The sequence below is a fragment of the Patiria miniata genome, unplaced genomic scaffold (genome assembly GCF_015706575.1).
Source record: "Patiria miniata isolate m_02_andy unplaced genomic scaffold, ASM1570657v1 HiC_scaffold_1, whole genome shotgun sequence".
NCBI lineage: Eukaryota > Metazoa > Echinodermata > Asteroidea > Valvatida > Asterinidae > Patiria > Patiria miniata.
Genome location: NW_024037047.1, coordinates 24,722,954 through 24,795,042, shown reverse-complemented (window position 1 = coordinate 24,795,042; position 72,089 = coordinate 24,722,954). Strand labels below are relative to the sequence as shown.

At 39.9% G+C, this 72,089-nt stretch overlaps 4 protein-coding genes across 4 annotated transcripts; all 4 read right to left on the bottom strand.

Annotated features, from left to right (window-relative positions):
* Positions 1 to 4,653: 4,653 nt before the first annotated feature.
* On the bottom strand, positions 4,654 to 15,064 carry LOC119732059 (mitogen-activated protein kinase kinase kinase 1b-like). Its single transcript, XM_038205432.1, has 13 exons — positions 15,010 to 15,064; positions 14,107 to 14,412; positions 13,082 to 13,426; positions 11,341 to 11,498; positions 10,295 to 10,805; positions 9,834 to 9,944; positions 9,420 to 9,586; positions 8,829 to 8,942; positions 6,395 to 6,465; positions 6,222 to 6,262; positions 5,948 to 6,044; positions 5,077 to 5,182; positions 4,654 to 4,822 (listed from the first exon to the last, which is right to left on the bottom strand). Exons 1-13 carry the CDS (start codon positions 15,062 to 15,064, stop codon positions 4,751 to 4,753), a joined length of 2,154 nt encoding a protein of 717 aa, XP_038061360.1. The 3' UTR covers positions 4,654 to 4,750.
* Positions 15,065 to 36,122: 21,058 nt separating this feature from the next.
* Positions 36,123 to 47,846, bottom strand: LOC119732049 (tyrosine-protein kinase ABL1-like). Its single transcript, XM_038205419.1, has 13 exons — positions 47,843 to 47,846; positions 44,686 to 44,991; positions 44,191 to 44,520; positions 42,358 to 42,527; positions 41,336 to 41,798; positions 40,869 to 40,979; positions 40,458 to 40,624; positions 39,870 to 39,983; positions 37,560 to 37,630; positions 37,378 to 37,418; positions 37,103 to 37,199; positions 36,475 to 36,580; positions 36,123 to 36,220 (listed from the first exon to the last, which is right to left on the bottom strand). The coding sequence occupies exons 1-13, from the start codon at positions 47,844 to 47,846 to the stop codon at positions 36,149 to 36,151; spliced, it is 2,052 nt and encodes a 683-aa protein (XP_038061347.1). The 3' UTR covers positions 36,123 to 36,148.
* Positions 47,847 to 52,190: 4,344 nt separating this feature from the next.
* LOC119732039 lies at positions 52,191 to 56,352 on the bottom strand. Its single transcript, XM_038205410.1, has 5 exons — positions 56,223 to 56,352; positions 55,475 to 55,509; positions 55,121 to 55,187; positions 53,996 to 54,331; positions 52,191 to 52,773 (listed from the first exon to the last, which is right to left on the bottom strand). Exons 1-5 carry the CDS (start codon positions 56,350 to 56,352, stop codon positions 52,661 to 52,663), a joined length of 681 nt encoding a protein of 226 aa, XP_038061338.1. The 3' UTR covers positions 52,191 to 52,660.
* A 5,805-nt stretch (positions 56,353 to 62,157) lies between these two features.
* Positions 62,158 to 67,276, bottom strand: LOC119726469 (tyrosine-protein kinase receptor Tie-1-like). The gene is made up of 9 exons (XM_038198176.1): positions 66,651 to 67,276; positions 66,332 to 66,442; positions 65,421 to 65,587; positions 64,871 to 64,984; positions 63,829 to 63,899; positions 63,647 to 63,687; positions 63,367 to 63,463; positions 62,738 to 62,843; positions 62,158 to 62,452 (listed from the first exon to the last, which is right to left on the bottom strand). Exons 1-9 carry the CDS (start codon positions 66,832 to 66,834, stop codon positions 62,381 to 62,383), a joined length of 963 nt encoding a protein of 320 aa, XP_038054104.1. The 5' UTR covers positions 66,835 to 67,276; the 3' UTR covers positions 62,158 to 62,380.
* Between the last annotated feature and the right edge of the window lie 4,813 nt (positions 67,277 to 72,089).

Below are 72,089 nucleotides of genomic sequence, written 5' to 3'. Positions count from 1 at the left end.
ACCCGTCCTTATGACGAACTTGACATCATTGTATATCTATTAATGGAATGTGTACATATACATAAGTGATTCTGTTGTGTTAATTCCCTCTCCAATGTTTTCTTTTTCTTGCAGAATAAACTCACATCTTTAGGAGTTGAAGCCTGTCCTCTTCCCAACTTTAGTTGACCTCAAAACATCCATGGATCACATATATTCATATTTCCCGTCGCAAAACAAGGTTTTCGTTCCCAAAATGTTCATCAATAGGCCTATACGATTTGATTTGGATCCCCTTGTGGTTTGATCCTCATGTTGCCTCTCTGGGAAGTAATTTCCAATCGCAGACTATGTATACAATTGTAAACTGAAGTTAATTCGATAAGTTGGGAGCAGTACTTGCAAAAACAAAGCTTTTTTTTTTATTTGGTCCAAACCATCGCGAGGAAATGATGGTCATACTGACAGCATACTCGGCAGTAGGACAACCATTTCACAGGATGCTTGAGAATTATTACTCACTTACAGTCAAGAAAAGTATTTCATGATAGTTTGGCAGTTTTGTTTGGGAATGTTTTCAAATGTCGTACATAACCTTTAAGGAAGCGTTTGTAACTGAATAATTGATTATATTGTGAATATAATTATCTGTTGATATGTTGACATACTTTCATTAACGGTTACTACGGCTAAATATGTTTTTAGGTGTCAAACAGTTGTATTGATTGTACAGACCTTATGGGAAATACAACAATGGGTGGATGGAATAAAAGCCAGTGGCGTAGCCAGGGGGGGGGGGGGGGGGGGGGGGGGTGGGGGGGAGGAGGGGGGGTCGACAGCTCCCCCATGAAACCTTGTTGGGCCCCCCCCAAGTCGCCCCCCACTGAGATTTTGAGTTTCTCACAAAATTATCATTGTTCTACATGACACTCTCCCACATGAAATGTTCCAGCCCCCCCCCAGCTGAAAATTTCCTGGCTACGCCACTGATAAAAGCATTTTACATAAGTTTGCATTCGTAATAAAGGCATCTATATCATATACTCTTTTATTCACCATATCCGGCTGTATAGTCTATAAACGAAACAATTATTATTGTCTGAAAGGCAATCAAAAAATTCGGTTAATTTTGCGCCGTGGAATAATACGACTTCGAACGACATTGTGGTCTAATGATGATAAGCTAGCAGTGTTGATCTTTTCGCGCGCAAAAGCAACCCAAGAACAGAACTAAATGTTTGTTTTTGTATAAAGGCAGACACCGGCAATAAATGTTCGTAACAATATAATCGTACAAGTTAAACATTTAAAACTTAATCCAACTGGTTGAAGAGTATGGACGGTATGTGTGTATCGCTAGAGAGAGTGGGAGTTGACATGATGCCAAAGTAATGATTTCGACTCGACTTCAGGCCTATATTATTCCCTGCAGGTGCGGCACACGCGCCTGTGTTGTAGACTGACACTGTCTGGCATGCACAGTGCGTTGGACTATGAACTTTATTTAGCCCGTCAATGCATAATGGCAACAATGTGTATAATTTATAGACGGGGTTGTAGTTCAAGTTGGAGCACGCGTGTGCAAATGATATGTTATGATAATAGTCACGCATATTTCGGGACTAAGTGGAAAGTCCCCGTAGTGTTTGGAGCACGCAATACCACGGCAGCAATAACTCAACAATATTACAGCGATTTCTTCGTTGGTGGTTTATATTACCCGACTAAATGTGCGATAATGGACTTAGAGTAATATATGAAACACTGAGCCGGCCACAACGAACCACCAGTGCTGTTGGTTTTCACAAGAAATATGGTGAGTTTCATTAAACTAACGTGTCTCATATTATAATTATGCGCTTTTGAGATTATCATTCTAGCAATAGGCGGTTACGTACAAAACAGTTAATCCGTTAACACTTGGACTTTGTGTAGCAACCTACAAGATATGCTCGGCAAACTGAGTTGAGAATCCTGTCATAAAGGTATTTTCTGTCAAACTTCAGACCAATTGGTCATTATCTTTCAGAAGAGAAATTCGCTTAGTAGGGAAATCCTTGTGTACTTTTTCCAATGTAAAGCTGGTCATTATGATACAACTCTGGATAATTTAATTTAGTTTAACTCTAGCCAGGGCCGACCTACCACGAGACTACCATCTGCTGATCCTTTCAAATTATCCGTTCCCCACTGCAATTCTGAATCTCTTAATCTCTCTTTGTACTTGGGTGTCTCACTGTCGTTGTGCTGGCTGCAAATTGTTAACAAATTCCCATTTCTCATATTCCGCTTTTCAGTTTCCCGCTTGACACTATTTTATTCACTTGCGGCATACGCAATACAACCAAAGAGTCTGAATTCCTTATAGAGTCCAATTTCGGTTCGGTCCTTCGGAAGTTGCTCAGCAAAATTCCCGCTGCAGTCAATTTCTCTGTTTAATGTTATCATTACTATACTGTTGATGTTGAAAAAGCTGACACTGAACTTTCTTCCATGAATTACATCACATAATGTTTACCTCATCGTCAAATGGTTACAGTGCCCTCTTGTGATTTAACACTGTATTCCATGGGCGCAGCCATGTTGTCTTCACCTCGCGTATAAGGTTCCAGACCAGTAAATAGACTGCCATAGACCTCAGTGATATTACACGCACTTCCTAAAATTATTTAAAATAATCACATCTCCAATGTGTTTGAGACACACATCAAACTGAAGCCTATCTCATCATCTTTCGTTTTGTGTTCAGTTTCTTTTGGTCGGGGGGGGGGGGGGTTATCTAACGACTTTTGGGGAAATAGTCCATCAAAAAATGATCACCCCTAAAAGCAGGCCTGAAGCCCATCGCCATTTTGAAAACGGATGCCTACGCTTCATTGCAAAGTAGAGCCATTTTAGGGCCTAATTTCACCCACATTTTGCCCTAATACGAGCTCGCAGTCCTCTGCAGGGCTTCCATCATTTTTTTTTAAATCGTCAAGTTCACGGACCTCAAAATTCCGTAATACCAAATAATTTGAGGGCATGCAAACATTCCGTAATACCGGATAATTTGAGGGCATGCAAATCGTTATGTGGCCGGCAAAGGCAATTTTGATTTTATTTCTTGAAACTCGCTTATATTTTCAAAACCATGCAGAAGGCAGACTCCTCTTCTACGATAGTCCCGTTTCAGGCTTGTCCTATTACAAAAAAACGCCCTCTTTCAAATTGACAAGGGATTCACACAACGGGTTTGTTAAAGTTGCGTCAGTTGTGATTTTCTCCTTTTATTCGAACCCCCCCCCCCCCCCACAGCTGATCAGCTCTTAATATTGATCACAATTGTATTTATTATAATAAAGCGCTCTAGACATAACGACAAGATCGTAGTACTTTTACTGTCATAATAGCAAGGTGTACCCGCTCCACAAATAAAACAAATAGCAATCAATGCAATTAGAACAACGAAATGTAACATAATTGCTCTAAAAACGCAGACAAGCACACTTCAGAGGTATTTAAAGACTTCTATTTCACGATCTGTACTGAGCAAAAAAATGTATAGCAACCAACCAGCAATTTTCAACAAGCGTTTTACGTTTACAACTCTACAATGCCATTTTCTTTATAATTTAGATAACGCATAAGCATACCTCAACAAACTTTTAGCCAAGAGCTTACCATCTCTAATTTGTTTCCTACATTAAGGTGCACTAACTATTATTATGCTGTTAATTAAATGGATATTACTACATGTATAACATTACATTTACTTTTCTTTTCGAAACTATTGTACATTTAAACTTTAAACGAGGAGCGTATTAAACAAAGAAAACCTGCTTAAAAGCAGTGCGAAGACGAAATAAAAAAAAAAAAAATAACGACCGGTGCAACAAAAAGAAGCCAACTGATAGACCAACCTTCTGTAAAAAAGTAAATTACATTAAAGATGAGTTTTTATACAGGGTGTTTCCAATCAGGTATTCCAAAATTAATGACCTTCATTGAGAAAAGGAATTAATCATAAAATCAGCTTAAAGAATTAATCACCAGCTGTCCATTGATACCTCAAATGGCTCACTGAAATATTAACTGAGTACCACTTATTTCAAAACAAATGCCATGACATCTCGTTTCCCCAATTTGCTGGATATAAGTTGAAAGTTAAGCTGTCCGAAGAATGGGCTGTCGCAGTGACAGTGCGATAAACAGGTGTGTTGAAGATGTGGCTGCATAAAATGGTATGCCGACATCGTAAAGTTGCTCACCGATTACGATTTTTTTGGACGTGGTTATAAATCAATGCCCGGTCTCCCCCCCCCAAAAAAAAAAAAAAAAAAAACAAACAAACAAACAAACAAACAAACAAACTAACAAAACAACACAAAGAAAAAACCAAAAACAAAAACAAAACAGAGAAAACGGAGAAATGTTAAGGGAAACAAATAAGTGGCAAGGTCCAAGTTCAATAAAGTGATTCTCCAAAAATGTATTAAAAATCTTGAATAACAACGTTAAGTTCGTTATAGATATGTCTATACTAATACATTAAAATGACCCGTGGTAAGACCGAATATAATAGGCCTATGCTTATTTAAAATACCATGCATTGTAATGACATTCCATGACACGCTGTAATAAGGTTATTGGGTACATAACAGCACTCCATTTTGTGCATATTACTCTTCTTTTTGTACCCCCAACATGGCGCCGCAATCGGTAAAAAATACGGCCTATTAAGACACAGGAAAACGGTTGACGCAGTTGAACGAACGCTGATGTAGATTGCTCAGTTGTCATCAAACTCGGGCCGGATGACACTCAAATTCTCGTAACGCACTCGGTCAAAAGAAAAATAGGTCTGAAAAGTAAATGAAATGAACAATGTCCTTTATAAGCGTATGTGCATATCCTCGTAGTTAGGGCCTAGCCGGACTTTAACATACCACACGAATATATAAAGATTGCTTCCAACAAAAATTGTGATACATGTATTAAGTGCAATGTACCTATCTAAACAAAAGGAAAATGTTTTGTTTATTTTCCTCTTGCTAAATATCTAAGAGGATGCGGTGGGCTAGGATAACTTTGATGCGAAATTGATGCTATACTTACATGTTCAATTCTACTGTCATCCGTGCCACTTAGGATAGAGACCAGTTCAGAGAAACTTGGTCTGTTGTTCGGATCCTCTTCCCAGCACTTACGCATCAGGGCGTAACTAATTTAAATGAGTCACAGGGAAACCTTATGAGTGAGAATTCTTCTGATTTTCAGATCCTCCTATTAGCACTCGCTTAGGCAGAAATCACGTGAATGAATGTTTTTCAACAACAACATATTTTGTAGCATAAACTAGAAACACATGCAGTGATGTTAAATAGCAGCTAGTCCATTGTTACATATAGCTGCATCTCTCTTTGTCCACAAGACTATACCTTTTCGAAAAGACTTCCAGACTATTTAAGTAGGCCTAGGCCCACCCCATATGCATGCATACTTCTACTCATCAACATGGGCGTCGCCAGGATTTTTTCTAGAGGGGGGCAATTTTTTTTTTTTGCCAAAAAATGCTTGCATTTCTCAACACATTCTCCATTTATCAGTTTTAAAGGGGTTCAGGGACATTTTGCCCCCCACACTCATTAAATTTACACCACTTTGTCTTCGAGCCTCTTTGTTTTTTTCTTCTTCTTTTTTTTTTTGTTGCTTTTCCAGGGAGGGGGGGGGGCAAATGCCCCCCTTGCCCCCCCTAGCGACGCCCATGCTCATGAAACTGATGTTCGGCATTCACAAAAAAAAGTATGGCCCACGGAGCATTGTAGCTGGGTCAAATTTGCCGTACGAGCCAGCAGAGGTGCTGACACTCGCTATCTACTGTTCCGACAAGAGGACGTTTCAGCAGGTCTTTTTAAGCATTAATTATATATTTTGGACGAAAACTACCTGTTGATAAAACTGAGCACCTATTAAGTGAACATCTTACCTTTTGTCGTCACAGTTGCTGGGCTTGGGCATACGGTATCCTCCCTTCAGCTTCCTGGCCAGTGACTCGCTCTTGGTGGTCGGGTAGGGGGTTCCCCCTTCACAATGTACGTTAAATATAAATTAGATACAGTGGAAAAAGGGGAAAGGACCAATTGTTTAGTTTTCACACCACTTCAAAGAATCTTGATGGAAATAAAGTTGCCTTAAACGGTTTGATAATGGCAGGACAGATTTCTTTCATTTGAGCAAAAAAAAAGCAGAATATGTCTTACCTATTGTGGTTATTTCCCACAAGAGGATGCCAAAAGACCACCTGGTGATTAGAACAATTAAGTCAAGAATTCTTTAATTCTGTGACGGGAAATATTTCGCCAAAAAAATGTAGATTCAGGCCTGCATCACGCATAAAATACTCCAAACGATAAACAAAGTTATTTGTACTTACACATCACTATTTGTCGTGTACCTCTTATACCTGATTGACTCAATAGCCAACCAGCGGACTGGAACCCGTCTCTATAATTCAAACAAATAATGCATAATATAATAATATTCAAATGCAAATGAAAAGACATGAAAACTAACCTTTCAAAAGTCATGGGTTAAATTTTTGACCAGGAATCATGGTCATATTTGATCTGATCTGTTTTTCGGGTCAAAATCACACTTTTCCGAGTCAAAATGACCAATACAATGACCACGAGTATTGTCATTTTGACCCAGAAGTTTCAGGGCAGAAATAGCCCGGAGTCCTTGTCATATTAGACTCGGGACTTTGTGTAGATTGTATTTTTTGTCAACTTCTGATGATATGGGGATGTCCCATATAATGTCCTAGCTTACATGCCAAGAAAGAGGTCAAGAAACAAAATCATACATATTTGCAATGTCTCAATCAAAGTCAAATTACAAGAAATGTCACCAACATGTGGGGGTTATGAATACCGAAAAAGAATTGCCTTAACTTTGCCACAAGTGATTTGAAATTTGACTTGAACTCAATGGACTATTTATGGACTTGTGACTTACGAAATTAATATCCCCACCAAGGAGGTAATGCTTCTATCGATGTTGGTTTGTCAGTTAACAAGATAACTCAAACAGTTCTAGATGTCATTTTATGAACCTATTTTTATGGGTGGTCCTTGATACAGGTACGAGTCCATAAGATTGTGGAATTGATCGAAATCTGAGTCTTGTTTCAGGAGTTCTTTAAAGGATTCCTCACCATTTTGTATGTGCGAATACATGTATATGCTATGTGAAGAGACCATGAAATTGGGACACGTGTTTAGGTCACAAGCGTGCAGTCCATGGTTGCAGACCAGTATATAAATGTCCATAGACTCCACTGATAAATGCCCCCACTTCAGAAATTCGGGGAAAAATACTCACAACTCTCTGCGGTATTCAAGACGTACATCAAATTAAAGCTTATTTCATCATCTTTCATTTTCTGTTCAATTTTCTGGGGGATAACACATTAGTTTTGAGAGAAAATTCCATCCAAAGATAATCACCCCTAAAAGCAGTCCTGAAACCCGTTACCTACGCTCCATTGCAAAATAGAGCCATTATTGGGCCTAATCATCATCATCCACATTTCACAGAAATGCCGGCTCGCATTCCTCTGCACGGCTTCCAACCTTCTTTTTTTTTTTTTTTACAAATCATCAAGTTCACGGCCTTCACAATGATCCAATATTGAAGAATTTGAGGGCATGCAAATCGTGATTTGGGCCGGCGTAGGCAATTTCGGACCGATTTACTGGTCTGCACCCTATAAAAAGCGAGATTTGAAAAATACCCCCAAACCACGCACGTGTATGGCATGAGTGAGGATGGATAGCCCATATTTGATTAAACAATTGTGAGAAAAAAACCCTCTTCAGTTCTACATCTGGGCTGAATGCAGGCACTCTGTTTGCGGCTGCGTTGCTGTTGGCTCCCCAAACGGGACTTAATTGACTTCCAGCTCCTTACAACCCCAAATCCCCCCCCCTTTTGTCGCTCGAAATTGCTGTGATCGGATGACGGTATACCGCCATTGGTGACCCCTTTTTTGAAACACCCCCAGGTCACGCCGCACTGCTTACGGTGGACACCGCCATGTTAGACTACAAGCTGCAGACCAGTAATTAAATGTCCATAGATCCCACTGACAAATGCCCCCACTTCAGAATAGGGAAAAATACTCACAACTCTCTGAGGTAGTCAAGACGTACATCAAAGTAAAGCTTATTTCATCATCTTTCATTTTCTGTTCAATTTTCTGGGGGTTAACAATGACTCTGGGAGAAAATACCATCCAAAGATGATCACCCCTAAAAGCAGTCCTGAAGCCCATCGCCAATTTGAAAATGGACGCCAACGTTCCATTGCAAAATAAAGCCATTTTAGGACCGTATCATCATCCACATTTCACAGTTCTACGAGCTGGCAGTCCGCCTCATGGCTTCGAACCTTCTTTTGTTTTTATTTTTTACAAATCATCGAGTTCACGGCCTTCACAATGCTCTAATACTGAAGAAATTTCGGACCGATTTACTTGTCTGCATCCCTATGTGCTCAAGCGCACACAACACTGAAATCAACAGGTCAATGGACTCAACCATTTGATACTATGCATGAGTGGGGAACGTGCAATAAAATGTGCAAGTCCTGTGGATATGGGTGTACATGTATTTCTGAGGTGATTTTGTGGAGGTTTGCGCATTCTGAGTGCTTTCTAGTTGACTTGTTTTTGAACTAGTAACTGTCTTACTTGTGTCTGACTGGCAATATGAGCTTTGTAAAATACTTTAAGCATCGTATGAACCTCTCTAAAACTGAAATACGAACTTGGTATATAGGTCTGGAGTTTAGTTTAAAACAATTACCTTTGATGCTTGGACGTAGATATCCTCCCCTCTGGACAGTCCAAAGTCTGAAACCTTAGCTGTCAGCCCTTCAGATAGTAGGATGTTCCTGGCAGCCAAATCTCGGTGGATCACCTTTTTAAGATCAAAGAACACAATAAAAATACCTCTGAATCCATTGTGGAACTGCTCACTGAGGACAGAGCCTTCATTTTAGCTGCACATAAAGTCCAAGGTCAAATTTTGATTTAATTTCGGGTCAGATTTGACCTAAAGCCGGGTAGAATTGAAACACGCCATATCTCTGTGTTACTCTTCGAGGTCATTTGATCCAGAATAATGTCATTGTGACGAACCAATTGTCATTTTGACCACATTAATTTTAGTATACGTAAAATTGTTGATTTGAACCAGGAGCGTGTCAGGTGTAACTTGACCCCTGGATTCCGGAGGTAGATTCTTGAATTTACACCGGGACTTTTTAAGTATCAATCCAAATAAAAATCGGACTTCGTGTCAAATCCAAACAGGGTTTCAGTAGAGTGTAAATATGAAAACTGAGCCTTTCATAATCAATAACTGAAAAAAAGCAAATATGCGACGGCTCCTTACCCCCGCTTTAGCAAGGTGCTCCATTCCCTTAGCAGCATCCAGAGCAAACTTGACCAGCTGATCGGAAGACAAGGCATCCTCGTCTGAGTCTGACTGTGAGCGAGCCGTCCGCAGGTAGCTGCGCAGATCACCGCGGGGAAGATACTCCAACGCGACGTACAACACCTCTGATTAAGAAACAGTATGGTTTCCGGAGTCAAGGCCACACGCTATTTTCACATGTTTATGTAAACACGTCATAGAAAGCAACTCGTTCATCTTTGTTCGACTTGATTAAAAAGCGAACTACCAAACTGAACTAAATAAACATTGTCTCAATCTCAAATGTAACTTTGTCTTTTATTTACGGGTCTGTTTTCGTTGTTATTCAGTCAGTTATTATCAATAAATGTTTACAATAAACCGAATACATACGTCGATGCTGACATGCGCCAAGCAGACAGACGACATTAGGATGGTGGCCGATGGAGGTCATCGTGCGGAGTTCATCGATGAAATCATCTCTCTCACTCGTCGATACATAGCCTGTTTGAGAAACACAGTGTTTAACATCATAAAAGGTAAATAACTGTCAACTCAATAACACACAGTTTCCTTACATATTCGAACTGTGATTAGAACAGACCGACCCATTAGGCCCCACGCACTGCGCACTTGGACAAAAAGAAGTGCGCCTCACTCAATGTCACATTGATAGTGGCGATCAATGACATGCCACTTTGTTCCAAGCCGCGCGCATCACACGCGCATGTACCCACGTTGGACATTAATACACGACCGTGATTGGTTACAACACCTTTGGGCGGGACTTAATGGTCTATTGTCAATAGGCCTTTGTAAGATTAACCTCGCACAAGTAGTTATGAGTTAATTACCTTTGAGTATTTTGATGGCAGCCCTTGTCAGTTCTCCATCTTTCATCAGACCACCTGATCGCACCTCACCAAAGTTCCCTCTCCCGAGGACTCGCTCACCGACGATGAGGTCGCAACGAGGCACCTTCCACCCCTCAGCCCAAGGAGGTAGACTGTCCTCATCATCGCTATCGGGTAGCATTAGTGTTGCCTCCTGTGGTGGTGTGGTGTCGTCATACTCCTGTTCATCTACTTGATGAACAGAAATTCTGTCTTCGTATTTGTGTACGACCTGCTGTGAAATGTTGTACTCGTAGTTGTGTGGATCTTGTGGTGAAATGCTGTCTTCATATTTGTATGCAACCTGTTGTCCAACTTTGTCCTCGTATTGGTGTGGATCCTCTGTCGCAAGTTTGTCCTCGTATTTGTGTGGACCTCGTGGTGCAATTCTGTCTTCAAAATCCACTCCCGGTGACCTGCCGACCTCAGACTGACCTGGTTGTCCTAAAGCATCCGGGTCAGAAGCAACATCCTTGAAACAAGGGACACAAAAGGCACAAAATTTATTGCTTGATGCAAAACATGTTTATATTTGTACTTGACTTTCGTTTTCAATTTCATCCCCAAAATAGCAAGGCTTTCCTCTCTTTTGACTGTATATCAAGATGAACAGACATATTTAAAACCAAGTCAGGTTCTTGTATTTGGAATGTCCAAATACAAATGTTTTTGGATTGTCACTGCAAATGGTTGCTACACAAAAATCGCCTAGGCTTTCTTTCCTTAATTCAGTGTTTCGAGTTTGTTTCTGAATTGAATTTAAACATGACCCCAAAAGCCTTTCATTTCAAAAGCCTAACTTTCGTGTAATATTCTTCTTGCAAAATATTGCAACTTTCAGTTTTGAATAATCATATATATCATAAACATGTTTAATAGTCAAGTGACAGTTACAATGAAATCCCTCCACACAAGAATTTTCGGTTGCATTTTTCATTTCTTTCGTACGTATATTATCTCCATTGTTTATGAATTGTAGTAAGTCAGTCAAATAAACAAAGCCTTACCATTTCGACAGATGATCGTTTGATCTGAACACTATGTTCTCTTCGGTTCCTTCTAAACTTGACGAACATCACGATTGGCAAGACAACCAATGTGCTTAGAACACTGACCAGAGCTACTGTGGCGATAAGCACTCCATTTGAACCTTTGATGAGAGGTCCTTTTTTATGGAATAACAAACAGATTATTTGTTCACTTTAGAATTTCAATATTGCAGACACAAATAAAGGTAAAAAAGCCCCAATCAAATTGATCTTGAATCTAAATCATAATTGACCTGATACATGTAAGGGTCAAAATGTACTGTTGTGGTCAAAATGACATTTTTTTCAAGGTGTCCGGGGCATAAAAAATATACATAGCATTATAACTTTCTAATACTCAATAAGTGTCATTTTGACCCCAAACGGTATCAGGTCAGATCAGACCGGGAACTTTTAAGAGTTCACATAAACAAGGAAATGAATCACATTACTAAGACTTCTTGGGTCAGACATCTGAATCATAAGCAATCACTATTATGTTGTGCGCATTGTCTCTTTTCTTTTCATCTGAACTTTGCTTCAAGCAAAATTACATCAGTATTCAGGAAAGCAATCCCTATTTTCCTCTCAACAACTTTTTTAGGGGTGTTGAGTCAACGCTGGACTCTATCAGGCCACATGAAGGAAACAATAAATTTAATTGGGTAAATTTTGTTTGTACAACCCAAATTGAAAAGCTTATGAAAAGTAGTTTCGACTATTCGGTTGGATGAAATGTTTTTCTTTCTCTTCAGTGTGTTAAATTTTATTAGAAGATGAATTTATGCGTTTCTAAGAAGAAAATAAATCAAATAAATCGGGGCGAGATCGAAAGAGATACCTTCTGTCACAATATACATGTAATTACTATCTTCCCCCAGGTTGAGTATAACAAATGTTGTGTTCATATTTGGAGTCTTATTACAGGTTAAAATGGGCGTCATACAAACAAATGCACCACCGCCCTAACAAACAGTTGAGGGCGGTGGTGATTTTTTTTTTTTTTTTTGGGGGGGGTGCACATTTTGCCATTGGTGCCCAAACGTAAACAACCCATACAAAAATCTCTGAGCTTCAGTTTGCTTCAGTTTGCTACATAAATATAGATTATATTGATTTATATGAACTACATGCAAAAGGCATAACACCAATTTTGATCATATAAAAAAATATTAAGGTGAAGAACATAAACAATTAAGACTAAGACAATATAACAATGAGGACTCTGCGTTAAAGATGACATTAATAGGTTATGTACACATTTGCATTAGCATACAAAGGTTTTGAAACAACCACAAAAGTGACTAACATCTGAAGTAACGTACGATGGACTGTACGTTGTATTGCAGGAATTCCACTCAGAAAACCTTCTATTGCGTTGGGCACTTTAAACCGGATAGTTTCTTCAAAAACAAAAAACAATAATCAATAAACAAGTAATGACAAGCTTAGTAAAGCTGTTTCCAGTGCGCATACAATTGTATCCAGTAGATTTGTAATTCACTGGAAGTCTCGTCATGTATCTGCTGGATTTAAACAATTCATTGGAATTGCGGGGTAATCCTTAAAAAAAGTGTATTGGCCAAGGTGGAATTTTAATTTTAATTCACCAACGGCAGTAAGTGAGTGAGTGGTGCAAAGCTGAATATAGGCTGGCCCTCTGGCACTGGCAAACTAAAATGAGGGCAACATCATCAGGAAACGCTTAAAATGTTCTTACCAGAGCAGAACTGGAGTTGTACAGTGACCGTAAATAACTCTCCGTTGACACCAGTTGCCTGACACGTCAGGTTGTCTGGGAGATCCTTGTGTTCGGAGTCGGGGACAGTGAACCGGCTTCTTGCGATCATCAAGCCACCTGTGCCGGCACTAGTCACCTCCAACTTACCCAAGACCTCCCGGGAATCATCGATGAGCCAACTCAGGTTCCATCTGTCTGGCTTGATGTCTCGCAAGGTGCACTCGAAGGTTCGCTTTGCATCCAGTGGAACACAACTGAGACCGTAATTGCTGTCGACTAGATCTCCAGAAGAGAGATCCAACAGATCCATTGTAGTGTAAGGAGCTGAGTTGTCGATAAAACAAGTGCCAACGTGAACATAATAAGTCCCGGTCCATTAGCTCTTTTCACACTTCCGCCATGGGCACGCAAAGCCTCGACCTGGCAACTTTACACAATCAATATAGCCGGTTCAATTATTCCCATGTCGGGGTTCAGATAACCGGTTATTTTTATCGTGTAAAGTTGCCAGATCGAGGCTGTGCATGCCAAATTGCGGAGCGTGAAAAGAGCGAATACTGGGTTTTGATCGTGTTTCCCTCAGGAATAAAGAAACGGTGACAATGGCAATGAACGAACAAGGTATCTTCTCATGCGTACAATAGAGAAACAAATACCAGCATGTCCACAGTAAGGGAGCTTTGTGCAAGCGCTCTACGCGTACTTTGCTCTGAGGACAAAAAAAAAATGTGGTATGGTGTACTCCATTGAAATAATTTGAGTGTACTCCATTGAAATAATTTGAGTGTAGCTGGTGATTCTGGCCATTTGTTATAAATGTATAACTTGTGTTTATCCTTTTCCCCAAAATCGCTTATAATCTGCACCTGATGGTGTTAACGTGATCAGGGTCGAAGTTTGTTCCGAGGTTCAAATTAATCCAATTGACTGTTTATTGAAAACCGAGCTACTGATGACCACATACTCATACGTAAAAGGCCTTTACGCCCTCGATATATACTTACATACGACAGTCAACTCTGTGGTACTTTCGAAAAACGTCTCTCCGTCAAACAGGGTACACTTGTACAGTCCTTCAGAAGACGCTCTGACGGGTCCGATGACCAGGCTGCAACTGGATCCATCTGGTTGTCGGGCCTCGGTACACAAAGATACCAGTTTGTCGACGAAATACCAGTTGAAGTTAACATTGCCAGTTGTGATGTTGATGTCATCTCTCAGTTTGCAATTCAGGGTAAGGTTCGTGCCAAGTACAGACGTGAGATGTGAGCCCTCCATAATCCGAATCAAGGGTGCATCTGTTGCATCACCTTTATTATGAACAAAAAACACAGTGACAGGTGAAACAAAGTTTTATTGTAAGCATCTTTAATAGTAAAGCTAGTCCCAAAGCCCACTGTTTTTATTCAGTTGATTCAGAATGGTTATTGAGTGAATGTATCTCAAGCATCTGGTTACACAATGGGTTTGTCTTAACCCATTCGGCGTGTTGGGGCAACACTATACGATAACACTGCCCGGCTCACAAATGACAGGGCGCGAGTTTGTGAGGCATACAGATACACTTTAGGCTGGCCCCATTTAGACCAACAATATACATTTCTGTATATTGTCCTTAGAGCATCTGGAACAAGTTGACCTTATTTTGTTATGTTTTTTTTTTTTTGCCGATTCATTGGGTCCATTTATAGTAGAAATCGGATCCCAATTTGAAAATGACAATACACAAACATGTTTTTAAATCCTTGTTATATTTTAGACTCAGCAAAATTCCACATTTCCCGCCCCTCTCTCTATGAAGCCATTTCAAAATTTAATGTAATCATAATTCTTTACAAAAAAACATTGAAGGGAGGACCTGTACATGGATGCAGAGCTAGTTTAGGCGTGAGCCTTGATCACCTTACCTTTTGCCATCTGCATACACGATGCAGTAAACACGAGAACTAGGAAAACATCCATCTCTGCACATGTGAATCAAACATTTCATAAGATGTAAATGCTTAATGACACGGCTAGCTATCGCAGTACACTAATATAGGAAAGGAAATGAAAGTGCTCATGCTATGCTTATCCCTTGTTTCGTGTTGTTGTTTCAGTTATGATTTTTTCTCAATGTTTACATTAGGGATCGATTTGCTGCTGAGATTTTATGGCGTGTCAAGTACACAAAGATGTCAGTAATGGGAAGGGATCACAGGCAATAACGTTCCTGGAAAAAAAAAACATTACTTGAGGCCACGACATAGGTTTCTGGTATGATGCTTGCCCAAAAAGTGGTGCGGCGACGCGGCTTTTTTTTTTTTACCCGAATTTTTGGCTTCAAATGTCGGCTGATGACTGCAAATGGTACCCGACTAAACTTAGTGCAAATATATGGCAGTCCAGAGAGGTCACATAAAGCTTATTCTCGACCATAACCCAATCTAAAAACACGTTAAAATTGTGCAGCAGCAGGATTCCAGTCAAACCAGTGATTTTGGCGGTTTTGAGACATCATCTTTCATTGAAAAAAAAAAATCATTTTGCCGACGCGCATGGCTACGGCGACGCGCGCATACCAGAAACCGGAGACTTTTTCTTTTTGGCCTAAAAAGAAGTAGGCTTTTTTGAGAAGACGTGTGGTTTTGAAAAGAACCGGTAGGTTGTAAAACTGGACGTTCCGATTCTAATCATTTCTCCTGAAGACGATCAAAGCATACTGCTCGGAATGTCGAGTTTTACAACCAACCGGTTCTTTTCAGAGCCACAAATCTTCTCAGAAGAGATTCTTCCCAGTCCTGGTACTACACACCTTCACTATATAGTCTAGTCCCAGCTTATGTTAGACCATTCCCATCTTGGACACATACATTGGGACGGCGACATACATACATCCCAGCTGAAGTTTGGCCCATGGCCTAGTTGGGGCGTAACACATGCAACTGACGGTAAAATAACGGTACCTGGCGATTTGTTATTCTCGTGTGTGCGCCCGTGTGTCTGATGCAAGAGTTTGTTGCTATTAGTTGTTACTGGTCTATAGTTTTTACAACGACTACGCGATATCAATGTGATTTCGTTCCATACCTTGTTGTGTCAACTGCACGACATCAAGTGGCCTATATTTTTGTAAGTCAATCCATTTGTCACGTTAATAATTGGAACATGACACAGCAAACATCATTGCCCTCGTCCGAGTGAATACTTAAGGCACAACGACTCAATGAATTTTGACAATTAACAAGTTTCAGGAACGACTCTTCCTGATTCTTCTTTAGTTTCCATTACCCGTTAGTGGTCCCTAATTTCAATATCTGATTTAGGGAGGAACGGGGAACAAGTCTAACCGGATTGCATTGGGTGTATGCTTTTTGTGCACTGTGAACTTTAACACCGGTACAAACATGGTTGATGAATAGGCCAAGTTAATCAGTAATTGGAAAATCACAGCACGCGGGTGTCATATGGAATGTGGACTCCTCTCAAATGTGGTCTTTTTTACCTTACATTGCCTCTAACCCTCACACGTTACTCATCAGTGTCATTATTATTTCCTACAAGGCATGCGCAATCAACCAACGAGTCCGTATTTCATTGAGTCCAAACTTTACATTTCACCAGTCATAACCAAAATATAACCGTACGCATAACAATTTCACGTGACCGAACAGTCCCTATAGCACTGTGAGCCTGTGGGCCAGATGTGTCCATGTTATAATTTGATCCATGTTATTTAAAAATGTATAAACAGTCGTTCATTTTATTTGAAAAAAATAAACGATTGCGATTCAAAAAGCCTATAAGCCTTAAGTCGGAAATCAGGCTACTCTTCTAGAGATACTATCCAGAATGGTGAGTTATTAGTGAATTGAGGGGCAAGCAAGATGTAACATTGACAGTGTTTACAAGGGAAGTTTCGGGGGCGTTTACTAGAGAAGTTTCATGGCGTCATTCATGGTTGCTTTCCTTGGCCCATAAGTCTTTCAATTCATGAGTTTTGAGAACGTAAATTATTACAATTAATAAAAAAAAAAAAAAAAAATCAAATTTTCACAACATATAAATACACATAAATAACCACAACTAAATAAAAAAATTAGTAGAGCTGTTACGGTTTGGAATGCATGCATTATAATTATATTCATGTTGTAAATGCTTCGTTAATCAATTGTTATTGTATGCCAGGCATGTACCTAACTGCAACACTAATGCCAACAAATTGACTAATGTTCGATTTGTTTTAATCAGTGTTGTAGTCGAGTCCATCACGATTCGTCGCAAGACCGGTGAGTCCGTTAGTGAGTCGGTCGGTCAGTCGGGAAGCCAGTCGGGCAGTCAGTCGGTCAGTCAGTCAGTGAGATTGTTACAAAGATGAATGCCTATAAGTAATTCGAATTTTTTTTGGAACTCTAATGACGTCCTATCCATAAAGGCGTAAACACTCAAGTCACAAGCTAATCAAGTGACTTGTAACAAATTTGCCCTTTCCTTATGGCCTGACTTCTGAACTGACTAGTGATTTACTGGACTGGACAATGATGGACTTGGGGAAGGACTCGACCACGTCGGTGCTTTTTATCCTCATCAAAACCTCTGTATGTATTTGTATTATGCAGTGCTCAGCCCGTACGCAATTTTGTGTCGTCAGTGGACTACTGGTTGTCTTGGCATTGCATGCAAAAGCAGAGAGAATCTGTCCATCAGGATCAGGTAAAACAATCATAATTCAGCATCATCAAAGCGTTTCAATTATTATGTTTCCGCTGGTCCCAGACAGACTGACTCGCTAACTGTCATTTGTAAATTAGACTTGTTTTAGCCTCGCCTTGGCCCCAAACATTGACTCACATGACTGACGTGAACCCATTAGACCAAATTTGTCCTGTATAAGCCTTACTGGCTTGCCAAGTTTTATATTTTGATAATCTTTTTTCTGTAAGCACAAATTTATGCGTTATTTCGATTTAAGCACATTTTATATTTTAATGTTTCAACCAGCTTGGAATTCGGAAGATGCATTTGGACTCAGAGGCAGCGAGGCCTACTTACAGAGGAGAATCCGGCATCGAGTTTCTTGCCTGGCATTTCTTCAAGGCGAGCAATTAAACGGCGTCATTTGGTACAAAGGGTCCGGCATAAACGACCCATCAAAGGTTCGTCTGATCAGCCGAGACCTGCGAGATGGAATCATTAAAGACACACCTGCCGACGACAGATACTTCATGTCGTCCGATCACGGCCTTGTCATTGAAGGAGTCGAGGACAGGGACGAGGGGAGTTACCTATGCCAAGTACTTCCACTTCTTAACTATTATAGAGTTGAAGAGATTCTGCTTCGAGTTATCGGTACGATAACGTCAATTCAATAGCCCAAGGCAAACTCAAACAATTCACTATGCTTAATAGTGCTAAGCAAACACTTAGGTTCACAATTCTATACGAATGGAATCCCGCGGTTCTTTTGCTGTTCTTGTTGTCTTTGTTTTGTAAAGGGTTACAGTGTGACTTTAAACGTCACTTACTTTTTTGTGGGAAAATGAAGAAATCAATTTTAAAATCTTTATACAATCATAACATATATAATCATAAACCATAAAATATAAACTGTCAAAAAAGTGAAAGAAGGTTTCTTTGTCTTTATGAAAGCCCGTTTCTTCTGAGTAATTTTGATTGTTGAAACAGATGAATTGCCTTTATGAATTAACTACTAATTCGAAAATATCGGTGGCTTGTATAACTCTCTTGTAGGAGACACGTTTCCAGCTGGCACAATTGAAACATCTTCCAGTGCTAGTTTCCAGCGAGGCCGCAGACAGACGCTACCGTGTGAGTGCGCGTCACAGACACCAGACGTAGTGTATTGGTCAACGGGTGAGGGCGTTACTACAGATACACAAATCATTGTTGCACGTTTCTCTGATGGTGCTACCCTGCAGATCCGACATGGCGCCGATTACAGCATCGGTAGCGACGCTTCACTTACAGTCAACTCCTTGCATGACGTACAAGACACGCAAAAATTGTGGTGTCACGTGTTTCAGTCAGATGGTACTCTCAGAAATTGTGACATCGATGCCCAGATATCAGGTAATGCCAAAGGTATGTTAATCGAATAAGAGACGTAGTGCTTTTTTTCGTTGACGAGGTTAATTTTGCAACAAACATAAAAAAATAATAAGAAATAACACAAAACAAGAAACATTTTCCGAACTCAATTTTCTTTACCGATTTGAAACAGTTGCTCTACATTTCACTCTTTCTTTGAAGTGGATGATGTGGAAGCAGCTAGTGATGCACTGAAGGCATCAGAAAGATCTTTCTACCTCCGAATCGACTCACAGCAGATGCTCCCTTGCCTGAGCTGGACACCTGGCGACACAGCTTGTGAGGTGGAGTGGAGTAAGTTCGGCAACCCGGATCGACAAGTCCTCAGTTACAACCTGTCGACTGGTGTCGTCGATTCTAGTCCTGAATTCGATCTCGCCAGTGACTTTGGTTTGGTGATTCAGTCAGTTGATGATGACCATGCTGGAGTGTATCGATGTGCTGTGGGAGATGAAATCCAGATAGATGTTGAAGTCCGAGTGATTGGTAGGTGCAGGGATTGAACTTTTAGCTGAGACTTCAGATTTCTAGTTTCAGGAAAATTATCGTTTTGTCTGTCATATCTGCAAGGTTTCATATGCAGGCATCATTCCAACCTATTTTTTTCTCTCTCATTGTGCTTTCTTACTATAGGGGATCGCATTCCATTGGACGGCGGCATCGCTACAGAAGGTGACAGCGTGACCTTTAACCCTAAAACTAGATTTTCTCTTCAATGTCCAGCTCTCTCAGACATCTCCTTGACAACGAAGGCAACTTTGTTCTGGTCCTTTGGCGCCAATGATGCAGAGTCTACCACTGTGATCGGCACACTGAATCTACCAGATGGTCCCATAAAGATGTCTGATATGGGAAAGGACTGCCTCGGCATATCAATGGAAGGCACTCTGCTCCTTAACAACTGCTCCCAGAATGATGACGTCAGATACTGGTGTCATGTCTTCCCTGTGAATGGCGATCTGATCAGATCACATGTGGATGTGTTGTTAAAAGGTAAGTTTTTGCCTTTCATGACGTTACATCTTGCTACCATGTTAGTCAGTTGCTGGTCTTATCATAATTATCATACGTTGACGTATCTATCAATACAGTATAGTAGGCTAACTTTTATCTTTTGAAAAAAAACAATTGACTGCACTTTTATGTGAGGAGATCGATAGAAATTATCTGCTAAAAAGAACTTTGATGAAAAATGGAATGATGTGTCATGTCAAAAGATCATTAAAAGTAAATCCTTTGTGGGGATGCCAAACCATCCTTCTGATTTTCTGTTAAGGACATTATTGTGTAAAGAGGTCTGTGAGAGTAGATTCAAGCCATGGTTTGGTATAGACGAAATTCAAATTGTCTTCCGTTGCGAAATACATTGTTTCATAATTCATATATTCCTTTTTCATTTGATTATCTGTATGCATTAGATTCAAACGGTGATCCTGAGACAATAAATGTCGTCGCCATCGCCGTTTCCGTGTCTTCAATCGTCGTTGTTCTTCTTGGGATTGTTATTTTCCTGATCTGTAAGCGGCGTCGACGGTCTTCCCATTCTAGAGAAGACAAGGAGAAAGGTCACTACAAACGGCTGCTTAAGCAAGGTAGTCAGCAAATGTCATTGAATGCCTGTTGTATTTGGCATCCCTGCAAAATTATTTCGACGATTATGTTTCTTTTGTTTCATGGTTAGCCTATCAAGGAGGGTGCCATACGCTTTTTTTAAAGTCTGTACAGACTGGATTGAACTTTCCGACATTGCTAACCAGATTAGATATACACAGACCAGAGAACATGGGCATTGGGAAAGCATTAATTGCTTCAAGTTTGGATTACTAAGTGATATAAAGCCTGTCTACCCTCAAATGTGTATAAATGGAACCTTTGACGAAATACGAGAACAGCTTGGAATACAATAGACTGTAGGATTGTATTAAAGAAATCAATGCAACCTGCAGGCCAAAAAGCACTCAATTGAAATGTAAACATTTTCCTTTAATTGTTTGACAGAATCCGTCCCGGAGTTGGATTTGAAGACGCTTGTCAAGAAGATCAAAAAGTTTGTGATCAGCAAAATAGGCAGAATTCCTATCACACCGTGGGTTGACGGGGGCGATGCTCGCTCTGCACCAATAGATACAGTCTACAAAGCCTTGGAGATGTTCGTCAATGTCTCCCACGAAGGTAACACTGTAAAGTATCGATTAGACTCAGAGTCTGGTATCTTTGATGATGGTATTCCAGAATTGGCCAGTAAGCATGCTATAATACAAGGTAGACGGGGTTGTGGTAAGACTACGTTTTTGTACAGATTGATATTCGACTGGGCCATGGGAAGGGAACGTGCACTATGGGGTACAGATCAGATAGTTGTTCTTGTCCCAGCTTTGTTGCTTATTAAAGCTGCAACCATCGGTGAAGCAGTCGTTCAATGCATGCTTCCAAAAGACGCAAACATTTCGGCGGAATCCATTAATGCACACTACGCACGAGACAAAAGCAACCTGACAATTTTGGTAGATGACTGTAATGACCAGCACGATATTGACGCTGTCTTGAAGGTTATGACGGATAATAAAGTTCTTGGCTGTCAGTTAGTTTTGACCACTAGAAACGCAGAGGTGGCAAAAATTGTGTCACGAAAACACAACATGCGCCATGTCACCAATACCGGTTTTACGCTCAAAAATGCCATTGAATACATCAATGTAGTTTTGGATGCTGCTCAAGGGAGAGAGGAATATACACCTGAGCACAAAGTTGTCAAAAGTGAAGCTGAAACGAAATCAGGTTCGACTGTGGACACAAACATCGAACAACATCTGGTAGACATCGAACAGGCAACTCTTCAGGAAGCTAAGGATAACACTGCCACTGACAAAAATCTTGAGAAGACAGAAGAATCAAAAACAACTAAACGAAAGAAACTACGAAATCTTCATCGATATCTGGAAGAGGACATTCTTCAACCAGATATTTCACGTCTCCCAGCTGTCTTGGCGGCTCTCTGTCAGATGTCAATCTGGTCAAAAGGAGATGCATTCAAACCTGACGTTACCATGGCAAATGTGTTCTTCAGATTGGTCAAGTGCATGTTTGACAGGATGAAAGGTCTGGAAGTAGGTGTCACTGAGGGAAACCAACTCTGTCTGCTCACGGAAGACCAACGGAACGTACTGGCAAAGCTTGGTAGAGTGGCTTATTCAAGACTGGTTGACAGTTGTCCAAATCACGCGGACTACTCTACCGAGGACTTCTTAAGTTGGTCAGAGAAGGGAAAACACGCCTTAGAAGTTGCAAAAGAAGTTGGACTCCTGTGTCCATTGCAGGTTAAGTCCCAGGTAAAATCTACGCAACATAGTACTGAGACAGTTTCTTCTGAGGTACCAGAAGTAGAGATACGGACAGGGGTTCATTGTTGTAAGAGAAAGCAACTAAGTAGAACTGAACCAGATTCGAAATATCAGGATACCGAGCTCACTCCCCTGACAAGTCCTAAAGTTGAAAGGGTTTATTTTGTCTTGGAGATTCTTGAGCAGCTTTGCGTTGGTGTGTTTTTCGCTCAGACCAACGGAAACGCGAGAAAATTGTTCGCAGACAACAAAAAAATTGGCAAAAGGGAGATTCTTCAGAGGTTTTCAAATGTATTCCAGTTTGCCTTCCAAGATAATCAGTTTTACAGAGAAGCTTTTGTTGATTATTGTGCAAAGATGATCTGCTTTGGAAATAATCAGGTCAGGCCCCTCCATGTTGTCTTGCAATTGCAAAAGTTCATGGAGTTGTGTCTCCAGCTGAATTTCGAGAGGCAGTGTGAGGGGGCCTTGAACGAGAATCTGAAATCGATCTTTCCTGGCGGGAGGGTCCGCTTCATTGGGACATCAAGTAACAAACTGCGTCTGTTGTCGTACCTACTTGAACATGCTCAGCCTGTAGACAAGAGCAAGCTGAATATTACGTCGGTTGAATTGCTTCGGATTGGTAGATATGACTTGTCAGAACTTCTACAATACATTGAATATTTTAGTTCCGGGAAAGGGGAACCTGAGGATAAGAAAACGAAGATGGAGAAACCAACGAAGAAGAAAGCTTTGAAAACAAAAACCGAAGACACTCAGGCATCTTCAACTGGAACCAAACAGGCAAGAGCTCCAGCTACACAGAAAGGCGTCAAGAAACTGACAACCAATGCCGGGAAGGTCAGTTCAAGCTTATATTCACCTCCAGTTGGGAGCGAATCATCAAACAAGGACGGTGGCAATGAGAATGAATCTATTGACTTGTCATTAGATGAGGATACTGCATCGTGTGATGTAATTGACAGTAACAACGATCAGGCTATATTGAAACAGTTGTGTGAGGTAATACATTCCAGAAACCAAGACATGCCTCAGTTTCCTCCAGGAATGTCAGATATCAGTGTCCTCCAAACTGTGCAGACTTTTTGTCTACAGGAGCTCTTAGATTCACAGGCAGGGGAGTGCTACTCATCGAGTGCAGCAAGAGACTTGGCTCGCTGTCTTACTCGTCTGGAAATGCTAGAGAGTCTGGTTCTAGTTGGGACGATTCTGAGTTCAGACGCTATTTGTGAATTAGCAAAAAGTGCTCACCAATTCCCAAACTTGAAAAGGCTAGATCTCTGTCTGAATAAGGAGTTTGATGACAGAGCCTTTGTGGCGGTAACACATTTGCCTCTACGAAAGTGCACAAAGTTGAGCGATCTGAGATTGTCTCTGTACAGAGTAACTGATGAAGGGTTTGATGAAGTTCAGAGGGAAATGAAGGATGGCGAAGACTCGTGGGGAAGACTGAAGACACTGTATCTGCTGCATGGATCGCCTATTGAAAAGTTCGTAGGATTCCTCAGCAGTTGTCTAAGGTACTTCTATTCTGTTGAATCTTTTCATATTTCGGCCCGTGAAAAAGAACAAAGAATATCGGACAATATTCAGGAGGAGTTCGAAACAAAAATGAAACATTTGGAAATCATGCCAAGTCTTGAATCCCTAGACATTGGCAGCATGGACACACTAAATGTACGATTGGCTTCTTTGAAACTCCCTAAGAAGGGAATCTTGAAAAAGTACGGTGACCTGGGGAAGAGGTCGGTGAGCGGCATTGTCGAGTCGGTAGCAAATACGTTCAGTGTTCCCTCGGGTGTTGTAATGGGAAAGGATGTGTCTGCTGGAAATTGAACTTCAATGCCATTGCCTGGTGATAAGAACTAAGACACTTGCATGTTCAAGTGAATCCTGGACGGTGATGAAGGTTTTGAAAATTATATTTCGGATTGCTTTACACCTTTTCATTGTTCTGTGTCAAGAACTGCAATATTCACAGAAACAAATCTGTATTTGACAGTTTGCAGGTACTCCCGTGTGAGATGGCAATGAGGTATGAGGAATTTTTGGCACAAGCCCCATATGGGCCTCAAACCCAACGAATAAGGTGATGATTCAATGCTGTGAACATGTTACGAAATTGTTCGTAGTTTGATATACCATTACAGTAATTTGTGATCACCAATTTCAGTTGTTTTAAGGGATATAGAAATTGATATGACAATTCTGGTACTTTCATTTCATCCAAGTTGTTTTTCAAACGGACATGTTATGTATACAGCTATCTTGAGAGCTCTCTCTCAAATCTGTTCTAACAAGAGATGGCTTTAGGCCTGACGTTACCATGGCAATTTTTTTTACATATTCGATTGGATGGAAGGTCTAACCTTAACTTAAAAATGACTTAGACTTCTTCGACCTATGAAGGTTAAGTCTAAGGCTGAATTTACGATAAAAAATACAGAGATAATTTCTTCGGAGCTATCACACGTAGAGATATGGGCAAGTTATTTTGTTGTAAGCGATTTTGGCAAAGTGGAGTCGAACCAAGTCCGATAAGGCGAAAACAAAACTCACGCCCCTTTAGTCTCTTTTTGACGAAATGGTTTGGCAGGTCTGTTTTGAAGAGTCTTGAACAACATTGCATTGCTCTTTTCTTGGCCTAAAAGGCAGTACAGGTGGGGGAAATAGGGTTTAACACCACAAAGATTGGCCACAGGGAGATTCTCGCGAGTATTTCAGCTTCAATGAGCTGAAATAATCGGCCTCAGGTAGATGCAGGGTTACCTGCAGAAACGCAACAGAAGTCTGAAGCCGGTTAAACAACAGTCCAAGATGCACGAAACGACATGGACAATTCTTTCCTTAATACAAGCCAACGAACCGAAAAAAGCCCAACACAACAACTAACAGTCTTCAGTTCCATATCAATAATTGCATAATGAGTAACTTATGTCAATAATCAATAATTTGATAATGAGAAACGGCTGTCAAAGACGTCGAAAGAACCAACATGAAAACAAGTCTTCCAATATTCACCTCCAGATGCAAAGGTTGGCAATGAGAAGTTGAGAAAACTTTCTTTTTACATCTGACTTTCAAATAGTTTGGGAAATGCGCCTGATTCAAAACATTAAACTGGTATGAGACGGTCACTCAATGTTGAAATTCAGTAGCCAAGCGCAATTTGACCAAGGGCGGTTGATGAGACACTTTCAGATCCCGGAAAGGGGAAAGCAAATCGCTTTTCCTTTGAAATTTTACTGAGGTATCTTAGTAAAAAGAATCTGAACAGTCATGTGTTCATGTACTTGTAAATATGATGAACCGTATGAGTCACTACCGGACTTTGTAAAGACTTAGTTTATCAACTCTGACTTAGGCTGTTTCTCTTCTTTGCATCTGATGGAGTAGCTGTAGAAACGAGAGCTTATGCCTAAATTGTTTTTAATTTAGTTTTTAAAGTGTCACCTTCATTATGAACTTATAAATATTTACTATCGCCAACATTTCATATCTAAATGGGCCTTTTGGTGTTAGTTTTTACGGACTTGCGGTGATCGAAGCCAACAAAATAACATACATTTATGACACATACAAAACATTTTTTTCTCGGGTCTTTAACCCTCAGATTTTAATTTTTAGCTTCTAATGTTGCTTGTAGCAGAAAGAGTTTTTTTTAACAATTGTTACAATAAAATATTGATTGAATATGTATTGTATGTAATCGTTTATTGCTAATGTTTATATAGAGAAACCGTTGGGTATGATAAATTATATATTAAGGTTACCACTTTTTTATTGACCAACTAACCTCGCTTTATAATTGATAATCCATGACATTCAAATGGGAGTCGTGTCCGTTTACGAACATTACTCACAGTGGCGTAGCCGGGGGGGGGGGGGCGTGGCGGTGGGGGGGGGGGCACAGCCCCCCATGAAACCTTGTCGCCCCCCCCCCCCCCGTCGCCCCCCCCCCCGTCGCCCCCCACTGAGATTTTGAGTTTCTAAAAAAAATATCATTGATCTACATGACGCCCCCCCCCCCATGAAATGTTCCAGCCCCCCAGTGCCCCCCTTCCCCCCTCCACTGAAAAATTCCTGGCTACGCCACTGATTACTCAGTGTACACAATAAACAACACTCGGCATTCTCTGGTTCTAAAAGAAACAATACATTGCATTATGGATGTAGAATGTATGTATCACTAAACATGTGTATAGAGGAAGGAACATGCAGTAATGTTAGAAGAAAAGGTAGTGTTAAAAGATGTAGACATACATGTTATTTAAGTAACCATAAAAAGATAATAATTTAGTGTTGCGACTTGTGATTGTCAAACGTATACAGCTGCTTTATAGAATTTAGCAAAATGATATATTACTTGCTGACTGAATAATTTCTTGTGTTTTTTTCTACAGTTTCGCTGAATACAAAAGGTGTTTTGCAAAGCTGTATTGTTAGGTATAACTGAACATAGATATTTGAATGTAGTTTCCACGATAATCAAGTATATTTTCAAAAGGTGTTTCGTTATGCATTAGGTATGTAAACGACAGCTATAAAATGCACTGGTGAAAACAAATACACTTGTTTTTGTTTTGTTTTTCATTATTATGATTAATTTGATGGGGTGCTGTGTGGCACAGTGGTTACGGTGTTCAATTCTTGTGCCGTGGTACATGGGTTCGAATCCTGATAGTGGGAACATGGTACTTGTGTTCCTGAGCAAGGCACTTTACAAATAAGCCGTAGGTCACGTGTGTTGTGGTTGTGTAATGCAAGTTAAAGAACCCAGTTACACTTATCGCCAAAAGAAGGGGTTTGCCCAGTGGCTGCAATATGCGCGGCAGCATCTATTAAACCATTATAAGATGCTACGTAATTATTTCGGAAAGACTTTATTTACCTGTCTTAAAAAATAGGCATATTGTTTGGAGAATTCGGTTTAATTTCCACATTTTAATTTCTTACATTCATGTCTTCTTTTAAGATCAACGTTTAAAGGTTCAACATTTTCATCGGAATAACCACAGATTTCTGATTTTGTAAGATTCACAGTTTCTTATGATTCATTTGATGGAGTTGTATTGTTATGTAGATGTCCATCCCTTTGTCGACAACATGTTCGTTGTTTCATTTCTCCTTTTTCCCCCAGTATACCTTTAGTACTAAACAAATGATACAGTGCATCAATGTATTTTACGTGTCAGATTTTAAGTTAAGATAATGTAAATATCTCAATTTTGTGTGTTAATCGTCAATGTACATTGTGCAAATACATCAGTCGGTTTAAAGTTATCAATTTATTCATATTTACCAAAGCCATGCCTGGGATTAATCAAAGTTCAAAACCTCTAATGGGGTCATTTTGTATAGTGGACGTCCATTTTTGTATTCCTGCACTCTCAGAAAAATTAATACATAGCTTAGGCAAACATTTACCAATGTTTAGATGTACTATACGAACTAGCTCGAAATTATGTAAAAAGTTACATAACGCGTGTGTGGTAAACATTCTTGACAGTTGTGTAACAACTGACAAAAATGTCGCGTTTACTGCGTGTGCGTCATTGGTAGGTGAACAGAAATAGCAAACACAGATGGTAAACTGTAACGTGATTTGAAGCTTGCATGGCCTCTCATGGCCCACTCTATGGCAATGAAGGCATTCTCACTAAACATCTAAGAAAATATCTTTAGTTATTTTCAGAACCATGCACACTGTTCTTCTAGAATGAGTTCTGTTGCTTGCATGTCCTGTCAAAAATAAATAAATAAATAAATATAAAACAAGACGCGGATTGTTTAAGATTTATTTCTTGTTAACTGTTTAACAGCTCTTTTTATTTTTCAGAATTGTTGATCATAATTGTATAAAAAGCAATACACATAAAGACACGATCACTGTTAATTAAATGATCAATGGCGTTTTTGCGCAATTTCGAATAGCTGCTGTATGAGTTTGGCTCTACATGGTTGAAAAATACTCAACAAATACAATGACAAACAACCAGCCCAACAAACACGGTTGTTATTGCCCAGTACATTCGGTAAGGCTGTCCCTTACACAAACAGGATACAGTGTTCGAATGCACTGCATCGTATATAATACTTCCCAAGCTTTCCTTTCATTTTGTAGTGTGACTCTACTCATCGAGAGTATTGCGCATGCTTAAGTGAAGATAATTAGGAAAGTGGCTGGTGACGTGTGTGGGTTCAACAATAAAACGATAAATGGGACGAGATATCATCGGAGTCCGAATGTCATGTGACACAGGCACATGCAGTTGTTGTCAAGGATCACTAACGCGGTTTTTTTTTTTGGGGGGGGGGAATAGTATTATCTTCCATTTTCGCAATTTGGCAAGGCATCAGGAGTCACGCTTTCAGGAAACGAGGCTGGGAGTGGGGTGTTTTTTTATATAAAGGGGGGGGGTGTTTGAAGGCATTGGGTCCAGGACATCTCACCCCCGGAAAAGTTTGAAATTTATGATGCTTTCTCCAGGCAATTTAAGAATAAGTTTAGGAGTTCTAGCATTCCATTTATATAACGTTTTGTATTAAGTACATTAACATTTGCTCTGTCAGTTTCTTATTTTACCACACAGACCATGCTGAAAGTGAAAACATAACTAATAACCTGAGATTACAAAACCGTATGGCATTAAAATATATACTCAGTGCTTGTTCTTTCTTTTAATGTACAATTGGCTCTTCAATGTGAATTTTATTTCGTCTGGAAGATATGGGGATACTATGAAAATATTAAACAAAGAAATGAACAGAGCACCGCTTTATTTCTCACATGGTATGGTGGAAATATACCCTGTTCCTGTCGTGCATAACACATTCGATTTTGATTTACTCCTTATAACTGAGTCTTTCTCTAAGAGTGATTATGAATAACAGACTACCTACCCAACTAAAACTCAATCGTTTGAAGTCACTCTTAATGACCGGGCCGCCCAATAATCCGAAGGTTCGATAGTCCGAAAGTTCTTTAGTCTGAAGGTTCGATAGTCCGAATGCAGAACACTTCCATATAAGAGGGGGTTCGTTAGTCCGAAAATAAAATAAGGTTCGGTAATCCGAACATGCAACAGTCCGAAGGTGCCTTAGCTGGAGTCTGTGAATAAAGTTAGCTATATCAAGTTACTGGGTGGAATATTATCCTATCACATGTAATTATCTAATTTAATCACGTTATGTTGATTGCCAAACAATTTTCTGTCCTCTTATTAGAGCTTTGATAGTGTTTCTATACATTTTCTGGGATTAATTCAGTATTATTGTTTTGTTATTATTAGTTAATTGCTAATTAGGCCGCATTAATTACCATGAAATTAAAGAAAAGAAAAGGAAAGAAACTATTTTTTTGGGGGGGGGGGCCGGGGGGGGCATTTTCAGTGTTTTATAATAAATGTATTCCAACAACTATAGTAAATAGCAAATCAAGTTCAAAAATCAAAGTCTAACAACACCATTTTGAAAAAAAAGACATTCATTTGCCAATATTGAGTGTGCACATATCAGAACCTTTTCCCATTCATAATTTTACAATTACTACTCTGTTTCCTCTTTCCATTCATAAATTTACAACCTACTACTCCGTTTACTTTTCTCCCAACAATCCAGGTCAGCGCCCAGACACTCATGTTGTACTGTACAATGCCTGCCCCCCCCCCATTCCCAACACAAATTACCCTGGTTCATTCATGCCCACTGTTTTTCACTCATAAATTTACAGCCAACTGGCTTCCTTCCACTAGCATCATCCAGGTCAGAGACCCAACGACCCCAACCACAGGACCTCCCCCAAGACTAGACTGTAGATAAACAATTTGGCCCATTCATTCATGACCACAAGAGGTCTGGCATTGATCAAACAGATTGTTCTATTTTGGCAGTAGGGTTTCACCCCTAGGGATCCAGTGCTACTTTGTGCACAAGTCTATACAAACCGAATGGCAGCCCTTGATTTTCTTGCAAATTCTGAGACAGTCCCTAAAGCCTGACAAGTGACACCCCCTCTGAAGGACGTACTATGGTCCATACTAGGATCTGGTGATTGATGGCCCCAGGTGTGTTTACCACGTGACCAGGACAATATAAAACATAAAAAAATGTGAAGAGTCAGCATTCCATTTTAAATCCTGGTAAGGTTTTAATCCGAAGGTTCATTAGTCCGAAGGTTCATTTGTCCGAAGGTTCGTTTTTCCGAATTTAAAATATGGTTTAAAGTACGAAACAAAAATAAGCTGCTAGTTTGAATAGTCCGAAGGTTCATTATTTCGAATTGACAACACGGTTCAATAGTCCGAAAAGACTATAAGATCCGATAGTCCGAATGAACAGAAATGTACGATAGTCCGAAGCGTCAGACTGACGAACCGTATTGCCCATTCGGACTATCGAACCTTATTCTCAATTCGGACTTTCGAACCCTATCGAACCCTAGCGTATATTCGGACTATCAAACCTTATCATCTATTCGGAATATCGAAACTTATTTTGTTTTCGGACTATCGAATTACCCGATCGTCTATTCGGACTATTGAACCCTCGGATTAATTAACCTTATTTCATTTTCGGACTAATGGGCCCTGAATTCGGACTATCGAACTGTCGGACTATGGAACCATCGGACTATCGAATCATCGGACTATCGGGCTGTAACATAATGAACATGGTAATAATAATGTAATGTATTAAGCATAAATAACAGCGAATACGTGTGCTTTACAAATACGCATTATTATTTATCATAATAATTGAAATTATTAGATCCGCATAAAATTGTAAACAACCGATTGGAGAGGACACATCAGCGGCTTGGCCTGTGCGCTATGTGCGTCGAAAAGTCGGGTCACTGGACTGACGCATCAACTCGAATGACGCGTCAACATTAGCCGTACTATAATCTCGTGATTTTAAGGATTTGTGCGAACATGGCAGAGCATCAGCGGAGTCTCCTTTGCCGAAATTATCTAAAATTCCTTCAATTTACAAGATGAATTAACATGCAGAAATGTCAGCGCGAATATCGTTAAGAGGAATAAAACCGCCATGTCGCACAAAAGGATGGGGACAATGTGAAGTTGTGGCTTTGAAAATGAAATACTGAGAGTGTGGAATTCTAAACGTAAAACATAAACAGAGCAGCCTGTTTTGCAAGTAAAATACCCCTATGAACACAGTTTTACTTTCATTCTGAACAACGAATATAAATATCTTGTTTTTCATATTATATATTTTTGGGACAAGTAATAATTTTAACAGAGTGTCAATGCTGGCATCATATTGTTTTATTGTGTATATTCCATCCATGTACACATTGTGTTTCTGAAAATGAAATACAGTGATATCAGAAGATGTTCATGCCTGTGGATACAAACAGGAAACCTTATGTGTTGCAAGTTGAATTTCTTTAAATAAGTTTAGCTCTGCATTCATAAAGAATATGGACACCATGTGAAAAACAAATAAGGACAATAAAGCCGAACAGGTTATTTACAATTTATTAAACTGTTGAAATTTCAGCTCAATAAGATATCGCAATAAAAAAGGTAAATGCATATGTCACTTTTATTAAAAAAAAGTACTCTCTTCCTCTAAATTTTGGTTTACTTACTTTTGGTATATTCACCAGCCTGTATTTTATTATTCATTAGCACCAAAACTCATTCTTATTTAAATTCACCAACGGCCAATCCACACTCGCTGTTGGTGGCGTGGCGGAAATACGTTCAAGTGATTCTGTGCATATCCGGAGAGGAGAGCTGTTGTGTTAATTCCCTCTCCAAAATTGTCTTCATTCTTGCAAGTAATAGGATACATTCATTTCTTATATTTGTATAAGTAATTCCATTTATCCTACCCATCAACCAACTGTTTCATTTAGCGTATGTTTCTTGACATTTTCAATACTTATGTTGTATTTTGCGTGACATGATTGTCCCTCAGGAGTTGAGAGCAGGAACAATCATTCTTTTTCCTATATCTATGTAAATATTCTCTTAGTTAAATATAGGACATGTTGTTTATTGGATTGTCATTTAAGTGTTCAAGAGAACATAACAGAGCAACCGTTTATTTTGTTTTTATTTGATAAAGGATTGTTTTCAAGATGGCGGTCGTCATCGATCGTTTGGTGGAAATCGCCCAACAACCAAAATCGTCTTAAAGACTATGCAAATAAATCTGTTAATTCCTAGCTGTGAAATAATACTATTTAAAGAGTGTGAACGACATTGTGGTCTAATGATATGAACCAAGCAGTGTAGATCTTTTCGCGCACAAAAGCAACCCAAGAACAGAACTAAATGTTTGTTTTTGTATTAAGGCAGACACCGGCAATAAATGTTCGTATCAATATAATCATACAAGTTAAACATTTAAAACTTAATCCAACTGGTTGAAGAGTAAGGACAGTATGTGTGTATCGCTAGAGAGAGTGGGAGTTGACATGATGCCAAAGTAATGATTTCGACTTGACTTCAGGCCTATTATTCCCGTGCAGGTGCAGCACACGCGCCTGTGTTGTAGACTGACACTGTCTGGCATGCACAGTGCATTGGACTATGAACTTTATACAACCCGTCAAAGCATATTGGCAGCAATGTGTATGATTTATAGACGGGGTTGTAGTTCAAGTTGGTGCACGCGTGTGCAAATGATATGTTATGATAATAGTCACGCATATTTCGGGACTAAGTGGAAAGTCCCCGTAGTGTTTGGAGCACGCAATACGACGGCAGCAATAACTCAACAATATTACAGCGATTTCTTCGTTGGTGGTTTATATTACCCGACTAAATGTGCGATAATGGATTTAGAGTAATATGTAAAACACTGAGCCGACCACTACGAACCACCAGTGCTGTTGGTTTTCACAAGAAATATGGTGAGTTTCATTAATCTAACGTGCCTCATATTATAATTATGCGCTTTTGGGATTATCATTCTAGCAATAGGCGGTTACGTACAAAACAGTTAATCCGTTAACACTTGGACTTTGTGTAGCAACCTACAAGATACGCTCGGCAAACTGAGTTGAGAATCCTGTCATAAAGGTATTTTCCGTCAAACTTCAGACCAATTGGTCATTATCTTTCAGAAGAGAAATTCGCTTAGTAGGGAAATTCAGTACCTTGTGTACTTTTTCCAATGTAAAGCTGGTCATTATGATGCAACTCTGGATAATTTAGTTTAGTTTAACTCTAGCCAGGGCCGACCTACCACGAGACTATCTGCTGATCCTTTCAAATTATCCGTTCCCCACTGCAATTCTGAATCTCTTAATCTCTCTTTGTACTTGGGTGTCTCACTGTCGTTGTGCTGGCTGCAAATTGTTAACAAATTCCCATTTCTCATATTCCGCTTTTCAGTTTCCCGCTTGACACTATTTTATTCACTTGCTGCATGCGCAATACAACCAAAGAGTCTGAATTTCTTATAGAGTCCAAATTCGGTTCGGTGCTTCGGAAGTCGCTCGGCACAAATCCCGCTGCAGTCAATTTCTCTGTTTAATGTTGTCATTACTATACTTTTGATGTTGAAACAGCTGACACTGAAGTTTCTTCCATGAATTACATCACATAATGTTTACATCATCGTCAAATGGTTACAGCGCCCTCTTGTGATTTAAGACTGTATCCCAAGGGCGCAGCCATGTTGTCTTTACCTCGTGTAGGCCCAATAAGGTTCCAAACCAGTAAATAGACTGCCATAGACCTCAGTGATATTACATGCACTTCCAAAAATTATTAAAAATAATCACAGCATCTCCAATGTGTTTGGCACACACATCAAACTGAAGCCTATCTCATCATCTTTCGTTTTGCGTTCAGTTTCTTTTGGTCAGCGGGGGGGGGGGGGGGGGGGGGGGGGGTAATCAAACGACTTTTGGGAAAAAATCCATCCAAAAATGATCACCCCTAAAAGCAGGCCTGAAGCCCATCGCCATTTTGAAAACGGACGCCTACGCTTCGTAAATTTGGCCGGCGAAGGCAATTTTGATTTTATTTCTTGAAAATAATCGCTTATATTTTCAAAACCATGCAGAATGCAAACTCCCGTTCTACGATAGTCCCGTTTCAGGCATGTCCTATTACAAAAAAAAACGCCTTCTTTCAAATTGACAAGGGATTCACACAACGGGTTTGTTAATTTTGCGTCAGTTGGGATTTTCCTCCTTTTATTTGAACCCCCCCCCACAATTGATCAGCTCTTAATATTTATCACAATTGTATTTATTATAATAAAGCGCTCTAGACGTAACGACAAGATCGTAGTACTTTTACTGTCATAATAGCAAAGTATACCCGCTCCACAAATAAAACAAAATAGCAATCAATGCAATTAAAACAACGAAATGTAACATAATTGCTCTAAAATCGCAGACAAGTACAATTCAGAGGTATTTAAAGACTTCTATTTTACGATCTATACTGAGCAAAAAAAATGTATAACAACCAACCAGCAATTTTCAACTAGCGTTGCTAGTCTCAATGTTATTAAGGTTTACAACACTACAATGCCATTTTCTTTATAATTTAGATAACGCATAAGCGTACCTCAACAGACTTTTTGCCAAGAGCTTAACATCTCTAATTTGTTTTCTCCATTAAGGTGCACTAAATAATATTATGCTGTTAATTAAATGGATATTACTACATGTATAACATTACATTTACTTTTCTTTTCGAAACTATTGTACATTTAAACTTTAAACGAGGAGCGTATTAAATAAAGAAAACCTGCTTAAAAGCAGTACGAAGACGAAATAAAAAAAAAAAAACCGACCCATGCAACAAAAAGAAGCCAACTGATAGACCGACCTTCTGTAAAAAAATAAATACATTAAAGATGAGTTTTTATACAGGGTGTATCCAATCAGGTATTCCAAAATTAATGACTTTCATTGAGAAAAGGAATTAATCATAAAATCAGCTTAAAGAATTAATCATCAGCTGTCCATTGATACCTCACTTGGCTCACTGAAATATCAACTGAGCACCACTGATTTCAAAACAAATGCCATATGACATCTCGTTTCCCCAAGTAGCAGGATATAAGTTGAAAGTTAAGCTGTCCGAAGAATGCGCTGTCGCAGTGACAGTGCGATAAACAGGAGATATGTTGAAGATGTGGCTGCATAAAATGGTATGCCGACATCGTAAAGTTGCTCGTCGATTACCTTTTTTGGACGTGGTTATAAATCAATGCCCCCCCCCCCGAAAAAAAAAAAACAGAAAAAAAACACGGACAAACGTTAAGGGAAAAAATAGTGGCAAGGTCCAAGTTCAATAAAGTGATTCTCCAAAAATGTATTAACAATCTTGAATATCAAAGTTAAGTTCGAAATAGATATGTCTATACTAATACATTAAAATGACCAGTGGTAAGACCGAATATAATAGGCCTATGCTTATTTAAAATACCATGCATTGTACTGACATTCCATGGCACGCTGTAATAAGGTTATTGGGTACATAACAGCACTCCATTATTTGCATATTACTCGTCTTTTTTGTACCCCCAACATGGCGCCGCAATCGTAAAAAAAATACGGCCTATTAAGACACAGGACAACGGTTGACGCAGTTGAACGAACGCTGATGTCGATTGATCAGTTGTCATCAAACTCAGGCCGGATGACACTCAAATGCTCGTATCGCACTCGGTCAAAAGAAAAATAGGTCTGAAAAGTAAATGAAATGAACAATGTCTTTTATAAGCGTGTGTGCATACCCTCGTAGTTAGGGCCTAGCCAGATTTTAAAATACCACACGAGTAAATAAAGATTGCTTCCAACAAAAATTGTGATACATGTATTAAGTGCAGTGTACCTATCTAAACAAAAGGAAAATGTTTTGTTTATTTTCCTCTAGCTAAATATCTAAGAGGATGCGGTGGGCTAGGATAACTTTGATGCGAAATTGATGCTATACTTACGTGTTCAATTTTACTGTCATCCGTGCCACTTAGGGTAGAAACCAGTTCAGAGAAACTTGGTCTGTTGTTCGGATCCTCTTCCCAGCACTTACGCATCAGGGCGTAACTAATTTAAATGAGTCACAGGGAAACCTTATGAGTGAAGATTCTTCTGATTTTCAGATCCTCCTATTAGCACTCGCTTAGGCAGAAATCACGTGAATGAATGTTTTTTTTTTAACAACAACATATTTTGTAGCATAAACTAGAAACACTTGCAGTAATGTATATAGCAGCTAGTTCATTGTTACATATGGCTGCATCTCTCTTTATCCACAAGACTATACCTTTTCGAAAAGACTTCCAGACTATTTAAGTAGCCCTATGCCCACCTCATATACATGCATGCTTCTACTCATCAAATTAGTGGCTCAGCATTAACAAAAAAGTATGGCCTACGGAGCATTGTAGCTGAGTCAAGTTTGCCGTACGAGCCAGCTTGAATGTTGACACGCAGAGGTGCTGACACTCGCTATCTACTGTTCCGCCAAAAGGACGTTTCAGCAGGTCTTTTTTAAGCAATAATTATATATTTTGGACGAAAACTACCTGTTGGTAAAACTGAGCACCTATTAAGTGAACATCTTACCTTTTGTCGTCACAGTTGCTGGGCTTGGGCATACGGTACCCTCCCTTCAGCTTCCTGGCCAGGGACTCGCTCTTGGTGGTCGGGTAGGGGGTTCCCCCTTCACAATGTACGTTAAATATAAATTAGATACAGTGGAAAAAGGGGAAAGGACCAATTGTTTAGTTTTCACACCACTTCAAAAAATCTTGATGGAAATAAAGTTGCCTTAAACGGTTTGATAATGGCAGGACAGATGTCTTTCATTTGAGCAAAAAAAAAGGCAGAATACGTCTTACCTATTGTGGTTATTTCCCACAAGAGGATGCCAAAAGACCACCTGATAATGAGAACAATTAAGTCAAGAATTCTTTATTTCTGTGACGGGAAATATTTCGCAAACAAAAAATCAAAAATCTAGATTTAGGCCTGCATCAGGCATAAAATACTCCATACGATGAACAAGGTTCTTTGTACTTACACATCACTCTTTGTCGTGTACCTCTTATACCTGATTGACTCAATAGCCAACCAGCGGACTGGAACTCGTCTCTATAATTCAAATAAATAAACCATGATAATAATAATCAAATGCAAATGAAAAGACATAAAAACTAACCTTAAAAAAGTCATGGGTTAAATTTGACCAACACAATGACCAAGAGTATTGTCATTTTGACCCAGAAAAGTGACATTTTAACCAGGAAAAGTTTCAGGGCAAAAATAGCCCGGAGTCCTGGTCAAATTAGACTCGGGACTTTGTTTGCAATCTCTCAATCAAAGTCAAATTACAAGAAATGTTACCAACATGTGGGGGTGATGAATACCGAAAAAGAATTGCCTTACTTTGCCACAATTGATTTGAAATTTGACTTGAATTCAATGGACTATTTATGGACTTGTGACTGACGAAATTTTTATGTCCGCCAAGGAGGTAATGCTTCCATCGGTGTTAGTTTGTCAGTTAACAAGATAACTCAAACAGTTCTGGATGTTATTTTATGAACCTATTTTTAGGGGTGGTCCTTGAAACAGGTACGAGTCCATTAGATTTTGGAATTGATCGAGATCTGAGTCTTGTTGCAGGAGTTCTTTAAAGGATTCCTCACCATTTTGTATGTGCGAATACATGTATATGCTATGTGAAGAGACCATGAAAATAGAACACGTGTTTGGGTCACCCAGCGTGCAGTCTATGGTTGCAGACCAGAAATTAAATGTACACAGACCCCACTGATAAATGCCCCCACTTCAGAAATTCAGGAAAAAACACTCACAACTCTCTGCAGTATTCAAGACGTACATCAAATTAAAGCTTATTTCATCATCTTTCATTTTCTGTTCAATTTTCTGGGGAATCACACATTATTTTTGAGAGAAAATTCCATCCAAAGATGATCACCCCTAAAAGCAGTCCATTGCAAAATAGAGCCATTTTAGGGCCTAATCATCATCCACATTTCACAGAAATGCAAGCTCCCATTCCTCTGCACGGCTTCCAACCTTCTTTTGTTTTTTACAAATCATCAAGTTCACGGCCTTCACAATGATCCAATATTGAATAATTTGAGGGCAAGCAAATCGTGATTATGGCCGGCGTAGGCAATTTCGGACCGATTTACTGGTCTGCACCCTATAAAGAAGCGAGGTTGTGAAAAATTCCCCCAAACCATGCACGTGTACGGCATGAGGGAGGATGGATAACCCATATTTGATATAAAAATTGTGAGAAAAAAAACCTCTTGAGTTCTACACCTGGACTGAAAACAAGCACACTGTTTGCGGCTGCGTTGCTGTAGGGCGCCCCAAACGGGACTTAATTGACTTCCAGCTCCTTACAACCCCAAATCGCCCCCCCCCCTTTTTGTCGCTCAAAATTGCTGTGATCGGATGACGGTTTATCGGCCCCTTTAGATTTGGGAACATTTGTTGCGGAACCGCCATTGGTGACCCCCTTTTTGAAACACAACACCCCCAGGTCATGCCCCCTGAAAAAAATGGCATGAAATATAAAGCGCATGCGCACCGTTTACGGTGGACACCGCCATGTTAGCACTACATGCTGCAGACCAGTAAATAAATGTCCATAGACCCCAATGACAGATGCCCCCACTTCCGAATATGGAAAAATACTCACAACTCTCTGAGGTATTCAAGACGTACATCAAAGTCAAGCTTATTTCATCATCTTTAATTTTCTGTTCAATTTTTTGGGGGTTAACAATCAATGACTTTTGGGATAAAATACTATCCAAAGATGATCACCCATTAAAAGCAGTCCTGAAGCACATCGCCAATTTGAAAATGGACGCCTACGCTCCATTGCAAAATATAGCCATTTTAGGACCTAATCATCATCCACATTTCACAGTTCTACGAGCTGGCAGTCCCCTGCATGGCTTCCAACCTTCTTTTGTTTTTATTTTTTACAAATCATCAAGTTCACGGCCTTCACAATGCTCTAATACTGAAGAAATTTCGGACCGATTTACTTGTCTGCATCCCTATGTGCTCAAGCGCACACAACACTGAAATCAACAGGTCAATGGACTCAACCATTAAAATATGCAAGTCCAGTGAATATGGGTGTACATGTATTTCTGAGGTGATTTTGTGGAGGTTTGCGCTTTCTGAGTGCTTTCTAGTTGACTTGTTATTCACTAGTAACTGTCTTACTTGTGTCTGACTGCCAATATGAGCTTTGTAAAACACTTTCAGCATCGTATGAACCTCTCTAAAACTGAAATACGAACTTGGTATATAGGTCTGGAGTTTAGTTTAAAACAATTACCTTTGATGTTTGGACGTAGATATCCTCCCCTCTGGACAGTCCAAAGTCTGAAACCTTAGCAGTCAGCCCTTCAGATAGTAGGATGTTCCTGGAAGCCAAATCTCGGTGGATCACCTTTTAAGATCAAAGAACATAATAACAATACCTCTGAATCCATTGTGGAACTGCTCATTGAGAACAGAGCCTTCATTGCTGCACGTAAAGTCCAAGGTCAAATTTTGATTTAATTTCGGGTCAGATTTGACCTAAAGCTGGGTAGAATTGAAACATGCCATATGTCTGTGTTACTCTTCGGGGTCATTTGATCCAGAATAATGTCATTGTGACGAAACAATTGTCATTTTGACCACATTAATTTTAGTATACGTAAAATTGTTGATTTGAACCAGGAGCGTGTCAGGTGTAATCTGACCCCCGGATTCCGGAGGTAGATTCTTGAATCTACACCGGGACTTTTTAAGTATCAATCCCAATAAAACTCGGACTTCGTGTCAAATCCAAACAGGGTTTCAGTAGAGTGTTAATATGAAAACTGAGCCTTTCATAATCAATAACTGAAAAAAATGCAAATATGCGACAGCTCCTTACCCCCGCTTTAGCAAGGTGCTCCATTCCCTTGGCAACATCCAGAGCAAACTTGACCAGCTGATCGGAAGACAAGGCATCCTCGTCTGAGTCTGACTGTGAGCGAGCCGTCCGCAGGTAGCTGCGCAGATCACCGCGGGGAAGATACTCCAACGCGACGTACAACACCTCTGATTAAAAACAGTATGGTTTCCGGAGTCAAGATCACGCTATTTTCACATGTTTATGTAAACACGTGATAGAAAGCAACTCGTTCATCTTTGTTCGACTTGATCAAAAAGCACACTACCAAACTGAACTAAATATACATTGTCTCAATCTCAAATGTAACTTTGTCTTTTATTTACGGGTCTGTTTTCGTTGTTATTCAGTCAGTTATTATCAATAAATGTTTACAATAAACCGAATACATACGTCGATGCTGACATGCGCCAAGCAGCGAGACGACATTAGGATGGTGGCCGAAAGAGGTCATCGTGCGAAGTTCATCGATGAAATCATCTTTCTCACTTGCCGATGCGTGGCCTGTTTGAGAAACACAATGTTTAACATTATAAAAGTATATAGCTGTCAACTTAGTATCACAAAGTTGCCGTGTATATTCGAAATGTGATTAGAACAGACCAACCCATTAGGCCACGCCCACTGCGCACGTGGACAAAAAGACGTGCGCCTCAATGAATGCCACATTGATAATGGACACGAATGACATGCCACTATTTCCAAGCCGCGCGCATCACACGCGCATGTACTCATGTCAGACACAAATACACGGATGTGATTGTTAAAACGCCTTTAGGCGGGGCTTATTTGCCTGTGTATTGCCGTTAGACCTCTGTAAGGTATGTAATAACCTCACATGATAAGTAGTTATAGGTTACCTTTGAGCATCTTGATGGCAGCCCTTGTTAGTTCTCCATCTTTCATCACAGCACCTGATCGTACCTCACCAAAGTTCCCTCTTCCGAGGACTCGCTCGTCCATGATGAGGTCGCAGCGAGGCACCTTCCACCCCTCAGCCCAGGGAGGTAAATTGTCATCATCATCGCTTTCAGGTAACATTGGTGTTTCCTCCTGTGGTGGTATAGTGTCATCATACTCCACCTGCGGAGAACTTGTGTCTTCGTATTGGTGTGCAACCTGCGGAGAACTTGTGTCTTCGTATTGGTGTGCAACCTGCTGTGACATTTTGTATTCGTACTTGTGTGAATCCTGTGGTGAAATCCTTATTTCGTATTTGTGTGGATCTTGTGGTTCAATTCTGTCTTCATATTTTAATTCCAGTGAGCTGCCGACCTCAGACTGACCTGGTTGTCCTAAAGCATCCTGGTCCAAAGCAACATCCTTGAAAGAAAGAGACACACAAAGACAAAATATGTAATATTTGATACAAAACATATCTATGTTTTTCTCTCGACTTATCAATTTCATCTGCAAACTAGCCAAGCCTCCCTCGTTTTCAATGAATTTAAAGCCATTCTGAAAAGCTTTTGGCATTCAAGAAAAAAAAAAGTTGTCAAGTCTATAGCATTTGAACAATTTGCATGTTTTAGGTCACTAGACTTTTTATGATGTTTACACAAAAAATGATTTATCTTAAAGCTCCTGAGTTTAATTTGAAAATTCATTATTTTGCTTTCGTTTGATTACATGTAATATTTAATTTACACATGTGTAAGATGTCTATATATATTTAAGGCCTCACCTTTTCACATTTTTTCTGCATGAAACTTTCATTTTCCTATCGTTATATAAATAATAAACCTGTTTTAAATTATCGCGTGACAATTTCAATGAAATTCCTTCACACTTGAATTTCCCTTCACATGTTTCATTTTCTTTCTGTCGTAAATATTTCCATTTTTATTGTTTAAAAAAATCAGCCAAATAGACAAAGGCTCACCATTTCGACAGACGATCGCGCGTCACGATTGCTCTGAAAACTACGCTGTTCTCTTCGGTTCCTTCTAAACTTGACGAGCATCACGATTGCCATGACAACCAATGCGCTAAGAAGACTGACCACAGTTACTATGGCGATAAGCACTCCATTTGCACCTTTGACGAGAGCATCTTTTTAATTGAATAACGAACAGGTTATTTGTTTACATGAGATTATTTCACATATTTTCAAGACAAATCAATGTATTCTTTTTGCTGACACATTCAAAGAAAGACCCGGATCAGATTTGATCCGGAACCCGGGTCAAATTTCACCTGATATATTTTAGGGTCAAATTGCTTGGTTTTTTGTGTTTTTTTTGGCTGGTCAAATTTTCAAACATTTTTTTTAAATTGTGGGTGTTGAAATGATTCAGAACGTGTTAATATTACTCAACAAGTTTCATTTGACTCTGAGAAGTATCAAGTCAAATACGACGCGAATTCTGGGTCAACTCTTACCCCGGTACCTTTAACAATGGGTATAACAGCTGAACAAGGAAATGTATCACATGACTATGTCGGACTGGGTCATACATCAGAATTATAAGCTTTCCAAATATTTAAGGTATAATTTTCTGTTCATCCGTTTACTTTGCTATAAAGCATCGTTATGAAATCATCTTTCCGAATAAAAATCGAATGTTTCCCTTTCCAAAATTTCAGATTAGAATTGAAGTGAAGATGGACTATATCAGAACATAATTATATTATGAAGAAGAACAGTAAATGTATTTTTAGAAAAACTAACATGAAAGGTAGTTTGGACTGTACGAGTGTATCACATATTTTGCTTTCTCTTCAGTTGTGTCATAAACAGGTAGATGAGTCATGCAATTGTCAGGGAAAATTAAAAGACTTTACTCAAGATCGAAAGAGATACCCTCTGTCACAAAGCATGATTTATTTATCTTTCTCCGTAATAATATTTTCATAGTGTTCATAATATTGTAATCTAAAACAAGGAATGTGTGTCCAAAATACATCGCCTGAACTCTGTGCACATTCTGCTATTGAATACCCAAATCTAAACGACCATAGAACTTCATGAAGCGTTAACCCTAAAGGGGCCGGAATCCGCCCTCCCCCCCCCCTCAACATTTTCCGTGATAGCCTGTAAAAAAAATGTTCGCGACCGGAGCTGTTATGACTTTTTAGCCTCGAGCTTTGCGCATCTTTTGATACCAAAAACATAAAAATCGGACCACGGGTTGCCGCGTAGCGAAACATTTTCCCGCGCTACGCGCCGTGAAAGCTGAATTTTCGCATATACTTCGTGTACACAGAGCAGAATTGCCGTTCGTACATATGAATAATTAATAAACCATAAATCCAAAACCCTTTGACCTATAGTCATGAAATTTCTTGGGTATGTTTAGGAAGAGTAGCTCTGTGCATGTGCCGAGTTTCAAAATTTTTCTTCACTCGATGACCGAGATCTTAGGGGGGGGGGGGGAGCGGAGTCCCCCCCCCCCCCGGCTGAGAGATGGTAAAAATAACCCGGCCCCTTTAGGGTTAGGATAATTCACACTTCAGTTTGCTTGATGAGCCCCTTGAATTTACACTAACACACACATTGAGATTGTATCAATGTATGACAGAACAAAGACATGATGCCCATTTTGGTGACATAAATGTGTTTCGGCAAGGTAAAGAAAGTAACATTAAAAAAAAAGATCTCAGGGAAGACAAGAGAATATGACATTGAGGCTTATACCTAAGGTGAAATCACTGGCGGGTACAAAGAGGATGCTAGGCTGGCCCTCTAGGATCAGCAAACACATACAATACTCACCTGCACAAGATGTTATCAGTACTGTGGTGCTCAGTGACTGATCACTGCTCGTTGCAAGGCACGTTAGGTTCCGTTCTCGAGTCTCGTTGCCAGGGTTTCCCAAGGTGTACCAGCTGCTCACGTTGACCAGCCCATCTCTGGTCCGTGTCCGGCGCTTAGACGTGATCGTCTGATTGCCAAACATCCACGTGAATTGCCAGACCCCAGGTCTGGCGTCTTGAATCCTGCACTCAAATCGCCGCGTGGTGTTGGACTGGACGCAGACGGGGCCATACTTGGGATCGTCAAGCACAGCTCCGGTGGAGGGATCCAGCAGATGCAACGTGGCATCTAGTTGTTCCACCGAAGAGTTGTCATATCGGGGAGGGATCATCGAAGGGTCATCAAACCAAAACAAATAAACAAAACAACACGCCTCAAAATAGGATGGGACGTTTTTTTTTTATTGAAATGAAACAAAAACACCGGATAGCGTTCTGTAATACGCCGACTCACCTTGTATGAGCTGCACGGTCGCGTTATGCACTAAACGGTCGGAATACGCCTTGCACAGGTAGATACCTCCTGATGACTCGGTAACGGGGTCGATGGTTAACCTGCAAGCCTTGTGGGTATTATTCCCGACGATGAGGTCGGTGAAGTTTTGGTCCTCACAGGTAGTCACTGGTTGGTCGTTGAAAAACCATATGACTAATGGGTCTTTCTCAAAATCACCAAACAGGACGCACGTGAAGTCGATGCTGGATCCCACGGTGGCATGTCGTGGGTCTCCTCCCTGGATCTTGAGTTCGGCCGCTCCAACTTCAAAGAAAGTTAAAAGATTTTCATGAAATTATCTACAAAATAATTTGGGGGGGGGTGTTTGAACACCTTGCCCTATGTCATATGTGCTTCGACAGTTGGTCAACAGACGCCTTCATGTCATAAATTAGCTTCACTAAACTCATGATTTTTAGGATTACAAAAATATAGTTGTGCAAACACAGCACAGCAGTATACAGGTGCACATCTGTCGATATCATTAAACCCCTTAAATTCACAATATTAAATTATTCTCGCCAGTGATTATTCTTACACGTATTGTACTTTGATATGTTTCACTAAAGAATAACGGGCTTACCTTCGGAAACATGCAAACAAGTCAGCGCGATTAGGCCTATCGCGAAGAGGAATAAAACCGCCATGTTCAACAAAAGGCTGTGGAAGTGTAATGTTTCGTTATTAGTCGTTTATGCATTTTGGTTCTGAAAATGAAATACTGTCAGTGATCTTACTGATGCTGATCTATGCCGAGAGATAGGAAAACAAAAACAAACAGCCTATGATTTGATTGAAATTCCCTTATGATTGCAGTTTTGTGTTATTAACTTGAGGGCAGGTGACTAAAACAGCAGGTTTCGATTATGTTCATTGTTATAAATCCTTATATAACATGCATTGCCGTTCTGAAAGTAAAATATAGTGATCAGTACATGCTTATCCATTCCTGTAGATTTGAAAGCTCACCTTAGAGGAAACATCGGGTATTCTGAGTTTAATTCCTCTGTTACGAGTGCAGTTCTACTTTCACTTTATATCTTTAGACACCATTTGCAAGGAAACATTGTGTTTGCTGATTCAAGGAACAACAATACAATAAATCAGAAGCAGGTTACTAGCAAAGTATTATCTGCCAACATTTCAGCCCGGTAGATATCACTTACAACACAAAGCAATGTAAACGTGTATATTTTTTAAGCCCTAGTGACATGTATGCCGTTTGTTATTATTATAATAATAATTATTTGAAATATTGATGGTGGTGGTAAAACCATGTGTGGAATATCTTTTGGGAAGATGTGTGGTTCTGAGAGAACGGTTTGGTTGTAAATCTCGACGTTCCGATCAGTATGCTGTGATCGTCTTTAGGAGATGGCCGGTTTGGTAGAAGAGGCTGGGTTTAACCCTAAAAAGGGCCGGGCTGTTTTGATCATCTCTCAGCCGGGGGCCGCCCCCCCCCCCTAAGATCTCGGCCATCGAGTAACGAAAAATTTGGAAACTCTGTACTTACATAGACCAACTCATCATAAACATACCCAATAAAGATAATGACTATAGGTAAAAGGGTTTTGGAATTATGGCTAATTAATTATTCATATGCATGGATTGTAATTCTGCTCTGTGTATACTAAAAAAATTCCCTGCGCGGCTACACGTTGTCCGATTTTTATGTTTTTGGTATTACAAGATGCGCATGGCTTGGGGCTAAGAAGTCCGAACAGCTTTGGTCGTAATCAGTTTAGAATTCGGCTAGATCTGACAGATTGAGATATATCTCAAGATTTACAGGTCCGATTGGGTTGAACGTTGGTATGTACCTAAACTGGGATGTCTTATAGATGAGAATTCACTTAACGTCATGATGATGTCATCACGTGAAATGTGACCTCATATAAAATAAACATGTGTGATGGATGAAAATTTAAGTGACGTCACGATGACGTCACCACGTGACACGTGACGTCACAAAAAGGTGCATATTTTGAAGGCCTATATCTCCATGACTCCAGGTCTGATTGGGTGGACACTTGGTATGTACCTAAATCGGGATGTATTATAGATACAAATATAAATGACGTTACGATGACGTCATCACATGACATGTGACGTCATATTAACAAATGCATATTATAATGGTCAATATCTGCAGAACTACAGGTCTGATTGGGTTGAAACTTGGTGCGTACCTAAACCGGAATGTGTTATAGATGAAAATGTAAGAGACGTCATGACGACTTGCTTTGAAGGCCAATATCTACAGAACGACAGGTCCGATTGGGTTGAAAGTTGGTATGTACCTAAACCGGGATGTGTTATAGATGAAATATGAAGTGGCATCATGATAACGTCATCATGGGTCACATGACGTCACGTTAAAGATTAATAGATTTAATATTTGAAAACCAATATAAAATCAACCGTGACAGACCTGAACATGACTTTTGTCGGGAATCGATGGTCTTTAATTTTGATATGATGTGCAAAATCATGTGGCGATTCCTTCCGGTTGAAACCAGAAGTGCCTTGTAATTTAAAATTGGTGAAATATGTGAAATTGATTTCAACGATGTATGCTCTGTCTTAATTGTTATCTACAAATCAATGAATATGATGACGTCATCACGTGACATATGAATGGAAATTGATGTGACGTAAGCATGACGTCATCACGTGACATGTTACGTCATAATTCAAAGCCCTATGAGAATGTAATCACATATTATGTGCCATCATTTATTATAAACAGAACAAAATATCCTTCCTGGATGAAACTTATACCTAAAACTTTACATGTCACATGTCACAAAACATTTGGTGATCAGTGATGCGAGTAGTGGTGTATGTTGAGAATGTGACCATTTTCCAGCATCCACCACTACTCGCATCCCTGAATTGAGTGACTCTAGTCGATTCGATTCAACTTGCATTATACACATGTTCAAGAGCATTATCTCCATTTGGTCGATTACGCCCGACATCGACAACAGATTTTGACGAGCGACGGCGGATTATGTCTGACTCATTATGTTCGACGGCCTTTTATGTCCGACCCATTATGTCCGACGGCCGATTATGTTCGACCCATCATGTCCGACAGACGATAATGTCCTACCCATTGTGTCCGAAAGCCGATTATGACCAACACATTGGTCCGACGGTCGATTATGTCCGACCCATTATGTCCAACGACCGATTATGTCCGACTCATATAGTGTCCGACGTTCGATCGAAGAGTTTTAATATTTGCATTTGCAGGTCTATGCATAACTAATAATGTAGAAGATATATCATTATTGTAGAACCCAGGGAAGTTTATTTAGAATATCCAGCACGAATGGTTTGATGGTGACTGAGAGTAGGTGAATCTGTCCAACCTTCAGAACCGTAATTTTTTTGACAAAGCTGGGGGGAGGGTACCCCCCGGCCCCTGGATCCGCCCCTGATGCCTTAGTGTGTTGTTAGGGGCAGAGAATATAATCTTTATTATTTGCTTTCGTCTCGTGTGCACGAGGGTGAAAGAAATTAACTCTGCTGATTTCTTTCACTCTCATGCGCACGGAACCGGGACGAAAGCAAGTTTGACTGTTTTTATTCTGTGCCCCCAAAAATTCAAGTCATGCCTTCGGCGTTTGAAGGGGGTTTCAAAAGAAAAAACGCGACAAATCCTGGAAAAATTCAGAGAAAATCACTAGATCATTATGCGCATGCGTGCATTATTATAAATTTATTTGCAAATGTCTATGCTTCTGGATATCGGGCTATATATGGCTGCACTGTCACATCACGGTGTTAAATCGGGATTTGTCTTCCACATTTTCAGCGACATAGTTCTACAAATACATTTCATGTTTAATTACTCGATCGGCCGTTGGAAAAATGGGTCGGACATAATCGGTCGTCGGACACAATGGGTCGGACCTAATCGCCGTCGGATATTATGGGTAGGACATAATCGGCCTTCGCTCGTCAAAATCTGTTGTCGGTCCTAATTGACCAAACGGAGGGTCTTGAGCATTCACACAGCACTGCGCTCCGCCTAGCATGTATTCGTCAACACACATACTGAAATTTGTATTCTTGTGGAGACATTTCTTTGTTCTCGTGTAATAACGTTTTCGAGTTTGAAAGTGACGTTTCGAAATGCTTTTATTTTAACCAGAATTAATTTCCTTGGCTGAAATTCGGACTTAATCCTGATATCTATTTCGTGAAAATCTTGTGGAGACATATTCATCTATAGAAATTGCCCTATGGAGACGTATACAATCTTGTGTTCCCTATTGTGTGCACGTCTCCAGAGGGAACGGTGTATCAGATACCTTACACAGGCATAGAAGTGGGGTACTTCCTTTGTTCTCGTGTACTACAATTTTGCAATGTCGCACACTAAGGCAAAAAAAAAAAAGTCTCCGGTTTCTGGTATGCGCGCGCGTCGCCGTACCATGCGCGTCGGCAAAATGAAAACGTTTTTTCTTTCAATGAAAGATGATGTCTCAAAACCACCAAACTCACTGGTTAGACTGGAATCCTGCTGCTGCACAATTTTAACGTGTTTTTAGATGGGGTTATGATCGAGAATAAGCTTTATGTGGCCTCTCTGGACTCCCATATATTTGCACTAAGTTTAGTCGGGCATTATTTGCAGTCATCAGCCGACATTTGAAGCAAAAATCAGGTAAAAAAAAAAAAAAAGCCGCGTCGCCGTACCACTTTTGGACAAGCTCCATACCAGAAACCGGAGACTTTTTTTTTTGGCCTAATGTCAAAATCCTCTTATTTTAACCAGAATTAATTTCCTAAGCTGAAATTGGGACTTAATACCCCTTTTCTAAAAGTCTTCAATTTGCGACGGATCAACCCACCTTGGAAATTCCTTGTTTTTTTAAATAAAATCCATCTATCTATTTTGTGAAAAACTTGTGGGGTAGGCCCTACCAAAACGGTACCCCGCAAGTCGGTGGGCATTCCTTGTGGGGTACCTCCCATTGTTCCGGTACACCACAAGGCAGTGTTTGTGCACGCACCCAGGTTAACGTTACATACCTTGTGTAGACTTTCCATTGCTTTCGTGTATTATTATTAGTATTATTATTAAATGGTTTATTTAAGAAACATCATATCGCAGCCTCGCGGCCGAATTGCACAATGTTTTACATGATTTACAAATATTGTTAAAAGACAATGCTTACATACAAATAAGAAACACGAAACAATGACACATTACATTAAAAAAAAACACTTATTAAATATTATATTTAAGGAACAAAAATACATAATCAGCCCTTTAGCTAAAATTATAAACTTTTTTGATAAAATTCAATTTAAAGAATCAGTTTTGTAATAACCCGTAAATATAAAGTGAAAAGGTAAAAGAGTTGTGTTGGAACGTGACATATGCATTAAAAATGTAAAAGTTATACAGTGAGATACAAGAGACTGAGACTGGTCAATTAATACGCTGTTGCTTCTCAATAGAGATATATATTACTTCGTATTATAAAGTCTTATTAAAGATGTTATTGGGCTGTTTCTCATTCTTGTTGTTCTACGGCGAGGCTCTGGAATTGTTTTAGTATGTCTTAACTGTCTTGTGTTTTCCGCAGAAAATTCTGAAACTGTTTTGAATGGGTTATTGTCTTTTGCATGAATGAAGTACACAATGATACTCGCCTTTCTTCTAAGTTTTCCATACCTAGCACATTGTTTGAGTTCTCCTAACGTATAAAACGTCTGCCAAGAATAATTCGAAAAGCTCGTTTTTGGATTGACTCAAGAGCTAAGCACAGCTTGTTGGTGAGACCACTACTCCAGACTGGAGCCCCATATTCCAAGATGGGGCGAATATAAGAACAGTACACTGTCAACAAGTCATTGTCGGGCAGACGATGTCGTTTGAGGACACGTAGCATATGTAATTTTCTATTTGCTCTCTTAACAAGATCAGCTACGTGTGATTCCCATTTCAGTTCATTTTGAATTAGAATGCCGAGTAATTTAAGTACATTAACACACTGCAACGAATGGCCATTAATGCTAATTTCATTCATTACTGCAAGATTCCGTGAGAAATTAATTTGCATTACACAACATTTGGCAGGATTCACTTTCATGTTATTGTCACTCGACCACTTTACAATATGTGTAACCGCATCTTCCATTCAATCACCGTCATGTCATCAACGTATTTATAGGCATTGATACCGTCTAGTGCACATGCATCGTTTAGCATTGTGAGAAAAATAATAGGGCCCAGGCGTGTTCCCTGCAGTACTCCAGCATGTAGCACAGACCAGTTGGACATAATGCGATCTATACCTTACACGTTGTTGCCGCGATACAAGGAAGTTCGTTATCCATGGGATCAGACTTTCTCGCACTCCTAATTTCAATAACTTTGAAACAGCAATGGAGTGGTCTATGCGGTCGAATGCCTTCGAGAAATCTGTGACAAGCAGAGTTGATGTAGATTTAGACTTCTCTGCATTCAGAAATACATTGTGTAGAATGTTTATTATGCAGTGTGAAGTCGACAAGTTTTTCCGGTTGCCAAACTGGTTGGGGTCCAATCGAGGTTCTATGTCACGTAACACCCACTTCGCCTCGAACCCTTCCGCTATTTTCGCGAAGTGATCCGAAAGTGATACCGGGCGCAACTTTTCTATAGTTGGGGGTATGCTTTGGGAACAGGTATAACAATCGCATGTTTCCACTCATTCGGTACGACATTTTGTTGCAGCGAAGAGTTAATAATGTGTGCAAGGGGTGTTGCCAATTCATAAGAGAACTGACGAATCACTCTCGTTGGAACACCGTCCGGACCTCCAGCATGCTCTACTCTGCATGTTGCATCACGTTCCACCTTCATTACCAACTGATATTACTCTGGATTATTTCTTAGATTTGCTATGCAGTCTTTTTCGTTTCTGTCCGGTACATTTTACAGCTTGTCACCAAAAAGTGTTTCATGCTTCTCATGATTATATCGTTTATAAAATGAACTTTTGATGCTCGTGGTAAACTATTGTCGCTTACAAAAATATTAACAATATTAACCTTAAATTGGCCGGGTTATTTTGACCTCACAGCCGGGGGAGAGGATGGTCTGGGTCACTGAGTGTAAAAAAAGTATGAAACTTGGTGCATGCGTGGACCAACCTTTCATAAACATACCCTAGAAATGTCATGACTATAGGTCAAATGGTAAACAGCTTATTCATTATTCATACACACCAATGATGATGTTGCTTTGTGTACAATACATTATAGGAAAATTCAGTTTTCACGGCGTGAATATTTTGTTTGCGCTGCTCGGTTACTCATAATTTTGTTTTTGTTATGTTATTTGTTTTTGGTATTAAACGATGCGCAAGACTCGAGGCTAAAAAGTCAGGAAAGCTCGGGAGGGGGTATCCCAGAGAAAAACAAACTGGGGGGATTCCGTTCCAGCCCTTTTAAGCTTAAAGGACGGATAAAATACAAGCATGACAAATAAATTATCGTGTAGGAACTTAAGTAAAAGATAATACACAGTGCAAGCAGCCTCTTTATTAAACATATTCAATTGGAAAACAAATAAAATTGCAGGTGAGTCATTTCGCGTTGTAAACAAAGCCCTAATATAAAAAGCTGTAGGGTCCAAGCATATAGTTTTAGTTTCACACACACATACACGCAAAAAAAAAAAATAGTGCACATTTAATTTGCATATATTTGCACAAAATCAGCCATAAGGAAATACAAAATAGCCAATTTCAGTCAGAAGACGTCATGATATTCCAAAGACATGTTTTGCACTGCCGGTTACTACAAAGGTGAAAATAATTACGTATATTATTTGACAGAAAACTCACAAAAGGATTTGTATACTACGAAAAGTAATGCCCACTTCCCCAAAAGCCCCGCCCCCTCTATTAAACTCACGGTGTTCCCTTCAGATGTATCCATAATACTTGCAGAGGAGAATGTGCGTAATGATCGTAGCAATCGTCGCAGTCACGCAAATACTCACGAGAACTCGCAGCACTGTCTTCGCGTACTCAGACTCTGTCAGACACAAAGAAAATACATTCTTTCCCCAACCATTTTAAATACAACAGGAGGCAAACCTTGAACATTAATATATTGAACTGAAAGTTATGGGAAACGAAGACGATCGCAAAAGCTGGAGACAATATATACAGGGTGACCCAAACAAGCAACCCTAAAACATTTGCCTTTAAAACAAAAGGGGTGAGTGAATTCTGATGTTTTTTGTATCAGATTAGAACTCAGAGTTTTTTCTTTCAAAAACAACTGGAAAAAAAAATAAAAATAGCACTGTGGGTTATTGAAAGAATGCCAGTAATGAAAAGTGGTCATGCTCTTACGAACTTTTGCTTTGTCAAAATGACATTCGGAAAGGTTGATGCTAAACTTAATTTGGCAATAACAATGTAATATCTTGACTGATGGGAGGTGCTTAAACTTCATGATCATGACAATGTGAGCAAATAATAAAGCTGGTCCCAAAGCACATAAGCTTGAATTATAAATAGATAAATAAATACATAACTGAGTCTTATATAGCGCACGTATATACCAACAATTAGGTACTCAAGGCGCTGGAAATTATGTCAATTATTAAAGAAAGGTAAATAACGTTCATGAGAAATATGAGACCCATTATGTAGCACCTTATAATGGTTTACAAGGTGCTGCGGTGCACACTGCAGCCACTGCCAGAAGCACCGGGACAAACCCCTTCTCTTAGCGATAAGTGTTACCTACGGCTGTACGTCCCATCCGAAGGACGAAGCAATAATGGTAAAGTGCCTTGCTCAAGAGCACAAGCACCATGTTCCCACGGTCAGGATTCGAAATCATGCACCACGGCACACGAGTCGAACACCGTAACCACTGGACCATAGCGCCCCACCCACTTGTATTAAATTGATTAAGGACCAGATTTCGGGTCATATATTGGTGTTACAGGCTAATCCTATACGATAGCACTGCCCAAAATCACAGTCAATGAATCAGTCAGTCAGTCAGTCAGTGTCAGTCAGATGGCAGACATCCCAGCCAGACAGATTTGTCTGGTGATAGCGCTGTGTTCCTTTTATCCCTTTTTCTAAAGATCCTCTTCTGGGGTGATGTGTTCTGAAAGGAACATCACCCCACAAGTATGATATGGTCAGAGCAGTCAGTTAGTCAGTGAGATACATAGGTGCAAATATAGGCACAAATGGCCCTCTGGTACCAGAAAAAAACGTAAAGTTTTGCTTACCTGCGCAAAATGTTATCAGCACTGTGGCATCAAGTGACTGATCACTGCTCGTTGCATGGCACGTTAGGTTACGTTCTCGAGTCTCGTTGCCAGGGTTTCCCACGATGTGCGAGCTGCTCACGTTGACCAGCCCAGCTCCGGTCCGCGCCTCGGTTTTAGTAGCGATCGTCTGATTGCCAAACATCCACGTGAAGTTCCAGATCCCAGGTTTGGCGTCTTGAATCCTGCACTGGAATTGCCGCGTGGTGTCAGACTGGACGCAGACGGGGCAATACTCGGGATCGTCAAGCACAGCTCCGGTGGAGAGATCCAGCAGATTCAGCGTGGCATCTCGTCCTTCAACAGAAGAGTTGTCAATTCGTGGAGGGATCATCGAAGGGTGATCAAATGAAATAAAAACACACAGACAAAACAACATACCTCAAAATGAATGAAAGTGATTCCCAGTTTTGTTCTTTTTCTGAGGAGTGGCTTGGAGTCTTGACATAAATGTATTGTTAATGAATGAATATATATTTAGAATTTCTACATAGGTATATTTGGACATTGACAGAAGATGCGACTTTCTGACAACGGTTATGGTGGAATAAAGCTGCATTAAAAGGAGGGGGGAAAAAGAACCACAAATCTGAAGAAGATTAATCAAGATGGGAGGGCAGAAAGGAACTTCACGGCTAACAACATTATTTAACCAGTTACGGATTCAAAAGGAGTAGACGGAAAGAAAATCAAACTGCTCCACAAAAAGGAAGACGAAGCTGAAATAAAGAATAATTGTCCAATCAGCCTTCTTTCACATAGGTATTAAATACTCACCCGCGTAATTTTGTATCAAAACAAAATTAACTTATGGCAACCTTGGACACTAACCAAGAGAGCAGACAGGCTTTGGAGCAGTGTTTTTAACAGCAAACCACTTGAAAGCAATAAACCAGAATAGAGATCACATGCGTATCCGCTAAATCTGTGTTTGACGAGTGGGAATTGATGCAGAATATGTCTGAGAGTGGAGTGGGGAGTTGGATTAGGCCATTCTGGCAAAATATTTGCACAACAGCCCTTAAGGAGTACTAAGTGTTCAGGAAGTGAGGTTGGACATTGTATAACGGAGAAAACTTGACTTACCAAAAATGCCAGATGATGTATCCAGAGTGTCAACATCAGTGAAAGTTATGGAAGGAACCCCGACCAGCTGAACAGATAAAAAGAGGAAGTAAATAAGCTTGTTTAACGATGCACAAGGACAAAACTAAATAGTGCAGTCTTCATCAGGTTCTTTTCCAATCTGTCGCCAAACGTCAAAACAAATTAGACTTGACAACAAATGCTTAGTTTCAGTACAACTTAAATTTGGCTGCACACACCTTGTATTCAACTGTACACAACTTTCTTCAGAACAACTTATATAACAACACAAACTGAATTGTTACACACACTGATTTATCATGGGGATCAGCAAACTTCTCTATTCTCACTCACTGAACTCAGACTGTCGTCTGTCCCTTCTAGACAAACTACAACAGAGTATACAACTTTTATACAAAGTATAACATTTAACTCGCACTGGCGTATGGCCAAACCCTTCCCGAATATCTGAACAAAAGAATCCACTTGAGCAGTATATTTAGAGCATATTTCCGGAGCTCTTTTCCGGAGCTGTAAAACACTAGAGTTTACAACCAACAATGGACTCCAGCTGGTGGTGATCAAGCATTGCGCCGGCGGAGTATAGGCTACTGCTCCTGGAGTTCTTTGAAACATACGGAGCAGTACTCTTCCTCTATGCATGCTATGATTCTAACAACAGTTACTTATGGAGCAGAAATATGGTCTGCCACTAAATACTTAAATCAAAAGCTGATCGCAACACAGCGGGCTATTGAAAGGAATTTGCTGCATGTAACATTACAATAAGGTCAATCATGGGGAAATAAGAAATAAAACAAAATCTCACGGATATTATTGATGTTATAGAAGGTCAAATAGATAAAATGGAGGCCGGCAGAACATGTAGCAAGAATTCAAGACAGCAGGTGGACTTAAACATTGACAGACTGGATGAAATGTAGCCTGATGATGATTTTTTGACACGTAGTTTGGAGGATAAAAAGAGAGTTCGAGGGTACGAAGGAAACTGTACGGTTTGGGGAATGTAAAAAAAATGGGAAATTGGTTTATGGAAATAAAACAAAATAACAAGATAGCGTTCTGTACAACACAGACTCACCATTTATAACGAGCTGCACGGTGGTCGCCGCTATATCGAGGGAGTGTGCACTGCACTCGTAAAGACCTCCTGATGACTCTGTTACGGGATCGATGGTCAAACTGCAAGCCTTATAGGTATCATTCCCCATGATGTCGGTCAAGTTTTGATTGTCACCGCAGCTAGTCACCGTTTGCTTGTTGTAAAGACATCTTAATCCCACAAAATATGTTCTGATTTTACCATTTTCGGTTGTATCAAACAAAACATATGCTATTGTCTTATAGACAACGAGGAAAAAATACATCCATGTTTAGTTTTAAAATAAACTACTGTTAATTAGTATAAACTAATAATATGTTATACTTATAATGATTAGGTTCCAGCAGGGTGAACCTTTCTGCGCTCAAAGCAACCCAGAACTAAATGCTTGGTTTGAATTAAGGCAGACATCGGCAGTGCTGACGGTGTTGCTAGAGTTAGAATGGGAGTTGACATTTTTCCAAATTAATCATTTCGACTCGTCTTTAGGCCCATTATTCCCTGCAGGGGAATATTAGACTGACACTGTCTGGCATGCACTGTGCATTGACTTTGAACTTTATTCAGCCTTTGAACTCTATGGCAACAATTGTCTATAATTTATAGACGAGGTTGTAGTTCAAGTTGGAATACGCTTGTGCAAATAATATGTTATGATAATAGTCATGCATAGGCCTATGTCGGGACTACGTGGAAAGTCTCCGTGCGAGGAACACGCAATACCACGGCAACAAGAAATCTACAATATCACAACGATTTCTTCGTTGGAGATTTATCTTACCCGACTAAATGCGCGATAATCGACTGGGAGTAATATATGAAACACGGAGCCGAACATAACGAACCGCAGGTGGTGTTAGTTTTCACAAAACACATGGTGAGTTCCAGTAATCTAACTTGTTACATATTATCATAATTATGCGCGGGTGGAATTAGCATTCTAGCAATAGGCCTAATCATTATGTGACCTACTGAGGCAAAATGACAAATGTCCCCAAAACGTTCATTTGAGTAGGCCTAATCGACGCCTGAAAATAGCCTATTATGCAAAACAAGTCTTGCTATCCAGATTCTGGCCATTCAGTGGGTGTCTTCTGTTATATTACTGACAAGGCTGGCAATGGGGCAGATCGGGGGGGGGGGGGGGCAACGGGGGCCATGCCCCCCCCCCCAAAAAAAAAAAAAAAAAAAAAAAACGGCCCCATGTTTTGTTTTAAGTGACGTCGCAATAAAAGCAGGCACTGGGTACACCACAATATTTTCTTCAAAAAGATTTGGTTAAAGTGGTCAGAAATCGCCTCAGATCGCATCACAGAGCATCCACAATCCAACAATTTTTCTTGGGCCCTTAAGCTGGCCCCTAACCCAACGCCGTAGTTTTTGGGACCCACGTTGTGGGTGACCAAATTTGTTTTTGTTCCTCCCCCCGCCCTCCCCCCCCCCCACAAGAAAAAAAATATGTGTTCTGGATCCGCCCTTATGAAGGCTGGAGAGAAAAAAAATTAAGCTTAAACACGGTGTTATTTATTGACATCATCAGACCGAATTGCCGGGAGGTTAAACCGAATGGAACACAGTACATACGTTGCATACGTATCAAAGGATAGTGTGCCCATATATTAGTAGACTTGTACCAGTCATGCGTTTTATCACAACATTTTCTATCGGGTATTCCGTAACTCGTTGTAATGCATCGGAACTTGGCATCCAAATTGATCAATTTAATAACAACGTAGTCTCCGTTTCTGATCGAAAATACATCACAGTTTCTAAAGTTGACTCTGATTGTTGAAAGTTCATACCGTGGCCCTGTTCACGTGAATGTCTGATCCTCATTTTATTTTACATATTACATTAAAGTAAAAATGATTGGCTTCTTAATGGTACCAAGTTTCTTTCTTTAGCTTCATGCATTCATTTATTTTTTAGCCGCAGGAACTTCCACAGTACGTCCCGCCGAATTTTGTCGACCGAATCTTGCCGGGGGGGGAGGGGGGACACGGTTTTGAAAACAAAATTGCATTCCGCCGATAAGGGAAGTAAAAACGCTCCTTAGTTTTCCATTTTTGCTGTTATTTATTTTCAACAAATATATTGGATACCCAGGCTTCTCAAATAAACAACAAGAGCGATTATGACATGATTTCCCCAATATATCTGACTTCAGGCTAGTCTGCATCAGACATTCATGTGGACAGAGCCACGGTATGGACTTCTGTTATGGAAGTGTGCAAAATTAAGCCTATATATCATTATCTATCCAGCCTTCAAGGGCGGATCCAGTTCTCATTATGCTGGTGCAGGTGGTGTATTTGGGTAAGCTGGGCCAGGCACTGCATCAAAAAAGCATCCATGGTGACCGGATTCATAGGGCGGGGCGGGGCGGGGCGGGGATAAACAGGGGCACTTTGAACTCTGAAACACACCAGGTCATATTCAGACCTGTGCTTCCCGTGCAATGTCTGTAGCCAGACAATTGATAAAGAATGACAACGTCCACATTGAATCATTTTGCATTAATGCCAAAAGCAACCTGAAAAATCACTGTGAAAATACAATTAAATGTTCTGTCTGACTTGCTTTTTCGACAACGATTAGTCAATATTGAGTACATTTTAAAGAAACAAAACAGATTCCACAGGAAACACAATTCCACAATTAAATGACAGTAGGCCTAATAAGGATTGATATATAATTTATAAAAAACAAAGACAGTTTACCCATTCCATTGGTGAAACCGTCACGTGGCCGGTCTTAAACAGATGATAAAGACATGGCTGGCTGGTCTTAAACAATTTTCCAGTGTCACATGGAATTTGGACTCCTATGAACTCTAATATCTTTTACCGTTTTATTGGTTACATTTTCACTATCCTCACGTAGGCATGCTCAATCCCACCAGTGAGTCAGTATTTCATATTACTACACTTCATAAATATCCATGATGAAATTGAAACACATCATTGGCAGATTCTGCCGCGCGTCCGGGAATTAAAAATGATACGTGCCCAGGTAACGTTCTCAAACTCGCTGCCGTGCGGTTTTTTTTTTCTGGAAGCACCAACAATTCCATCTGGATCCCGCCTCGTAGACATGTAGTCTGTGGCATGTAATCTTTACGGAACCAATTTGTTGTTGCATGGTAACTAATGCAGTAAAGACACATTAAAACTTGTTGGCACCAGACTATTTCATTGACTGACGAAGAACTTCGTGTTAAATAAAGATGCAAAATCTACTAAGGCCGTTATCGAAAAGGCGGTGAGGCTATTAACTATTGATGAGGTGTAGTAAAACAAATACAACATGGTTTATTTCTGGAAATAAGTTGGAATTTCTGGTCCCTCGGTGTAGGTCAGCTTGACTACCTCCCGACGCGAACCTACACCTTGGGACCAGTCTTTCCCACTACTTCCCTTCAAACCATGTTGTATTTTTATAGTTCTAAATTCACAACGCACTCACCAGGCAGCTGCATCTGCGCGTCATCATTATTTTCCGTCAAATTTCAGCCCTTGTTCATTGTCTCTCAGAAGAGAAATTCGCTTAGAAGGGAAATCCAGTGCCTTGTGTACTTTTTAAATGCAAAGCTGGTCATTTTGATACAACTCTGGATAATTTTCTTCAGTTCAGCTCTAACCAGGGCCGTCCAACCATGAGACTATCAGCCACGAGCTGATCCTTTCCGTTCCCCAATGCAATTCTGAATCTCTTAATCTCTCTTTGTTTTTCACCGTCGTGCTGGCTGCAATTTTTAAACAATTTCCCATTTCTTTTATTCCTCTTTTGTGTTTTCCGCTTGACACTATTTTATTCACTTCGCAGCATGCACTATACAACCAAGGAGTCTGAATTTCTTATAGAGTCCAATTTCGGTTCGGTGCTTCGGAGGTCGCTAGGCCCAAACCCCGCTGCAGTCAATTTCTCTGTTTAATTTTTTCGTTACTATACTTTTGATGTTGAAACAGCTAACACCGAAGTTTCTTCCATGAATTACATCACGTAATATTTACCTCGTCGTCAAATGGTTACAGCGCCCTCTTGTGATCTAACACTGTATCCAATGGGCGCAGCCATGTTGTCTTCACCTCGTGTAGAAAAAGTTCCAGACCAGTAAATAGACTGCCATACCTCAGTGATATTTACGCCCACTTCCTAAGATTATTAAAAATAATCACACAATCTCCAATGTGTTTGAGACACACATCAAATTAAAGCTTATCTAATCATCTTTCGTTTTGCGTTCAGTTATTTTTGGTCGGGGTGGGGGTGGGGGGGGGGGGGCTGGGGGTGTTATCTAACGACTTTTTGGAAAAAAAAATCCATCCAAAGATGATCATCCCTTTAAGCAGGCCTGAAGTCCATCGCCATTTTGAAAACGGACAACTACGCTCCATTGCAAAAAAAGAGCAACTTTAGGGCCTTATTTCATCCACATTTCGCCCTAATACGAGCGCGCAGTCCTCTGCAGGGTGTCCACCATTTTCCTTTTAATTGTCAAGTTCACGGCCCTCAAGATTCCCTAATACCGGAGAATTTGAGGGCATGCAAATCGTAATTTGGCCGGCGAAGGCAATTTCGATTTTATTTCTAGAAAATATATATATATTTTTTTAAACCATGCCGAATGCAGACTCCTCTTCTACAATAGTCCCGTTTCAGGCATGTTCCATTACAAAAAGGACCCTCTTTCAAATTGACAAGAGATTCACAGAACGGGTTTGTTAAAGTAACGTCACATGGGATTTTCCTCCTTTTATTTGGAACAAAAACGCAATAATTATTGATCAGCTCTTAATATCTATCACAATTGTATTTTATTATAATAAAGCGCACTGGACTTAACGACAAGATCGTAGTACCTTTACTGTCATAATAGCAAGGCGTACCTGCTCCACAAATAAAACAAAAAAGCAATCAATGCAATCAAAACAACTAAATGTCACATAATTGCTCTAAAACAGCAGACAAGTACACTTCAGAAGTACTAAGAGACTTCTATTTCACGATCTATACTAAGCAAGACATGTACAGCAATCAACCGGCAAGTTTCAACTAGCGCTGCTTGTCTGAATGTTATTAAGGTTTAAACCTGTACAATACCATTTTCTTTATTATTTAGATAACGCATAAGCATACCTCAATATATTTTTTTTGCCAAAAGCTTAACATCTGTAATTTGTTTTCTCAATTATTAAGGTGAACTAAATATTATTCTGCTGTTAATTAAATGGCTATTACTACATGTATAACATTACATTTACTTTTTTTTTAATCAAAACTATTGTACATTTAGTTGTGTATTAGGAGTGTATTAAACAAGGAAAACCTGCTTATTAGAAATACCAAGACGAAATCAAAGCCAATAAACCGACAAATTCAACAAAAAGAAGCCAAGTGACAGACAGACAGACCTGTAAAAAATTACATTAACAATGTGTCTTTATACAGGGTGTATCAAATCAGGTGTTCCCTATTTAATGGGCTGTATGAGAAAAATAATTAATCATATATTAAAGAATATTAAAGAATAAATCGTTATAGCTGTCCATTGATACCTCACGTGGCTCTCTGAAATATCGACTGAGTACCAATTATCTTAAAACAAAGGCAAAGAAACGTCGTTTTCCAATATGGTGAGTTATACGCAGTCTGAAGAAATGCGATATTGCTGTGAAATTGCGACAAACGGGAGGTATGTTGTAGGTGTTGCTGTATAAAATGGTGGGCCATAATGTTGCTCACCACGATTACCTTTTTTTTACGACGGGGTCAGAAAGTAACAAACAAGCAAACGGAGAAATGATAAGAGACGAAATATATAAGTGACAAAGTCCAAGTTCAATATAACCATTTTCAATAATAATAGCATTCTCAAATCACAAACTAAGGTTCGTTAACGTGTAGCTAGATCCGTTTATAATAATACAGTAAAATGCCCCGTGGTAAGACCGGGTATGATGTGCTTATTTAAAATACCATGCATTATACCGATTATTTTAATTGCACACGCTGTAATACGGTTATCGCTTACATAACAACACTCCATTATTGCATATTACTCGTCTGTTTGTACACACAACATGGGGCCACGGGCAAACGGTTGACGCAGTTGAAAAAACGCTGATGTATATTGCTCAGTTGTCATCAAATTCGGGCCGGATGGCACTCAAATTCTCGTAATGTACTCGGCCAAACGAAAAATAGGTCTGAAAAGTAACGAAACGAAACGAAATGCACATGTTCCTTTATAAGATTTCGTAACTATCCTCGTAGCTAAGACTTTTATATTTGACATATTATAAATCTGCAAATTTATAATTTAAGTCGGATTTAAGCATTACTTTATAGTAATTCAAGATTGCTTCCAAGAAAATTGTGATATTACAAGCAATGTGCGTGTCTGAACAAAAGCAACAATTTGTGCTTATTTTCCTCCAGCTAAAATATCTGAGAGGATGCCGGGTGCCAGGATAAATTGTTTTTATACTTACATGTTGAATTTTACTGTCATCTGTGTTACTTAGGGTAGAGACTAGTTCAGAGAAACTTGGTCTGTTGTTCGGATCCTCTTCCCAGCACTTACGCATCAGGACGTAACTAAAACGAGAAAGAAAACAAAGAAAACCGTGTGAAGATTGGTCTGTTGTTCGGATCCTCCTATTAACACTTGCATAGGCATAAATCAACTGGATGAATAGTTTTGAATAATAACATATTTGAAACATAAACTAGAAACGCATGCAGTGGTATTTATAGAGGCTCGTCCATTGCTTAAAACGGCTGCATCTCTCTTTGTCCACAAGACTATACCTTTTGAAAAGGCTCCCAGACTATTTAAGTAAGCCTATGCCAACATGATATAAATGAATGCTTCTACTCATCAAAAGGGGCTCGGCTTTGGCAAAAAAGGCATGCCACATACAGGACATTGTTTGACCTCTGTCAAGTTTGCCGCACGAGTCAGCATGAATGTTGACACACTGAAGTGCCTATACTCTCCTAATCAAATTAATGCACCTCTAAGACAACGTTTCAGCAGGCAGTTTTCAAGCAATAATTGTACATTTTGGAATGCAAACTACCTGCTGATAAACTATGCAACTAACTGTTGACATCTTACCTTTTGTCGTCACAGTTGCTGGGCTTGGGCATTCGGTATCCTCCCTTCAGCTTCCTGGCTAGTGACTCGCACTTGGTGGTCGGGTAGGGGGTTCCCCCTTCACAATGTACGTTTAATATAAATTAGATACAGCGGGAGAAAGGGAAAGGACCAATTGTTTGGTTTTTACACCACTTCCAAAAATCTTGATGGAAATAAACGGTATGAAAATATCTTAACAGATTTTTTTTTAATTTTAGCTAAACAAAGGCAATATATTTTTAAGCAGAATATTTCTTACCAACTGTGACTATTTCCCACAAGAGAATGCCAAAAGACCACCTGACGATGAGAAAAATAAAGTCACGGATTCTTTAATTTAGTATAGGGCCCAATATTTCGAAAATAAATTTAATGTTCCAGGTTTTGGCCTGGCTTCACGCATTAAATACTCAAACGATAAACAAGGTTATTTGTACTTACACATCACTCTTTGTCGTGTACCTCTTATACCTGATTGACTCAATAGCCAACCAGCGGACTGGAACTCGTCTCTATAATCAAATGCAAAGGAACAAAGATTCAAACTAAACTGTAAAAAGTCCCGGGTAAGTTTTACCCGGAATCAGTGTCATATTTGACCTTATAAGTTCCCGAGTCAGAATGACACCTTTTCGGCTAGATACAACTTTCCGGGTCACAGTTACAAACCATTACAAAGAAGTGTCAGTTTGAGCCCAAAAGCGTTATTTTGATGTTGGTTTTACGTTAATGCCAATTTATATATTCATGGACAAACGTGTAATCACATTTCAGGCAGAATTCGGGAGATTACAGATTTCAGCACCTCAAGTTGACAGAATTAGGGATATTTTGCTCTTGTAAAATGTTCTTTTCTTTGGTGATTCACTAACAGCACATGGCGATGATGGTAGTAAGCCAACGAGCAAACTTTCTCTTAATTAATGTTTTCCATGAGGAAATGTTTGGGTTCACACCCTCACAAACCCACACCCAAGTGCGTATTTGCCTGCAATCGGGGACCCCCTATTTTCCCTTTGTTTTGTTTGTACTCTAACTTTTTAGGAAGACGTCCCATACGTTTTTTTTACGCGATCAAAATTGGGGACCTTCGGGAAATTGGGGACCCTATTGTCCTCTTTTGTTCTACGTCCCCAATTGAATGCAGAAACAAACTCTAAACTAAACACAGTGTCTTCCTAAAATAAAATCACAGCAACAGCGCCCCCAGTGTTGTCCGTAAAAGCACGGCAAATGTTTAATGTTTAAAGAAGTGCACTTTTGGCCATTCAATTTACCAAAAAGGGAAGTCACATAGTTTTCATGCATATAAGAGAAGGAACAAGATGTTCCCTACACAATTTCAATGCGTGGACCCTTTAGAAAATTGAAATACGATCTTGGAATATGGGAGTTTATAGGAGTCTTGAGTATAGTTAAACATTATCTCGTAAGCGCTTTGAAACCTGAGGTATAAAGCGCTATAAGCACCACGTTATACTACCTTTGATGTTTGGACGTAGATATCCTCCCCTCTGGACAGTCCAAAGTCTGAAACCTTAGCAGTTCGCCCTTCAGATAGTAGGATGTTCCTGGCAGCCAAATCTCGGTGGATCACCTTTTGTGATAAAAAAACACAATTATAATACCTTAGAATCCACTGTGGATCACTGTGATCCACAAATTTTGACCTAGTTTCGGGTGAGATTCGACCCACAGCTGTGTTCAATTGCACTGGCAATTTTCTGGGTCAATACGACGCTTTTTTGTGTTACTCTTTTGTTTATTTGACCGAGAACAGTGTCATTTGTGACTACACAACTGCTATTTTGACCACGAATCGTGTTGAACCAAGAGAGTGTCAGGTTAAATCTGACCCTGAATTTTTGCCAGAAAAAGTTTCCTTTTTTTCAACCTTGAATAGTATTAATCCAAACAGAACTCGGATTTCAGGTCAAATCCAAACAGGGACTCCTACAATATAAATATGAAAAGAATGATTTTTTCTTATTCAACATTTGAAGAACAAGTGCAATTATGTGACTGCTTCTTACCCCCACTTTAGAAAGATGTTCCATTCCCTTGGCAACATCCAGAGCAAACTTGACCAGCTGATCGGAAGACAAGGCACCCTCGTCTGAGTCTGACTGTGAGCGAGCCGTCCGCAGGTAGCTGCGCAGATCACCGAGGGGAAGATACTCCAACGCTACGTACAGCACCTCTGAGTAAAAGAAAAGTTCCCAATGCAATCTGTGTTCCACAGTCAATGTAAGTAACGATACATTTGACTATTTAGTGTTAAACTGCTGAAAATGGGCAGAGACCGATCCATTATGAACTACGCCCATAATGTTTGACCAATCATGCTGATGTTCAGAACCGATATACATGTATGCAAAGTGAGTACAACGGGAGTCTTAAATCTGGTTCGTGGTTGCTAATATACGCGCCCACAGCACTAATCACTGGCGCCCATTGGCTAAACACTCCAGCTGCACTAAGGCCGTGTCCGAAACGGGCTTCCAGAGCTACGGCTAAGTCTATTGTCAGCGCGTCCCCGCGTATTTTCAATGGGCGCAGACCTAGACCTAGCTCTAGACCGCTGATTCGGATGCAGCCTTACTTCTGGCTCCGTTGGTTCAAATGCTTAACCGTGTGCAGTACACATGGTCAAGTTAAAATAACATCGTTTGCATTTGAGAGGCGAACGTGTTGATGACCACGATTGAAGTGGGCGCTTGTTACTGGTGCTAAAACACCATGTGTTGTGTTTTTGTATGACCCCAGCAGATTCAGATTGAGCTCGGAAAAGTTCGAATTGCTTGAATGATCGAAATGTTCGTGACATTTATTTTGGAAAACGTGACTGAATTACCACTTTCAACTTCGTTCGACTTGATCACATTGCGGACTATAAACCGCTGACTTTCAGTTTCAAAAGTATTTTTGTCTGTCCCATAAATACCTCGATACCGACATGCCCCCAGCAGCGAGACAACATTAGGATGATGGCCGATGGAGGTCATTGTGTGGAGTTCATCCATGAAATCATCTCTTTCACTCGTCGATGCATGGCCTGTTGGAGAAACAAGAAACACATTAAGAGCAGCATTCCATGCCACTACTTCCAAGCCGTGCGCATCATATGCGCATGTACCCATGTTGGATTAATACACGATTGTGATGGGTTAAAATACCATTGGGCGGGGCTTAATGGTTCGGTCTGTTGCCAGTAGGTCTGTGTAATGTATATCATAACCTCACATGATGAGTAGTTAGGTTACCTTTGAGCATCTTGATGGCAGCCCTTGTCAGTTCTCCATTTTTCATCACAACTCCTGATCGTACCTCACCGAAGCTCCCACTGCCGAGGACTTGCTCATCAACGACGAGGTCGCTGCGAGGCACCTTCCACCCCTCAGCCCAATGAGGTAGATTGTCCTCATCATCATCACTATCAGGTAGCATTGGTGTTTCCTCTTGTGTTGGTTTGTTGTCATCATTCTCGTGTTTGTCTACTTGCGGTGAAATTGTGTCTTCATATTTGCGTGCAACCAGCTGTGGAAGTTTGTACTCGTATTTGTGTGGACCTTGCGGTGAAATCCTTTTCTTGTATTTGTGTTCAACCTGCTGTGAAATGTTGCACTCGTTCTGATGTGAATCTTGTGCTGAAATCCTTTTTTCGTATCGGTGTGCAACCTGTGGTGCAATTCTGTCCTCGTATTTGTGTGGATCTTGTGGTGCAATTCTGTCCTCGTGTTTGTGTGGGCCTTGTGGTGTAATTCTGTCCTCATATTTCACTTCCGGTGACTTGGTGACCTCAGACTGATCTGGTTGTACTGAAACATTCAGGTCCAAAGTTTCATCCTTGAAAAAAATAGAGGATACAAAAACACAATATTTTGTGTGCGACGCAAAACACTTACTGCACATGTATGCGTTATGTTTAGCCCTCCACTTTACCATCAATTTCATGATCAAACTAGCCAGGCTCTCCACGTTTTGACTGGATATAAAGCCATTCTGAACAGTTGTTGGAATGAAGTTGAGCAAATATTACAATCAAGTCAAGTCGTACTTTTTAAACAATTTACATGCTTTTTTGCAAGACAACTTTTAATCCTTACACAAGAATTGTTTCCTTCCAGAATTTACGAACTTTTTAGAAAGTAGGTCATGTGGTTTTTTTTTTCCGAATTAAATTTTAACATGCCCTCAATGATTTTTGGCCTTACCCTACTGATCTTCTCCATGCAACTTTCATTTTCCAATCTCATATCAATAATAAACCTGTTTAATATTATTTGCGTGACCTTTATGATGAAATTTCATCAGAGATGGATTTTCGGTTCCTTCTTCATTTTATTTCCTCCGTTTCATTTTCTTTCCCTTTTCCCGTTATATATCAATTTTATTAATTGTAATAGATCAGTCAAATAAACGAAAATGCTCACCATTTCGAAAGACGATCGCACGTCACGTTTGATCTGCACACTACGCTGTGCCCTGCGGTTCCTTCTAAACTTGATGAACATCACGATTGCCAAGGCAACCAATGCGCTAAGAACACTGACCACAGTTACTATTGCGGTAAGTACTCCGTCTGAATCTTTTACGACAGCTTCTTCTTTATCTGATAACAAGCAGGTCATTTGTTTACATGAGAAGTTAAATATTTTAAGGACAATCAAGCTATCTCTTTGCCGACATAGTAAAAATGTCCCAGATCCGATTTAATTCGGATTCCGGGTAAAACTGGCTCCGATGCGTTTCAGGGTCAAAAATTACATTTGCCATCCAAATGACACCTTTGTCAAGGTTTCTGGGGCATCAAAATAATCAAAAGAAGTGTCATTATCATTCAAAAAGTGTCATTCTAACTCTCTAAAAAGTATCAGGTCATGACCCGCATTTGGGTCAACTCTGACCCGGTACCTTTAAAAGTGGTTATTACACTTGACTAAGTAAAATGAACCACTTGACTGTTTGACTGGTTCAGACATCAGAATCATAAGCATTCCGTAAATATAAGATAACGTAACCTTTTTTTTTCAGTTTATCATAATGTGTTATAAAGCTTCGTCTTTCTGATAAGGAACTAATCCCATTTCTGAACTTTTTCAAAATTTCAAATCGGGTTTATTATGCGACGATGGACTCATTCAGAATATACATGTAGCCTATATTATGAGAGAAACGGTAAATTGAGTGGATACAATTTTGCCATTGCAACGCAAACTGTAAAGCTTATGAAATGTAGTTTCGACTATTCGGGTTGGATCAACTGTTTTGCTTTCTCTTCAGTGTGTCATAAAAGGTGGACGAGTCAGGCAATTTTCAGAAAAGAAATAATAAATCCGAGGCAATATCGAAAGAGATATCCTCTCTTTCAAAATGTTTATTATTATATTTTCCTGTGAAAGGCATTGCTGATGCTAGTTATATTTTACGCATGGCTGATGCTAGTTATATTTTAAGACAATTGACCTGTAATGTGTTGCAAGAGGTGCACATTTTGCCACTGAATACCCAAACTTAAACGACCAAAGAAAACACCTGAACTTTGTTAAACGTTCAGATAAATCATGCTAAAAAAAATATGAAACCCATCGTTAACGCAGTAATTTGTTTGAAATTGAAGAAAGTAGCATAAATACGTCAACATGAGTACATGTACCTATTATTGTCCTGCACATCTAAATTTTAGAGTGATTTTATAATTGCAAATACACGGCACACAATGGTAGCTCTAAGCTCTTAACAGTTTTACATTTTAAGGGCCGAGGAAATCCTTTTTACGGGGGGGGGGTGCATATGACGCTTGGGGCGCTGTTTAAAACAATATTTATAATCACATTTTATGGCCATTTCAATAGTCTTCATATGTTAAATGTGAAGTAAATATTGACTTTTAGTCCATTCTTTCTTTATTTTTCCTTTATCTGTATTCTTTTGCTGGTGTGTGTGTGTGGGGGGGGGGGTTGCAAAATTCCCTACCCCTTACCCGTTGCGACGCTTTATTCGTTCATAAAATATGAGCACAATTCTTCCCAAGGTGGGCAAATTAATTAACCCCTTGTTTTTAAATAGCTGCCATGCCCCCTAAATGGTACTTTTTGTGGTGGCTCCCAATTTGGAAAACACTTATAATCTATATAATTATGTCTTTGTGAACTTTCCTGCTTTTGTGTGGGAACAACCGTTTTCACTGCGGGCAAGGTGAGTCCCGCCCTTTTTTTAAAATGGATGCTGGGTACATTAAGAGGAGGCTGGCCATCTGTGACCAGCAAACAAGTACAATACTCACCTGCACAAGACGTTATCAGCGCTCTGGTGCTCAGTGACTGGTCACTGCTCGTTGCAACGCACGTTAGGTTACTTTCTTGAGGCTCGGTGCCAGGGTTTGTCACGATGTGCCAGCTGCTCACGTTGACCAGCCAAGCTCCGGTCCGTGCCTCGCTTTTAGTAGCGATCGTCTGATTGCCTAGCATCCATGTGAAGCTCCAGACCCCAGGACTGGCGTCTTGAATCCTGCACTGGAATTGCCGCGTGGTGCTGGACTGGACGCAGACGGGGCCATACTCGGGATCGTCCAGCACATCTCCCGTAGAGGGATCCAGCAGATGCAGCGAGGTATCTCGTCATTCAACCGAAAAGTTGTCAAATTGGGAGGGAAACAAAAGACCTTAAAATCTATAGAGGCGTGTTTTTTATAAACTTTTCTGAGGGGTGGATTGGCGTCTTAACAACAATCTATAGTTAACGAATACAATTTTTCTTTGGTGGGTGTTTGAGGAAATATAGTCATAGGGTGGAATAAAACCCGATGGTTTGGAGAAGGTTATAATAGTGTTGGAAATTGGTTAATTGAAACAAAGAAATTCTTGGATAGCGTTCTGACATATGCCTACTCACCCGTTATAACGAGCTGCACGGTCGCGTAATCATACAGTGAGACACCGTTAAACGCCGCGCACTCGTAGAGACCCCCTGATGACTCTGTTACGGGGTCGATAGTCAAACTGCGAGCCTTGTAGGTATCATTCCTGATGATGGGGTCGGTCAAGTTTTGGTCGTCACAGCCAGTCACCGTTTGGTTTTTGAAACACAATTCGAGGGAGGAGTATTTCCTGAAATCACCAGACAGGACGCACGTGAAGGTGATTTTGGATCCAACGGTGGCATATCGTGGGTTTCCTCCCGGGATCTTGAGTTCGGCCGCTCCAGCTTCAGAGAATTAAAGTGAAAAGGGAAGAGACGGTTATTGCGTTTGATTGATTTTGATAGGGGGGGGGCTGAAATGGCAGTTTCGAACTGTACACTTCCAGGGAGCTGAGATTGTCTTTGGAATTTTTCAATGGCCTTAATGAGCAGGGTAATTACAATGTACCGTTTTGAGCGCCAAAAACAGTGGATACGTGCGCTTTAAGTAGCTTTCGCATTATTGTTTATTATTATATTCACAATTATTAGATCCGTATTAAAATTGTACACCACCGATTGGAAGAAACAAATCATCGGCTTGCCCTGTGCGCTATGTGCGTCTAAAAGTCGGTTACTGGACTGACGCATCAACTGGAGTGATGCATCAACAATAGCTGTATTAAAATCTCGTGTTTTTAGGATCTGTGCGAACACGGCAGAGCATCATTGGAGTCTTCCCGCCGAAATTATCTAAATTTCCTTCAATTCACATCTCACCAGTCATTATTCTCCTCTTTCTTTACTTTGATATTGTTTAATCGAAAAATAACGGGCTTACCTGTGGAAACATGCAGACAAGTCAGTGCGAATATCAAGAGGAATAAAACCGCCATGTCGCACAAAAGGCTGGGGAAAATGTTAAGTTGTGGCTTTGAAAATGAAATACTGAGAGTGTGGATTTCTAAACATAAACAAAGCAGCCTGTGTTGCGAGTAAAATTTCCCTTTGAGCACAGTTTTACTTTCAGTGTGAACAAGCGAATGAAAATATATTATTTTTCATATTATAATTTTTGGTGATAATTTTAACCGTGCGTCAATGCGGCAACCATTTTCTTTGTGTTGTTTATATTACATCCATGTACACATTGGGTTTCTGAAAATGAAATACAGTGATATCAGTAAATATTCATGCCTGTAGATATGAACACAAAAACAAACAGGAAACCCCAAGTGTTAAGAGTTTTATTAGCTCCCTTGTATAGGTTTTCCCAGTTATTTTAACACTTGTATCAAACGAATTCCCTATATCGATACTTTAATTTCGTCCCCGAACATCGCCAAGCTCAATTCTCAATTTGAATTTCAAAAAGCCACCACTAGATTTCATTTAAGGTTCAGTATAATTCAAATTGTTAGCATTCCGATTCACACAGTGAACTTTGTTCAGCCCGTCAATGCGTTGTGCCAGCAATGTAGCATAGAATATATACCGGAGGCCAGAGGTTGTAGTTCAAGTTGGATTAGTGTAATGGTAATACTCATACCACTGGACTCAACTGGAAAGTCCCTGTAGTGTGATGAGTACGCAATACCGTGGCACTAAAATGCCAAAAACAACACCTCGATTTCTTCGTTGGAGATTCACCTTACACGACTAACTGTGGGATATCGACTTGGAGTATATGAAACACTGAGCCGACTTTATCGAGAAAAAAGGTGGTGTTAATTTAATTTTCACAAGAAGTATGGGGATGGTAAGGTCCAGTAGTTATTATTATAATAACTATGTGCTTTTGG

Excerpts from the sequence above, each read along its gene's own strand:
- LOC119726469 (XM_038198176.1), bottom strand. The coding sequence starts at position 66,834 with ATGCTACCTGATAGTGATGATGATGAGGACAATCTACCTCATTGGGCT. Across the intron at positions 66,443-66,650 it reads TGCCATCAAGATGCTCAAAG|GCCATGCATCGACGAGTGAA; the intron begins GTAACCTAACTA and ends TTTCTCCAACAG. Across the intron at positions 63,688-63,828 it reads TACACGACAAAGAGTGATGT|GTGGTCTTTTGGCATTCTCT; the intron begins GTAAGTACAAAT and ends TCTCATCGTCAG.
- LOC119732059 (XM_038205432.1), bottom strand. The coding sequence starts at position 15,064 with ATGGATGTTTTCCTAGTTCTCGTGTTTACTGCATCGTGTATGCAGATG. Across the intron at positions 8,943-9,419 it reads AGCACCTTGCTAAAGCGGGG|GTGATCCACCGAGATTTGGC; the intron begins GTAAGGAGCCGT and ends GATCTTAAAAAG. Across the intron at positions 6,466-8,828 it reads TCTACGTCCAAGCATCAAAG|AGACGGGTTCCAGTCCGCTG; the intron begins GTAATTGTTTTA and ends TTTGAATTATAG.
- LOC119732049 (XM_038205419.1), bottom strand. Across the intron at positions 42,528-44,190 it reads ACTGATAACATCTTGTGCAG|ATGCTCTCGTCAAAGGTGCA; the intron begins GTGAGTATTGTA and ends TCAATTAAAAAG. Across the intron at positions 41,799-42,357 it reads CGCGATCGTCTGTCGAAATG|GATGTTGCTTTGGACCAGGA; the intron begins GTGAGCCTTTGT and ends CTTTCTTTCAAG.
- LOC119732039 (XM_038205410.1), bottom strand. The coding sequence starts at position 56,352 with ATGGGGAATGATACCTATAAGGCTTGCAGTTTGACCATCGATCCCGTA. Across the intron at positions 55,188-55,474 it reads CAGACGACAGTCTGAGTTCA|CTGGTCGGGGTTCCTTCCAT; the intron begins GTGAGTGAGAAT and ends TTATCTGTTCAG. Across the intron at positions 54,332-55,120 it reads TACATCATCTGGCATTTTTG|GACGAGATGCCACGCTGAAT; the intron begins GTAAGTCAAGTT and ends CTTCTGTTGAAG.